This window comes from Saimiri boliviensis, chromosome 7 (assembly GCF_048565385.1).
Source record: "Saimiri boliviensis isolate mSaiBol1 chromosome 7, mSaiBol1.pri, whole genome shotgun sequence".
Taxonomy (NCBI): domain Eukaryota; kingdom Metazoa; phylum Chordata; class Mammalia; order Primates; family Cebidae; genus Saimiri; species Saimiri boliviensis.
Window position 1 is genome coordinate 83,103,944 of NC_133455.1, and position 72,089 is coordinate 83,176,032.

Here is a 72,089-nt window from a genome sequence, read left to right on the forward strand (position 1 = left end):
TTACAAAAGAAGACATACAGGAGGCCAACAAACATATGAAAAAATGCTCATCATCACTGGTCATCAGAGAAATGCAAATCAAAACCACATTGAGATACCATCTTACACCAGTTAGAATGGCGATCATTAAAAAATCGGGAAACAACAGATGCTGGAGAGGATGTGGAGAAATAGGAACACTTTTACACTGTTGGTGGGAATGTAAATTAATTCAACCATTGTGGAAGACAGTGTGGCGATTCCTCAAGGACCTAAAAATAGAAATCCCATTTGACCCAGCAATCCCATTACTGGGTATATATCCAAAGGATTATAAATCATTCTACTACAAGGACACGTGCACACGAATGTTCATTGCAGCACTGTTTACAATAGCAAAGACCTGGAACCAACCCAAATGCCCACCGATGATAGACTGGATAGGGAAAATGTGGTACATATACACCATGGAATATTATGCAGCCATCAAAAACGATGAGTTCACGTCCTTTATAGGGACATGGATGAACCTGGAAACCATCATTCTCAGCAAACTGACACAAGAGCAGAAAATCAAACACCGTATATTCTCGCTCATAGGCGGGTGTTGAACAATGAGAACACATGGACACAGGGAGGGGAGCACTACACACTGGGGTCTGTTGGGGGGAAATGGGGGAGGGGCGGGGGGTGGGGAGGTGGGAAGAGATAGCATGGGGAGAAATGACAGATACAGGTGAGGGGACGGAAGGCAGCAAAGCACACTGCCATGTGTGTACCTATGCAACAATCTTGCATGTTCATCACATGTACCCCAAAACCTAAAATGCAAAAAAAAAAAAAAAAAAAAAAGATGGTGGGGGGAGTGGGGGAAAAGGAATAGAGCAGCAGGCACTGGAGACTGTGGGTGAGTTGTCACAGCAGACCCGAGCCACCTCTGCATGGCCTGCTCACAGCCTGTCTGGGAACTTGGATTGGGGGAGGGTTCCCACCACTCCTAGAAGTGATCCGAGGCTCTCTGCACCTGAACAGTTTGCACAAACATGGTTTATTCTGAACCCCGGCTTGCCTCCTAGGAGTCTGACAGTGTGGTTTGCGCCAAGCAGCACCTGCCAGTGGGGCAGCCCCACTAAACACCCTGGGTCACATGGTGCTGGGACAGCCAAGTGCATCCCATGTGAAGGCACTGGGACTGGGAGAGGACACTGGGTGCTGGCCCTGGTTCCCCCTGGACTCTGCCCCCGCCCCATTCCCTGTGCTGACCCTCCGGCCTCCTGTCACTGTAGTCAATGACAGCTGCGAACAGCACAGTGTGCCGAGTCATGGAGCACTCTTTCAAATTCACTGCCCTGTGGGTGGCCATGGGACTCTGGCACAGCAGAGAGAATGCGGAGATGACATTCAACAGCCAGTCAGAGGGACGCCCACACTGGCGCTGGACAGGGTCTTGGGGGCTCTGTACTGGGTCGGGCATTAGCCCTGGATGGTGGAGAGGCCAGTTCTTAGTCCTGCCAGGAGGGCTGTTGGGGCAGCAGCTGTGAGCATTTAACGACCACATGGCCACAGAGAGCTCATCGTGGAGCCAGAAAGAGACCCTGTGGCAGTGAGCGTCACAGAAACAAGGCTGTGCACTCAAAGCAGGTGGAAGACTGAAGAAACCGAGGCAGCAGGCATAAGAGATATTAGCGTGGAGACTCTGTAAGAATGAGACAGCAGACCACGAAAAAAACGAAGGTTGGGCCAGTTGTGGTGAGTCACACCTGTAATCCAAGCACTTTGGGAGGCTAAGGCGGGCAGATCACAAGGTCAAGAGATCGAGACCACCCTGGTCAATATGGTGAAACCCCATCTCTACTAAAAATAGAAAAATTAGCTGGGCGTGGTGGCGTGTGCCTGTAGTCCCAGCTACTTGGGAGGCTGAGACAGGGGAAGTGCTTGAACCCGGGAGGAGGAGGTTGCAGTGAGCCAAATTTATGGCACAGCACTCCAGCTTGGGCAACAGAGTGAGACTCCATCTCAAAAAAAAACAAAAAACAAAAAACAAACCAAACAAACAAAAAAACAAAAACCCAAGGCTGTAGTTCTGTAAGAAGTAAGGCAGGGGTCTCAGCTGGGCTGCAGGCCTGTGGGAAGCAAAGCCACTGTTCTTATTGAAACAGGGCCATAGGCCAACATGAAGGCTTAGGACCCCGGACTGGGCGTGAATTTTGGTGCAGGGTTGAGCCCTCCCTCCCACACGCACATTCCAGCTTATTCCGCAGCTGTTCCAGCCCCACCTGCAGCCTGTCCAGGTAGAGGCAGGTGCTGGGTCAGTGACTGCCTGGCCTGGTTTTGGCCCCCCAAGGTGGTGACGGCCCGACCACTTGCCTGCACGGCCTCCGGCCCTGCCTGGGACAGCTGTAGGAGGAGGCCTGCCACGCCATCCAGGGTGCCTGCCGGCTGTACCTGCTCAGGGAAACCAAGGCAGAATTGGGGTGAGGTCCAGTGCAGAGAGAGCCCCAGACCCTCCTGCCCAGGGTGGGATGCCTGGCAAGTGGGGGCTACAAGCCAGGCCAGAGGGGGAGCTCACCACCCAATCCTTCCCCCCTGTGCTACCCACCAGGTGCTGGAACCTTCTCACAGAGGCACCCAAGCTTTGACACTTCTCTTCCAGCCGGGCTTGCACCTGAGAGCTAACTGCTGCAATCCTGGACTGTGAGGATGGAGAAGAGGCTGGGACTCCCTCGGGGCCACGCAGGAATGAAATAGACAAAAGGTCTCGGTGCCAGCGGCAGGTGTGGGCCTCACGCTGGGGCTGTGTGCTCTGGTTTCTGGGCACAGATGGACCCAAAGGGCTCGGGGTTCCTGGCACTGTGGCCTCTGCCCAGAGAGAGAACGGTAACCCCTTCCCTGTGCCCCAGCCCAGGCCCCCTCACCTCCACATGGCCCAGCAGATGCCCCTGGCAGCTGTGCAGTCAGCAGGAGGCTGTGGTTGGCAGTCTGCAGGGTCAGCTGTCCCAGGGGCTGGAAAGGCTGCCTGCCATCCCGGAACAGGACCTCTGCCTCCACTGTCTGCCCATGGGCACGTGCCACACTCGCTTCTCCGTCCCCCTGGAGCCAGAAGGGCACCTGCTGGTGCACCCACGATGTTTCTATCTGCCCACTCCTCCTCCACCACTTTCCATACGTCTCCACTGCCACAGGCCAAGCCTCAAAGCCCTAGGACTTGAGAACCTGGAGCTGCCCCACCTCAATCAACCTGCTGAGCCACCTGAAGCCCCCTCTTCTATACCCTTCCCAGCAGCCTCACCTGATACGGCTGTCAGTGGGGGATGCCATGCAGTCCTGACAGGGTTTCCAGAGCCTGAGACACGGTCTCACTGTCACCGAGGCAGGAGTGCAGTGGCACCATTACAGCTTGCTCCCAGCAGCTGGGACACAGGAGTGCACCACCCCACCAGGCTTTTATTTTAAAGTAGAGATGGGGGTCTCACTATGTTGCCCAGGCTGCTCTCAAACTCCTAAGCTCAAGTGACCCTCCTGTCTTGGCTTCCCAAAGTACTGGGATTACAGGTGTGAGCTGCACCCAGCCCTGACTTCTGAGGTCTTAATGCCCAGACCCCTCTCCTTTCTTGAGCCAACAGGGCCCACGGCCCAGCGAGCTGAGCTGGGACCCAGCTGCCACTCACCCTCCTCATGGGTCACAAAGGCCTGGAGACAGCCTCATTTTCTCCTTTCTGTTGTTCACATTTCCCTCCAACTGGACCAGGCTTTGAGAAGCTGAGGTGGAGACACGGTCCAGTAGGCCAACCTGATGAGACTTGGAGCCGCAAAGCTGGGAGCGGGAGGGCAAAGTCCTGAGGAGGCCTGGCCCAGGCCCTGCCCCTGGTCTCTCCCTTGCCAGCCCCAGGCTCAGGAAGGGGCTGTCTGGGGAGGCTGCGGTCGGACCTGTAGGAAACCAAGGGAAGGCACAATACCCACACCCGATCTCCAGGGCACCAGGTTCCCTGTGCCACATCCCTCCCCAAGGCTCCCAGTGCCTCATCACAGAAAGCGCCTATGAAAATACTCAGGGCCGGGCACAGTGGCTCACTCCTGTAATCCCAGCACTTTAGAAGGCCAAGGTGAGCAGATCTCTTGAGGCCAGGAGTTTGAGACCAGCCTGGGCAACATGGCAAAACCCTGTCACTACCCAAAATACAAAAATGAACCAGTCTCATAACACATAGATTTGAATTAAAAAAAAATTATCCATCTAGGCTGGGTGCAATGGCTCACGCATGTAATCCCAGCACTCTGGGAGGCTGAGGTGGGTGGATCACAAGGTCAGGAGATCAAGACCATCCTGGCTAACACAGTAAAACCCTGTCTCTACTGAAAATCTGAAAAATTAACCGGGTGTAGTGGCATGCACCTGTAGTCCCAGCTACTTGGGAGGCTGAGGCAGAAGAATCACTTGAACCCAGGAGGCGGAGTTTGCAGTCAGCAGAGATTGCACCACTGCACTCCAGGCCAGGCAACAGCGAGACTCTCTCCAAAACAAACAAACAAACAAAAAAACAAACAAAAAACCACGTAGGAGTCCACCAACCCAGCAGCAGCTGCCACAGGGTAACTTAGAGATGACTGCTTCCCAGGCCCCACCCAGACACTCTGATTTAATTGGTTTGAGGGGGGCCCAGGCACTTGTGTTTCTAACATTCCCAGTGCCCTGGTGTTTTGCCAACAGCCCAGGCTTTCCGTGTGTACATAGGAACCACTGCAAAGGTCTAAGCAAGCTCAGGGAAACGCGGGTAACACCTGGTGTAACACCCCAGGCACCGAGCAGTTTACCTCAATCCCTGCAGGCGCCCAGCCTTGGGTGCATGGTGGGGACCAGGACCAGGACAGGTGAGTCTAGAATGCGGTGAGGGAGAGGCTCAGAGGCCCCAAGAGAACACGAGCCTGGAGGAGGCCCTGCAGGGGAAGGACCTCAGCTACCCTGTATTCTACCCTGTATTCTGTCTTGTTAGTTCCAGACGCTGCAGCTAAGAAGCTGTGCACCCTTCAGTAAGGTTGGCACCCTCTCTGGGCCTCAGCTCCAAGGTCTCTAAAACCATACAGAACAACGGTGCACAAAACTTAGCAGGACCTAAGAGTGTATGTGTGCATGCACGTGCGTCTGTTATGGGTTGCTTCTGTTCCTCAGACACGTTGAAGTCCTAACCCATATACCTATGAACATAGTGTTATTTGGAAATAAGTTTTTTTGCAAATGTGATCAAGTTAAGATGAGGCCATAGTGGATGAAGGCAGGCCACACGCCCAATGAATGCTGTCCCTAGGAGAAGGCCACCACGTGGGACAGAGGCAGAGACTGGCATGATGCCACCACAGCCAAGGGTTGCTGGTAGCCACTAGAAGCTAGAGGTGGTACAGAGGATCTTCCCTAGGGCTTTCAGAGGGAGCGTGGTCCTGCTAACAACTTGATTTTGGACTTCTGGCCTCTAGAACTGTGAGACCAGACATGTCTGTTGCATTAAGGCTTCCGGTGGTGGCAATTTAATATAGTAGCCCTAGGAATTGAATGCAGGGTGCTTACTACACATGCAGAAGCATATCAATCTCTGAGGAGATCCAAGTTGGTAGGAGGGTACAGCCCAAGACTCCTGTGGGATTTCACAGAGCACAGTGAGATCCTGCCAGGCAGGTGGGGGCAGGGGACGGTCTGCAGACCACATGGAGTCGGCCCTGGATGGCTCCCCAAGTGTGAGCTCAGCCCCTCAAGAGCGAGGCCTCTGCCTGCCTCTGTGCAGCCTGGGGGAGTGCCTGACCTCCCTGAATCTGTCCTGGGACCACTGGGTTGTGGGGAGGAACAAACAAGACTGGGAAAGCCTCTGACCACTCCATAGACCCCAGAATGGAGCCAATGAGGAGGCACCAGAACAGCTGTCCCAAATACATCGGGGACAGAAAAGCAAGAGGACCAGCCACTTGCTGAGTGTCCACCACAGGCTCATTTCCAGGCCTCTAGTTCCATCGGGCATGGGGCTTACGGATCCGGGAGCAGCCAGGAGCCTGGCTGGGAAATGGGGAAGTGACCATCAGTTCCAGAAAACAAGAAACTTGGAAGGAGAAGCTCCTTTGAAATGGTGACAGATGCTGAATTCTCAACCCACAAATGCCAATCTCATCCAGCTCCAGATGCCAGGAAGGGAGGGAATTCCCTTCTCACAGGCACCTGTTATGTGCAAATGTTGTACAAATGTCTGTTTTCCTCCTAATGATTCTGCAAGGGAGATGTTCCCATTTGACAGTGGGGAAGACTGAGGTTCAGCAAAGGTAGGTCACAAGGTCAAGTTCACCCAGCCAGGGAGACAGAGGAGGCAGGTGGAAATGCCGAGAGAGCACCTGCTATGCCACGTGCCTTGGCTATGCAGACAGTGGGAACTGGAATCCAGACCCCCCAAAACCACCTGGTGAAATACCTGATCCAAGATGAGGAAACAGATGTTCAGAGAGGTTCCTCACTGGGATCACCTGGCCAGGTCAGGGCAGAGTAGGCATTGGAGGCCACCTTTGCCGCTTCCTACTTCCCAGGGCTGCTGGGAGGCAGGAGGGGGAGGAGATGGGGCCAATAATGGCTAATGACAGCAAATACTTACATAGTGGCTGTTTTCTATCAAGCACTGGTCTAAGCGACTTATGCCTGTGAACATATTTAATCTTTGCTATATCAACCCCAGGGAGATAGGGCCAGTGCAATTATTACACCCATTTTAAAGGGGAGGAAACTCAGGTACCAGGAGGCAGCTGGGCTGGGATTCAAACTTGGGTAGCCCAACCGCTGCCTCTTTATTATAGGAAGGGCTAGGTGTTGGGGTGGTGGAGGAGCTGCTTTGTCTCAGCGCCAGGGTCAGTCCTGGGATTCAGCAGGTGTTCCCCCACCCAGAGTGACTCCCCGGCCCCATCCAGGGTGCTGGTCTGCAGTTCCTCAGATGGCCACTAGATGGCGGGGCCGCCCAGGCAGTGAGGACCTGCTGGCCAGGGAGGAACGGGAGGGAAGTAGGAGCATCTTCCCCAGGGACTGTCAGCCCCTTCCTGGCCACCACCTCCAGCTCCCCAGAGAAGTCAGGCGAATGAGGCCTGCTGTGGTTTCGGAGGGTCAGGCTGAGGTGCAGGCCATGGCCTGGGGCTGGGACAAGGCCCAGCTGGCAGGGGAATGCAGCAGGAGCCCACCCTGGCCCAGGATGTGCTCCCTGGAGACCAAGAGGGCCTGGGACAAGAGAATCTGGGTGTCAGGCAGGTACAGGGGGTGGCAGCTTCCTCTCCTCACCATGCCCTGCACCGGGAATGCGGCAGCAGCTGTCACCTCCCAGCCTGCATGCCTGCCCCTGCCCCAGCTGACCTCTAAGAAACGCAAATCAGGGCTGGGTGTGGTGGCTCACACCTGTAATCCCAGCACTTTGGGAGGCTGAGGCGGGTGGATCACAAGGGCAGGAGTTCAAGACCACCCTGACCAACATGGTGAAACCCCATCTCTACTAAAAATACAAAACTTAGCCGGGCATGGTGGTGCTCGCCTATAATCCCAGCTACTCAGGAGGCTGAGGCAGGAGAATCACTTGAACCCGGGAGGTAGAGGTTGCAATGAGCTGAGATGGCACCACTGCTCTCCAGCCTGGGCGACACAGTGAGACTCTGTCTCGGGGGGGGGGGGGAAGCAGATGCTGTCCCCTGCGCTTGGAAGAGAAGCCAGCCTCTGGCATGGCCTATGGCCTGCTTTGTCTTCCCAACCTCACCTCCCTTGCTTCCTCCATAGGGGCTGCCCCATGTTCCTCAAGGCAAAATCCTGCCTCAGGCGCCTTCCCTCTGCAGGGCTTACCCTCATCAGTGAGGCCCCTTTTCCAACACCCTGCTCCCTCTTCCCTGCTTCCTTCTTGCACAGCATTTACCATGCCCTGACCACAGACCATGCAGCTGTAATACAGCTCTAATCTGCTGTATCTTCCTGCCCCCGCTGGAATGCACCACCCAGGAGGCCAGCACCGGGGCTGCCTCTTTCACTACCCAGCCCCTGCACCTAGAGCACAGCCTGGCATAGGTGAAACACACAGGTTTTCTGAATGAACAGAGGAAGATAAGGGGTGGAAAACTATGGTTCCAGGGCCGAATCTGGCTCACTGCTCACTCTTGTAAATACTGGAATGCAGCCATATGCATTCACTTACATATCATCTATACCTGTTTTCACAAGACAGTGGTAGAGCTGGTAGTTGCAACAGAGACTGCATTGTTCATAAAGCCTAAAATATTTACTGTCTCTTCCTTTACAGAAGAGTGTGGGTCCCTGGGATACATGGATAGATGGATAGATGGATAATGGATGGATGATGGATGGATGGATGGATGGTGGATGGCTGATGGAAGGATGGATGGATGCATAGTGAATGGATGGATGGTGGATGATGGATGGATGGATGGATGGATGGTGAATTGATGGATGGATGGATGGATGGATGGCGGATTGATAGATGGTGGATGATGGATGAATGGATGGATGGATAGTGGATGGATGATGGATGAATGGATGGATGGATAGTGGATGGATGATGGATGGATGGTGGATGTATCGATGGATGGTAGATGGATGATGGGTAGATGGATGGATGGTGGAGGGATGGAGTGATGCAAGGGAGTGAGGGTGGGAAGGCAGAAATAAGGGGATGGATGAAAGATGGGAAGGAGGAAGGATGGATGTGTGAATGAATGGATAGATGGGTGGGTGGATAGAAGAACCAATCAACCAGCTACCAACCCCAGGAGGGGAAAGGGGTTCAGGAAAAGGGGTCCCAACACCTCTCTTCTGAGGCAAGCATGACAACAGCAGCTCTAACTTCTGTGCCAGGCACCATGGCTGAGCATTCCTGCATCACATCTCTCTTAACTCTCACCATCACCTACATCCTGGAACCTGCTGCTGCTTGCATTCCTCAGATGAAACACTGGAGGCTCAGAGAGGAGATGCGTCCTGCCCAGTCACCCAGCAGGCAAATGGCAGAGCCACCATGCTGGCGTCTGGCTGCCTGGCTCACACCCCTGCCTTCTGTGGGCACCACCCTCCCTGCTGCCTCCTCACCATGGGTGCCTGGTCTTCCAGCTTCCCCTTTCCCCAGGACAGACTCACCCTGGGCAGGTCACGGAGCCCCAGGTGGAGGGAGTGCCACAGCCAGTGTGCGTAGTCAGTCTGTACTTCCCGGAAGCTCTGTGGGGCAGAAGAGGCCCTGAGGACGTGCTCCAGCGTGGCCTCCACGATGATCTTGTCTGGCTGAGATGGCTGATGCCTCTGGAACGAGAGGGCCCATGTGTCAGGGGCTCATCACGTAAGAGAATGCCCATGGCCAGCTGCAGGTGGAGACCCTCACGTAGCAAGAACAGGTGCCAGGAATCCACCGTCAGAGCCCTCATCAGCCACAGCACCCCCTTACACTCTGGGGCAGGATTATTTTATTTTATTTTTTTAAGACAGTCTTGCTCTGTAGCCCAGGCTGGAGTGCAGTGGCATGATCTCAGCTCACTGCAATCTCACCTCCCAGGTTCAAGAGATTCTTCTACCTCAGCCTCCCAGATAACTGGGACTACAGGTGCACATCACCAAACCCAGCTATTTTTTTTTTTTTGTATTCTTAGTAGTGACAGGGTTTTGCCATGTTGGCCAGGCTGGTCTCAAACTCCTGACTTCAGGTGATTTACCCCGCTTCAGCCTCCCAAAGTTTTGGGATTACAGGCATGAGCCACTGCGCCCTGCCCATGGCAAGATTTCTGCTGTGAGCACTTAGGGGGCTGGGCCTAAGCACCCCAGGAACCCAGGTTGGAGGCCCAGAGGAAGGTGGCTTCCAGGGCCAGCTCTCCCCAGTTCTCCATGGCTTGGTTCCTGCCCCAGGCTCTGCAGAACACTGCTTAACTCCACGAGGAGCCCATCAGGCAGTGATGCTGGAATAGACGTGGTCCCTGATGCCTCTAGGAACCTGAGCTCACGATCTCCCTCCAACCCTTCCTGAGAAGCCCACAAGCACCCCACCTCCTTCCCCATCTGTTCGAAGTGTCCATGCTGGAAACACATGCTTTTCTTGTCTTCCAGAGCCCTCACCACATCCCAGGCAGGAAGGGAATATTGTACCCATTTCACATGTAAGAAAACCAAGGCACACAGCAGAGAAGTGTGTTGCCCAGGATCCGGCAAGCACTGGAACCCAAGACCACACAGTCCCAGAGCGGGGTGCTCCTGCAGTAGTGGAGCCGCCTGGGGCTTCCCTGCCCGGACGCTGCTCCCCAGGCCTCACCTCATATGTCAAGTTCTGCCTCATGCGCTGCTGGCCCCAGGACAGGTCGAGCTGTTCAGTGAACACGTCTGGGGTCTGTGTTACAGCTCCGCAGGCCTGGAGGGCGTGCAGGCCCCAGGTTTCCTGGAGCCGTTAGGGAAGAGAATAGGGTACATGACCTGGGGGGCCAGCCAAGAAGCCTGGAGCAAGGGGGAGCCCCACACTGGGCACCGCGACCGGGTCCCACATACCTGCCCCAGGTGGGCGGCCAGGCAGCTGTCCCAGGCGGTGCTGTGTGCCGAGAACCTGTCGGCCCAGGCAAGCTTCAGGGTCACGGGTTGTCCTCTGTTCCAGGTGAGCTGCACCTGCATTGAGAAAGGAGGGCAGGGGTGGGGGTCAGGGGGAGATGTGGGAGAGAGGAGAGGCTAACGGCACCCCCACACCCCATGTCTGTTGGGAAATAAGAGGCTAGGGAGGATGGAGATGCTGGCACCTGCCCCCCACCCCCACCAATATCCCTGTAGAGGAATTAGGATGGTGGGGGTGGAGAGACTGCCCTGTCCCTCCTATCTGGAAGAGCCCAGAGCCATTCCCAGGCTGGAGACTGAAAGCATCTGGATAAAAAACCCGCCTCATCCCAAACACCCAGACTCAGCATTTCCAAAAACAGAAAGCAAACCTGCACCTCCCTGCGGCCTCCAGGGCCAGCAGGATCTGTCCGTGCCCATCTGACCTCATCTCCCTGTCACCTGCCCCCGCCAATCACTCTGCCCTGTCTTCCTCCTGCTCCCGCCCTCCCCGAAGCACCAGGCTCCTTCCCACCACCAGCTCCCCCACCCATCTGCCCAGTCACTCTCAATCTCATTTCCTTTTTTTTTTTTTTCCTGAGATGGAGTCTCATATCCTCTTTATTTTTTATCTTTTTTTACAGAGACTCAAAAATGTATTTATACACCAATAGCCATATAAGTATTACTCACAATAACGAAAGGGTGGAGATCACCAAATTATCCAACAGCAGGTGAATGAACAAAGAAAACTTGGCATATAATTATTCAGCCATATAAAGAAAGGAAATTCCCACATGCTACAACATAGATGAACCTTGAAGACACTGCGTTAAGTGAAATAAGCCAGACACAAAAGGACAAATATTTATGATTCCACTTATGTGAGGTAGCTAGACTAAATGAATTCAGAGACAGAAAACAGAGCTAAGGTTATAAGACGTAGCAAGAAGAGGAGCTATAGAGCTATTTAAAAGGTGCAGACTTTATAGAATGATGAAGTAGTCATGGAATAGACAGTGGTAATGACTCCACATCACTGCAAATGTACCTATCACTGAATTGAAACCTGAATATGATGAAAATGATCAATAGTGTATTATGCATAGTTTCTTAACAATAAAGATTTAAAACCCCATATGAAATATTCATAAAATACTATCAGGTTGAACAATATACCATCATCGTCCTCTAAACTCCACTTTTCCCTTGTTTCATCTCTTCGATTTCCTTTTTCAGTTCTCCTATGTTTTCCATAGCCTTTTTACGTCGCTCTTCGTGCCATTTTCCTACTCTTTCTTTTCGCTTTCTCATTTCTTCTTCCAGCTTATTCTGGTCAAAGTCGCCAGCATCTTTTTCGTTTTCATCCTCCTTGCCATCTTTGTCTTTTTTCTTCTCTTTAGAACTTTCCCCACCGTCGGTTTTCTCTTTGGACCTAGATCTATTCTCAGTTTTCTTGCTTTTATTGCCAGGACTGGAGGATCCGGATCGCCGGCCCCGGCTTCTACTCCTTGAGCGTCTCCTGTCTCTACTTCGAGATCATCTTTGCTCCCAGCTTCTCTCTCTCTCTCTACTTCTAGACTGTCTGTCATATCCACCTTTACTTCTGTTGTCTAAGGGTGAGTGACTCCTAGACAGACTTCCAGAGCGTCCCTGTGACGCTGATCGTTTTCGATAGTGGCGTGACGCCCGACCCACGCAGCCCACCTCAGGAAAGCCGGTGCCCCTGAGGACCACGTGTAGGCGAACCGGACAAACAAGGGGGCTGCGCTACCCTCAGTGCCGGGCAAAGACCAGCGCTAAGCTCCTCTTTCCTTTTTTTCCGGTCACCCAGGCTGGAGTGCAATGGCATGATTTTGGCTCACTGCAACCTCTGCCTCCCAGGCTCAGGCAATTCTCCTTCCTCAGCCTCCCAAGTAGCTGAGATTGCAAGTGCGCACCACCATCCCTGGCTAATTTTTCGTATTTTTAGTAGAGATGGGGTTTTGCCATGTTGGCTAGGCTGGTTTCAAACTCCTGACCTCAAGTGATCTGCCTGCCTTGACCTCCCAAAGTGCTGGGATTACAGGTGCGAGCCACTGTGCCTGGCCCCTCTTTAATGCTTTATGATGCTTATCGAGCCTTCTGATTTCTAAATTCACTCCTTGGCTTGAATTCTGGAGAGCGTCTTTTGCCTTCACACAGCTGGCCTATTGTCCTCCCTTTCACAGATGGAAAAACCGAAGGCTCAGAGAGGCGATGGGAGATGCCCGAGACCACCCAGCCAGATGGGGTACCCAGCTGCTCACTGTCCCCAAAGCGACCACTAAACAGGCAACAATAAGTGATGAATTGGAGATGCCTGTACCTGTTTCCCACGTTAAAATGTGAGCTGTCTTCAAACACTGCCTGGTATACAGTAGGTGCTTAATGAGGTATTGAAAAAGGAACAACTGAATGAAGGACCATGGAGATACCAGGCTTCAGGGAGCTGTGATTCTGGAGAAGTCCTTGTCACTGATGAACACAGTCTCCTTCTCCTACCTGAGGTGCCCAGCCCCCCAGGCTCAGCCATGTCTTAACTCCCACCTCCGCCAAGGGTGCCCAGGATATCCCTGCTCACCTGCTGGCTCTGCCTGCCACCCCTGCTCTCAGCAAGGCCACTGGCCTCAGCTTGCCGCCAGGAGATGTTGAATGGGTGAGCCAGGGCCAGGCAGGCAGCCAGCTCACTCTTCCCCAGCCGTAGGGAGGAGGAGATCAGCACCTGGGGAGGGGGACAGACTCAGCCGGGGCCTTTACCCAGACAGGCTGCACCTCTTTCCCACCCGTCCAGACCACTTTCTCCATCAAGGGCAGGTGGCTTTGAGCACAAACCCAGCCCTGTGCAAGGCCCTGGGAGAGCTTAGCCCATTTCTCAGAGGACGACATCGAGGCTTGGAGAGGAGCGGCTGGAGTGATCACATGACAGATGAAACTGGAGGTCGCCCTCCTCTTCCACGGTCTTCCCTAGCTCTGTGGCTCCGGGCAGGTCACAGCATCTCTGAGTCCTTCCATTTCATCATCTGAACATGGGGCTATTAATAGCACTGAGCAGATTGGAGGCCGAGGTGTGGGTTGACACGCAGCACCTATCACAGGATAAGCATTCAGGGCCTGTCAACCACTGTCACTGCTGTGCCTGTCAAGGTGTTGTGGGGACCCAGGTCTCCTGCTGCCCTTCCAGAAAGACCATGGGACATGGTGCAGCCTTGTCAGCCCTGGCTAAGACTCCTTGGGCAGGGGAGGGCCCCAAGGAACGCTCTCAGCCTGCAGGGTGAGTTTAGCTCTGCCCCAGGGTCATCTTCCGGCCCTGACACCTACCTGGTCCCTGCCATCCCAGCTGACAACCAGGCCACCCTGGTGGCTGCCTCCCAAATGCTCTGAGGACAGGCGGAGGCTGCAGTGTCATGGCAGGAGGAGGGGCAGCGGGTGGGTGAGCTCCACCGGGGAGGTCAGGACACACATAAAGGGTAGGGCATGTGAGCTGAGGTCAGCAGCTCCAGGCCCAGGGGGTGTTCAGGGGACCCTCAGTGGACACCGCTGCCAGCTCAGGCAGGTGGCCACTTGGGGGTCACACACCCAGATAATTTTCAGAAAATTTGGAAGCTACACACTCACTTTGTCACCATCACCATTCGACACCCTGCACTGTCCCTGCAGGAGCCCCCATTACAATGAGACTTCGCGGCTCCTCCCCAGCCCTTGGACCTGGACTGGCCTGGTGATGTGCTAATGGAATTTAGCGAAGTTGACTGAGCACCAATTCTAAGCCCAGGCCTTAAGACGCCTCGCCCCGCTTCCTCCCTCAAAGCCCTGCCCAGCCACAGGAGAACAAACCTGCTCACCTGTGGGCTGGTGCCACCTGGCTTGGAGGGAGCCTGGTTTGAGCTCAGGATGTCCAAGCACAGCTGACAGCCAGCCCCTGAGCAGGTCAGAGAGCCCAGCCAATGCCAGCAGAGCTGCCAGGCTCACCCTACAGCTTAGCTTGAACATGTGGAAGACCAGAAAAGCTGCTCAGGTAACCTACAGCCTCATGAGCAAGGAGCAACGCTTGCTTCACGCCGCTGAGTTTCAGAACAGTTTGTTACCTTCCTGAATCAGGACCTAACGCGTACAGCCCTAACCCCCAGCAACCTGCATCACTCTCAGGGCCTCACATGCACGGGTGACCTGTGCCCTCTCAGAAGCCCCACACCCCCATGCCGTCCAGTCCTATGCTCTCCTTCCGTCTCAAGGTATGACAGGTGGCACCCCATAGCTGAGTCCTCGCAACAGTCTCCACACCCTGGTCTTCTTTCTTTGTCCCCCAGGTGAGTCAAGCTGCCCTGACCTCTTGCCTCACTTGACCCCACCCCCTCCTGAGGCTGCTGCACAGCCCTGCTTTCCCAGACCCCCACAGCAGGAGGCTGCCTGGGGGCCCTTTGCACTGTGGTGAGCTCTGAGCTCTGTACAAAGGGCACCCTGTTCAGATGGGCTGCAGGGAGCCATGCCCAGAGACACTGGCACTGGTTGGTTCTCAGGGCATCGTCCAGTCATTGGTTCTGGGGAGGCTGACCACATGCAGGGCTGGAAGCCTTTCCCCTGCCACCCGCTGACCCACCACCTGCAACACTGTGACCACAGTGCAGGGCTGCAGGCTGTGAGGCTCACCAAGGGTGGCACAAATATGCAAACACACACATGCGTGCAGGTGCATGTATACACACACCAATGCACACAGGCGCGCACACAGGCATGCACACACGTGCACACAAGCATTCTCACGTGCAGGCATACACACACGCACACACATGCGCACACAGGTATGCACACACATGCACACATACATGCACACAAGCATGCTCACATGCAGGCACACACACATTCGTACACACATACATGCACACACACATGCTCAAATACAGTCATGCCCACATACACATGGACACAGACATACACACATGAACACACATGCTCACACGTGCACATACAGGCATACACACAGGCACACACATGAGCGCACACAGGCGCAGATACATGCGCACATACATGCAGGCACACACACACGTACACATGCATACACACAGGTGCACACACATGCACACACGTGCACACACATGCACGCGCACACGTGCACACATGTGCACACACGTGCATACATACACGCACACAAGCATGCTCACATGTAGGCATACACATGTGTACACACACATGCTGAAATACAGTCATGCCCACATACACATGGACACATACACACATGCACACACATACATGCTCACACACATGCACATACAGGCATACACACAGGCACACACACGAGCGCACATAGGCGCAGATACATGCGCACATACAGGCAGGCACACACACGTACACAGGCATACACATAGGTGCATATACGTGCACACAGGTGCACATACATGCACACACACATACACATGTGCACACACATGCACACATACATGCACACTGCCTTGGCTTGTGGAGGACCTGCTCATTTCCTCTGCCTTCCAGGGCGCACAAGTAGCAAACATGATGCTGGGAGGATTCCATCAGGCCACCTGGCAAGCCGTGCCCCCGGGCTGGGGTCTGCACTCCGTCTCTGCACCTGGCAGGTTGGGGGTCAGGCTCTTCTGTGTCTAGTGGATTTCTGACACAGAAACTGACAGTCTGCATGGCTGCACAGGCTACGAATGACAGCCTCTTCCAGGGATGCCTGTTCCTGGAGGACCCTGGCTCATGGCTGCCATCAGGGCTGCATTGGCACTCACTTCTCCTGGCACCGGAATTGCCCAAGGATGCCACCCCTCCCATGCCCTGGCCCCTTCTCCCTGCCCGGTCACACTCAGGACAAACCCCAGCTCCTGTGTGACCTGGGTCCCCCAGGCCTCCTGCCTCACCTCCTCCCTTCTCCCCACTCCAGCCACAATGGCCTCCCTGATGCTGCTCCACACGCAAAGCTCACTTCCACCAGGGGCCTTCCACCTGAAGTGCCTCTGCTCAGTCTCTGCACCTCAGCCAGCTCCTTCTTATCCCTCAAATCTCAGCTTGGACGTCACCTCCTCCAAGAGGCCTTCCCAGACCACCCCACACTCCACACAGACCCTGATTGCTCTCACAGCCTTTCCCACGCATGGAAATGGTCATGTTGGATGTTATTTTTCTTATGTGTGTCTCGTTGCTCAATGACTGTCTCCCTGAGCGGGGAAAGCTGCTTCATCTTGCTTCCCAATGGGTCCGTCGTGCCTAGCATCACACTGGGATCGGCAGGTGCTCAGTGATGGCTTTAATTTTTTAGACAAAGTCTCACTCTGTTGCCCAGGCTGGAGTGCAGTGGCGTGTTCTTGGCTCACTGCAACCTCTGCCTCCCAGGTTCAAGCGATCCTCCTGCCTCAGCCTCCCAGGTAGCTAGGATTACAGGCGCCCACCACCACACTTGGCTAATTTTTGTATTTTTAGTAGAGATGGGATTTTAGCATGTTGGTCCGGCTGGTCTCGAACTCCTGACCTCAGATAATCTACCCACCTTGGCCTCCCAAAGTGTTAGGACGACAGGCATGAGCCATTGTGCCCAGCCAGGGATGATTTCTTGAGTGACTGGGTCACTGCTACCCGCTTCCCCTTACATACTCACCCTGCAGGCTGAGGTTCCTGAAGGGCTTGGGGAAGCCCAGAGAGGCTCCCAGTGGTGGCCAACACCTGGCCATTCCACAGCACCTCCTGGTGCAGGGCACGGGTCCCATGAGCTCGCTCATATGTGATCTGCAGGAACAACTCCCCAGGAAGCATGCTGAGCTGGAAGAGAATGATGGCATCACAGGGGAACCTGACACACGCTTCTGCCTGGGATGGGAAAGGGGAGAAGTTTGCAGAGGAAAAAAAGGGAGTATTTGTGGATCATTTCTAGTTTCCTGCATGGCGACGTATCAGGGAATCAAAAAGCCAAATGCTTCCTAAGGATGAGTGGATAACATAAAGGAGGGGAGTGGGTGAGGGGACTATGGCCAACTGGAGACAGCGCAGAACAGCCACCTCTAACTCTGTGGCCAAGCTGTGTGGCTCTGGGCAAGTTTCCAACCTCTCTGAGCCTCACTTTCCTAGACAATGGAGACAAGAAAGTGTCAACCTCTGTAAGATAATACAAACGGTGCACTCAGCCCACGGCTAGATCATGGAGAGGAGCTTGTAGGAGCCACAGTTGGTACTGAGATTTCTCAATCACGTACTGAGCATGTATTATGCTCCCCAGCCAGTGCTGAGCGCCTGGGTACAAAGATAGCCAAGACCTGGCCTTGGCCCTTACGGGGCTTCCAGGCTGACAGGGATATAGTCACAGGACAGAAAATGATGGGACAAGGATGGTCACAGAGGCATTCAAGGGAGAAAGGAATGCAGAAAAGCAAGTTTGGGGAGGAGGCAGGGAAGAGCATTCCAGGCAGATGGAACAGCCTGTGCAAAGGCTCAGAGTGAGTTGCTGTCCTTGCTGGTAGGTACCATAGTCTGAGGGTCACTTGAGGGCACTGTAGGGGGACTGCTGGGGTGGGGTTGGAAGTTTCCTTTTTTTTTTTTTTTTTTTGAGAAGGCGTCTTGCTGTGTTACCCAGGCTGGAGTACAGTGGTGCGATCTCTGCTCACTGGACCTCCACCTCCCAGGTTCAAGTGATTCTCCTCCCTCAGCCTACTGAGTAACTGGGACTACAGGCATGTGCCACCATCCCTGGCTAATTTTTTGTATTTTAGTCGAGATCAGTTTTCACTATGTTGGCCACGCTGGTCTTGATCTCCTGACCTTGTGATCTGCCTGCCTTGGCCTCCCAAAATGCTGGGATTATAGGCGTGAGCCACCACACCTGGCCTTCCCTTAGATTTTCAAATGACTGGTGATTATCATCCACAGCTAGTTCAAGAGCCACCTCCTCAGTAAAGCCTTCCCTGGCCACCTAATCTAAATACGCTCCCTGTTCGCTCTCAGTCCCTTCAGTGCGTCTTCTCCATATCATGCCACTATGCATATTTGTGGGATTTTGAGTAGTCAATCTCCCCCACTAGAGTGCACATTTAATGAAAGATTGATCAGTTCCATTTTAGGTCACACTCCAGCTTCTAAAATAGTGCCTGGTACCTAGTAGATGCTCAATAAATAATGCACAAAAAAGAAGGGATGGATACAGACACCAGCTGATAATCTACTCGAGCAATTTTTGTCCATTTCACAGCCTTGCCTGCCCTTCCCTCCCAGGAACCAGAACATTAGGACAATTTCTCTTCTTTTAAAGATCTGTCCCAGAAACGCTCCCAAACCACCCCCCACCCGCCTCGCATGCCGTGGGCCTGGACTATCCTCCACACACCTGTAGGAAAGTCTGTTCCAGCTTCATGAAGTTGGTAAGACTGGCCTTAGCAGCTACCAGCCAGGTGCTGATGTGAAAGTAACGCTCTTCCACGCCCAGGGCAAACGTGCTCTGAACCTCACCCTTGGAGTAGTGTATCTGGGTCGGGAAAAAAACAAACAAACCATGATAGATCTCCTCATCAAGGATCTGATGGAACATTTAAGCAGATGCTGGCTCTAAGCCATGAGCTCTGCCTCCCAAAGCCCCAGGCCCAAGACCTACAGCTTCCTGGGCTGGAGGAACTTTGATGAAGCAACGGTTTGAAGCCTCAGTTTAGGCCATCAAATGTGGCCATGGCAACTATCTTCTCAGGCCCTCCCTGCTGTAACACTGACTTGAAAGTATCTACCAGCCTGGCACCAGCAGGCAAGAATTCTAGTTGCAGACAGCAGGGGGCAGTCTAGCAGAGAGGACAATGCTTGGGCTTGTGTCCGCATCAAACACACAGAACTCCAAGTGTGGATCCACCACGGAGAGGTGAGTGATCTCCAGCTAGTTTCTTAATGACCTAGCCTGAGCCTTCTAATTCAAAACACAGGGATAAGGACACCTATTTTATTACGGGTTGCTGTGAAAATTGTATGAAATTTCCAAGTTGGCTAAGCAGCAGAATCACTGGGCAAAACTTACTCAAAATACAGTTTCTAGGCTCCCACTTTACCTACAAAAATGGAGTCTCTGAGAAGAGGTTCAAGAGCTGGTACTTTTTTTTTCTTTTTTGCGACAGAGTCTTGCTCTGTTGCCCAGGCTGGAGTGCAGTGGCACGATCTCAGCTCAATGCAATCACTGCCTCCCGGGTTCGAGTGATCCTCCTGCCTCAGCCTCACGAGTAGCTAAGATTACAGACGTATGCCAACATGCCCAGCTAATTTTTCTATTCGTATAGAGATGGGGTTTCGCCATGTTGGCCAGGCTGGTCTTGAACTCCTGACCTCAGGTGCTCCACCTACCTCAGCCTCCCAAGGTGCTGGGATTATGGTCTTGAGCCACCACACCTGGCTAAGAGTTGGTACTTTTAATGAGCTCACCAGAGATGGGTCATTACGTTAGTGATACCCCTGTCAAAATGTTCAACCTGAATCTTACCTTCAGCAAACAATCTGACAAATCCACACTAGGAGAATGTTATGCAAAATAACCTCCTGGACGCTTCAAAATTGTCAATGCAGGATTTTTTCTTTTTCTTTTTTGAGACAGGGACAGGGTCTGCTCTGTCATCCAGGCTGAAGTGTGCAGTGGTGTGAACACAGCTCACTGCCGCCTCAACCACCTGGGCTCAAGCAATTCTCCCATACCTCAGCCTCCTGGGTAGCTGAGACTACAGATACACACCACCATGCCTAGCTAATTTTTTAATTTTTTTAGAGATGCTGTTTCCCTAGGTTGCCCAGGCTGGTCTTGAACTTCTGAAGTCAAACAATTCTTGGCCTCCCAAAATGTTGGGATTACAAATGTGAGCCACTGTATCTGGTTGGGATTTTTTTTTAAAGGTGATTAATGATAATAAAATGCTTAGGGGAAATTATATTGATATCTGCAACTTATTTGGAAATGTATCCAAAAATAAGATGGATGGAGAGCTATGTGATTGCGTAAAATAAAATGTGAACAGAAAAATTTAGGTATGTAGGTGTTCACTGTAAAATTACTTCTATTTTTTAGTGTCTCAAAAAATTGTATAATAAAATCTGGGTGGGGTGGGGTGGGGTTGGGTACAGTGGCTCATGCCTGTAATCCCAGCACTGTGGGAAGCCAAGGTAGGCAGATCACTTGAGGTCAGGAGTTTGAGACCAATGCTAGCCAACATGGTGAAACCCCATCTCTACTAAAAATGCAAAAATTAGCCAGGTGTGGTAGTGCGTGCCCGGAATCCCAGCTACTCAGGAGGCTGAGGCAGGAGAATTGCTTGAACCCAGGGGACAGAGGTCTCAGTGAGCCGAGATTGCATCACTGCACTCCAGCCTGGGTGACAGAGAGAAATTGTCTCAAAAAAAGTAAAAAATAAAATAAAACAAAACAAAACACTGGGTAAGGAAAGGTAGAGTGTGGAAGGAGAATGCTCTAGATCAGGAGTTGGCTTCTGGGTCAAATGTGGCCCACAACCTAATTTTGTAAATAAAGTTTTATTGTAATGCAGCCATTCCTAGTCACTTACATATGATCTATAGCTGCTTTTGTGTTACAATGACCATTCTGAGTAGCTGTAACAGTGATCATAAGGCCTGCAATCCCCACATTTTACTTTACAGTAAAAGTTTGTAGACCTCTGTTCTGGCAACTACACACGCTGTGTGATCTTGGCCTGCATCCTGGATTTAAAACAACAATTTTTTGAAAGAATGTTATTGGGAAAGCTAGGAAATTTTATATGGGCTGTACATTAAATGAAGGTATTACTTCAATGTTCAGTTTCCTGAATGTTGTAATTAAATCAGAAAATATCCTTTTTACAGGAAAGAGTTGAAATATTTCAGAGTAAAAAGATGACATCTTCAGAAACATCTCTATATTAATTCTTAATGACACAGAAAAAAAATGTGTGTATGACGATACAAATTTATGTAACATAGATAAGAACTATGGAAATATATTAACAATTGGTCAATGTTCACTGTCCCACAGTAACTTTTATATAGGTTCAAATGACTCAAAATGAAACTTGGGAAAAAACTAAGCAGCTCCCTGAACAGAGCCAGGTGTGGCGGTACCACCTGTAATCCCAGCTACCCTGGAGGCTGAGGCAGGAGGATCACTTGGACCCCAGAGCTTGAGGCTGCAGTGAACTCTGATCATCTCACTACACTCCAGCCTGGGTGACAGAGGAAGACCCTGTCTCAAAAAGAAATTTTAAAAATAAAAAGTAAGGCTGGGCATGGTGACTCACACCTGTAATCCCAACACTTTGGGAGGCTGAGGTGGTGGATCATTTGAAGTCAGGAGTTTGCAACCAGCTGGCTAAGATGGTGAAACCCCATCTCTACAAAAGCAAAACAAAACAAAACAAAAATTAGCCAGGTGTGGTGGTGCATGCCTGTAATCTCAGCTATTCAGGAGGCTGGGGCGGGAGAATTGTTTGAACCCAGGAGGCGGAGGTTGCAGTGAGCTGAAATCATGCCACTGCACTCCAGCCTGGGTGACAAAGCGAGACTCTGCCTCAAAAAACAAATAAATAATAAGGAAAGAAAGAAGTTTCCTGAATGATTGTGCAGTTGTAGTGAAGTGTAGGGAACTCCAAAATCATGTGTAAATTCGGCAGAGAACCCCAGCACATAGCACGTGCTCTGTAAAGAAATTCGGCCTGGGCCAGGACTAGGAGGGTGCCTAGCAAAACACGGTGGCTGGCCGGAAAATGAAATGACCAGTTGGCAGATGTGACCATTCATGCATGCACTCACCCATTCATGCCCTGTTTTTTTACTGAGCACCTACTATGCACTGGGCCCTGTGCCAGGCACTAGGCATGACCTCCAGGAAGCTCCAGATTTGGACACGGACAACAACAGCTCAGAGGGACAGAGGAACCTGGCCTAAGTCTAACGGGCCCTTCTGTCCACTCCCAGGACCCCCCAGTCCTTCCTGGAGAGCAGAAACGGGGGGCGGGTGACGCTGGCTCGGCTCAAACGGCTGCATCATCAGCTCCAGCCTCTATGCCAGCCTGGGTGAGGCAATGCCAGGCACCAGGCACTGGGTGAGGAGGCCTCCCCCATATCCCAAAGGGCTCATGAACCTAGCTGTGGGCCGGCCCATGAATGTAAACCTGGGTATGTTTGGGAAAGCTGGAGCCAGAGGTTTCCGGGGGTGGCCCATGTGGGCCTGCTGCAGGCTGGCGGACAGATGCGCATGCATTAACATGCCCCAGAAGGGCCTGGCCCCCTTTCACCTGGGGCAAGCATCTGGAACCAGTTGGGAGCCAGGTGGCTGGGGCACAGTTAGTTTAGCTGAGACTGAGGCTGAGCTGGGGCAGCAGCCCAGGAGGGAAGGGAGGCCATGCTGGCCTGAGAACAGCAGCTGTTTGCCAGAAGGAAGGAAAGAGAAGGCTTGAAGCTGGAAAGATGCCACCTTGTCCAGTGCCCTCAAGGCCAGGTTGAGACCAAGTCAACTTCTCCAAGAGAGGGCCAGAGAGCCAGGATCACACCAGTCACCCAATGCAGGGCTATTGCCACATCCTGAGGCCCAAGGGCCATATGGTATCCTGGTTAGGGCTGGACTCTGGAGCCAGATGACCTGGGTTTGAATCCCAGCTTGGCCTCTACCTAGCTCTGGCACCACGGTTTCCCCATGGATATCAAGGGTTAAGCATGGCTCTGGGCTGCAAGTCGCAAGTCTGCCATGAGCTCATCCATGAGCTTTCTTGGGTTGGTCCCATGGGAGCCCCAGCAGGGTCTGGACAGCAGGATTGCCACCCCCTGGCCACCTCCCAGGGCTCCTCCTCACATAGCTCCCCTCCCCTCAGTCCTTCAGGCCAGGGTGGAAATCAACTCCATGTTTCCTTTTCTTTTTGTTTTTCCTAGAGACAGGGTCTTTCTCTGTCACCCAGGCTGGAGTGCAGTGGTATCATCTCTGCTCACTGCAGCCTCTACCTCCCAGGCTCAAGTGATCCTCCTGCCTCAGCCTCCCAAGCATCACCACACCTGGCTAATTTTTAAGACTTTTTGTAGACATGGGGGTCTCATTATGTTGCCCAGACTGTTCTCACTATGCTGCTGGAGCTCCTGAGCTTAAGCAATCCTCCCACTCTCAGAACAGCAGACCTCATCAGCCACTGCCACCTTCACCAGAATGATGTAATTAATTCGTTCACGCAGAAGACAGCAGGAACCCCGAGAGAACAGGATCCAGAATGTGTGGGTCTTGATGGACAGGGTGGTAGGATTTGGGAGGCTCCACCTACCTCACCCCTGACCCCCACACTTCTTCCCCAGTTCTGCTCAGCATAAAGACTAGAGTGACATCACCAGAAAGGTAGATGCTTGGAAGGACACCAGCGACACAGAGAAGAGGAGGCCAGAGGTCCGCAAGGCGCCTAGCTCCTGGCCTCGGACGCCCAGGACTCTGTCCAGAAAGCCTCCCTCCCAGCCATGGAACTTGATGGTCCTCGAGTTCCTGAGGATGGAGCTGGTGAGCAGGACCCACAAGTCCTTCTGCCTCATTTACTCTCCTGGGATCGGAGGGAAGAAAGAGATGAAGACACGGCCGGTCCAGAATTCTCCCCTACACCCTGACAGTCACCCTGCAGCAAATCCCACTGATCTCACCAAGTGCGTTCCAAAGCTGTCTGCATCTCTGCATCTCTGACCCTCAGCCCTGATCCATCCACTGTTATCCTGTGCCTGGACTCCTGCAGGAGCTGACCCAGGACCACTGCCCTGGGGAGGCAGCTTCTGATACCCAGAGAACAGAGGCTGCCCCTGAGCCCACCTGGGGATGGCACCATCAGGAATGCTACCTGGAGGTGGGTAATGCCTGAGTTACATCTTTTTTTCTTCCTTTTACATTTTTGGTGGAGTTGGGGAGGGGTCTCACTATGTTGCCCAGGCTGGCCTCAAGCTCTTGGGCTCAAGCAATCCTCTGTCCCCGGCCTTCTAAAGTGCTGGGATTACAGGCGTGAGCCACTGTGCCTGGCCATGGGTTTTCTTGAACCAAAGCATATTTCTTGTCATGTTTAACAGAATTGTGCCCCAGCTCTGTACTTTCCTTGATTCATCCTTCTTTGAATAGTGAACCTCTCAAAAGCTGTAATGAACATGGAAGAGCCACTGGCCGGGTGGGCTGGGTGGTGGCAGGGGGGCTGGGGTCCCAGCAGTTGGCATCCCCTGTCCCAGGATGTACACACGGCCTCACGTACCTGTCCTTTTATCTCCTAGGTCAGCTCGTCGACACTGTCTGGGTGAAAAAAGGAGACCAGATCTTGTTTTCATCCGTGTTCAAAGCCAATATCGCCATCCACAACATTGCTGTCAGTGTGTGCCCGAGCCACCAGTAGCCTAGAAATATTTAGACCTGGTTTGTTAACCACACACCTGCTAGACCCAACCCAGCCAAAACATGAAATCAACTGGGTGCAGTGACCCACATCTGTAATCCCAGCAATTTGGGAGGCCGAGGTGGATGGATCTTCTGAGGTCAGCAGTTTGAGACCAGCCTGGCCAACGTGGTGAAACCTCATCTCTACTAAAAATATAAAAATGAGCCAGGTATGGTGGTGCACATCTGTAATCCCTGCTACTCGGGAGGCCGAGGTGGGAGAATCACTTCAACACAGGAGGTGGAGGTTGCAGTGAGCTAAGATTGAACCACTGCACTCCAGCCTGGGCACAGCACGAGACTCCATCTCAAAAAACAACAGTAACAACAAAGACACAAAATCAAACCCCCACACTTTTTTTTTTTTTTCCTAAGAGCTAGATAGGGACTTCCTGTGTTTTCCAGGCTACAGTGCAGTGGTACAATCATAGCTCACTGCAGCCTTTTACTCCCGGGCTCAAGCAATCCTCCCAGCTCAGCCTCCTGAGTAGCTGGGATTACAGGTGCATGCTACCATGCCCAACTAATATTTGTTTGTGTGTGGAGATGGGGTCTCACCATGTTGGCCAGGCTGGCCTCAAACTCTGGGCTTCAAATGATCCTCCCATCTCAGCCTTCCAAAGCACTGGGATTACAGGCATGAGCCTCTGTTCCTGGCCAAAACCTAATTACACATTCACAAATGACCGAGGGCATGAGCTTCTGTGTCCTTTAACAATGAAATGGATTATTCCTCGGGTGTAACTTTGCTGGGGATGCTATAACAAAGTGCCACAAACTAAGTGGCTTAGAACAAGACAAATTTGTTGTCTCAGGCCAGATGCCCATGTCTGTGATCCCTGTACTTTGGGAGCATGAGAGGATCTCTTGAGGTCAGGAGTTCGAGACCAGCCAGGCCAATAGGATGAAACTCCGTCTCTACTGAAAAAATACAAGGCCGGGAGTGGTGGCTCACACCTGTAATCCCTGCACTTTGGGAGGCTGAGGTAGGCAAATCATGAGGTCAGGAGTTCAAGACCAGTGTGGCCAACATGGTGAAACCCTATGTCTACTAAAAATACAAAAATTAGCTGGGTGTGGTGGTGCACGTCTGTAATCCTAGCTACTCAGCAGAATGAGGCAGGAGAACTGCTTGAACCCAGAAGGTGGAGGTTGCAGTAAGCCGAGGTCGCACCACTTTACTCCAGACTGGGGAACAGAGCAAGAATCCATCTCAGAAAAAAAAAAAAAAAACAAAAAAACCCAGGTGTGGTTGCATGTGCCTGTGTTCCCAAGCTACTCAGGAGGCTGAGGTGGGAGGTTTGCTTGAGCCAGAGAGGATGAGGCTGCAGTGAGCTGAGATCATGCCACTGCACTCCAGCCTGGGCAACAGAGCAAGACTCTCTCAATAAATCAATAAATAAAATAAAAAGTTGTTGTCTCCCAGTTGGGAGGCCGGAAGTGTAAAGTCAGCTGTCTGCAGGCCGGGCTCTCTCTGGAGGCTCTGGGGAAAAATCTGTCCCAGCCTCTCTCCTGGCTCAGGCATCCCTTGACTTATAGTGGCCATTGTCCTATGCATGTCTGTCTCTGTGTGCAAACTGACCTTTGGGCAGGCACAGTGGCTCACAACTATCATCCCAGCACTTTGGGAGGCCGAGGCAGGATTGCTTGAGCCCAGAAGTTCAAGACCAGCCTGGGAAACATAGGGAGATATGTTTCTACATAAAATACAGAAAATTAGCTGGGCATGGTGGAACACACCTGTAGTCCCAGCTACTCAGGAACCTGAGGTGGGAGAATCACGTGAACCCAGGAGTTTGAGGCTGCATTGAGCTATGATCACACCACTACACTCCAGCCTGGGTAACAGAACAAGACTGTCTCAAGAAAAAAATATTTTATTTTTTCTTTTTCTTTTACTGGCCACAAATTTCCCTTTTAGTAAGAACACCAGTTATATGGGATCAGGGTCCCACCTTCATGACACATTTTAACTTGATGACCTCTGTAACAACCCGATCTCCAGAGAAGGTCATGCCTGTACTCTCAGCACTTTGGAAGGCTGAGGTGAGAGGATCACTTGAAGCCAGGAGTTTAAGACCAGCCTGGACAACATAGTGAGACTTCACCTCTACAAAAACAATTAAAAAAAGATTAGCTGGGTGTAGAGGTGTGTACCTGTAGTCCCAGCTCCTCGGGAGGCAGGTGCACAGAGTGAGCCCAGGAGGTCGAGGCTGCAGTCATCTGTGATTGTGCCACTGAACTCCAGCTGGGCAACAGCAAGACCTAGTCCGTCTCAAGAGAAAAAAAAAAAGGGTTTGCTGATCCAATGTGGGGTAATTTTTAAAAGCTTTAACTCTGTATTTTTTCATATTGCTTAGCTTTTCCACATGAACTCTGTGATTATAACCAGAAAATTGCAGTCACATTACTTTTTTCTTGTTTTTTGAGACAGAGTTCTGATCTTATTGCCCAGGCTGGAGTGCAGTGGCATGATCTCTGCTCACTGCAACCTCTGCCTCCTGGGTTAAGTGATTCTCCTGCCTCAGCCTCTTGAGTAGATGGGACTACAGGCACATGCCACCCGACCTCGCTCATTTTTGTATTTTTAGTAGAGAGGGATTCACCATGTTGGTCAGGCTGGTCTCAAAATCCTGGCTTAAGTGATCTGCTGCCTCAGCCTCCCAAAGTGCTGGAATTGCAGGCATCAGCCACCGCACCCAGCCATACTTATCTTTTTGTCCACAGAAATGACCAGCATTTCAATTTTTGTTTGTCTTGTTTTGTTTTTCTTAGATGAAAACAAACTGGCAGTTATAACTGGGGAGGACAATTTGCATTATGGGAACCTGGGAGTCATGTCAAGGTCCGTAATCAAAGTTGGTAAAAAGAAATTGGGGTTATGGGGTGGGGGCGATGGCACACGCTTGTAATCCTAGCACTTTGGGAGACAGAAGTGGGTGGATCACCTGAGGTCAGGAGTTTGAGACCAGCCTGGCCAACATGGTGAAATCCTGTCTCTACTAAAAATACAAAAATTAGCCAGGTCTAGTGGTGGGTGTCTGTAATCCCAGTTACTCATGAGACTGAGCAGGAGAATTGCTTGAGCCTGGGAGGGTGAGTGAGACTCTGTCTTATAAAAAAAAAAAAAAAAAAAATTATCCTGGGATGCAAGGCTGGTTCAACATACATAAGTCTATAAACATAATTCACCACATAAACAGCACCAAACACAAAAACCATATGATTATCTCCATAGATGCAGAGAAGGCAAAACTCTCAATAAACTAGGTATTGACGGAACATATCTCAAAATAATAAAAGCTATTTATAACAAACCCAAAGCCAGTATCATAACGAATGGGCAAAACCTGGAAGCATTCTCTTCAAAATCTGGCACTAGACAAGGATGCCCTCTCTCACCACTCCTATTCAATATAGTATTGGAAGTTCTAGCCAGATCAATCAGGCAAGAAAAAGAAATAAAGCGTATTCAACTACAAAAAGGGGAAGTCAAATTGTCTCTATTTGCAGACGACATGATTGTATATTTAGAAGACCCCATTGTCTCAGCCCAAAATCTTCTGAAACTGATAAGCAACTTCAGCAGTCTCAGGATACAAAATCAATGTGCAAAAATCACAAGCATTCCTATATACCAAAAACAGACATAAAGAGAGCCACATCAAGAACGAACTGCCATTCACAATTGCTACAAAGAGAATAAAATACCTAGGAATACAACTAACAAGGAATGTAAAGGATATCTTCAAAGGGAAATACAAACCACTGCTCAATGAAATAAGAGAGGACACAAACAGATAGAGAAACATTCCACGCTCATGCTTAGGAAGAATCAACATCATGAAAATGGCCATACTGCCCAAAGAAATTTATAGATTCAACGATATCCCCATCAAGCTACCAATGGCCTTCTTCACAGAACTAGAAAAAACTGCCTTCAACTTCATATGGAACCAAAAGAGAGCCCATATAGCCAAATCAAATCTAGGCAAAAAGAACAAAGCTGGAGACACCACACTACCTGACTTCAAACTACACTACAAGTCTACAGTAATCAAAACAGCATGGTACTGGCACCAAAACAGAGATACAGACCAATGGAAAAGAACAGAGGCCTCAGAGGCAATGCCACACATCTACAACCATCTGAACTTTGACAAAGCTCACAAAAACAAGCCTCACAAAAATTAGACCCTTCCTGACACCTTACATTGAAATTAACTCCAGATGGATTAAAGACTTAAACATAAGACCTAACACCATAAAAACTCTAGAAGAAAACCTAGGCAAAACCATTCAGGACATAGGCGTAGGCAAGGACTTCATGACCAAAACACTAAGAGCATTGGCAACAGAGGCCAAAATAGACAAATGAGACCTAATTAAACTCCAGAGCTTCTGCACAGCAAAAGAAACAATCATTAGAGTGAACTGGCAACCAACAGAATGGAAAAAATTTTTGCAATCTACCCATCTGACAAAGGGCTAATAACCAGAATCTACAAAGAACTAAAACAGATTTACAAGAAAAAAACAAACAAACCCATTCAAAAGTGAGCAAAGGATATGAACAGACACTTTACAAAAGAAGACATACATGAGGCCAACAAACATATGAAAAAATGCTCATCATCACTGGTCATCAGAGAAATGCAAATCAAAACTACATTGAGATACCATCTCACACCAGTTAGAATGGCGATCATTAAAATACCTGGAGACAACAGATTCTGGAGAGGATGTGGAGAAATAGGAACACTTTTACACTATTGGTGGGAGTGTCAATTAGTTCAACCATTGTGGAAGACAGTGTGGCGATTCCTCAAGGACCTAGAAATAGAAATTCCATTTGACCCAGCAATTCCATTACTAGGTATGTATCCAAAGGATTAAAAATCCTTCTATGATAAGGACACATGCACACAAATGTTCATTTTGGCACTGTTTACAATAGCAAAGACTTGAAACCAACCCAAATGACCATCAATGGTAGACTGGACAGGGAAAATGTGGCACATATACACCACGGAATACTATGCAACCATAAAAAAACATTGAGTTCATCTTCTCTGTAGGGACGTGGATGAACCTGGAAACCATCATTCTCAGCAAACTGACACAAGAACCGGAAATCAAACACCGAATGTTCTCACTCATAGGCGGGTGTTGAACAATGAGAACACATGGACACAGGAAGGGGAGCATCACACTCTGGAGTCTGTTGGGGAGAACTAGGGAAGGGACAGCAGGGGTGGGGAGTCGGGGAGGGATAACATGGGGAGAAATGTCAGATATAGGTGATGGGGAGGAAGGCAGCAAACCACATTGCCACGCATGCACCTATGCAACAGTCTTGCGTGTTCTCCACACGTACCCTAAAACCTAAAATGCAATTTTTGAGATATATATATATCGACATATATTGATATATATAAATGATATATATTTATATATATCATTTATAAATATATATATCATTTATATATTATATACATATATATGTATAATATATATGTGTATATATATTATATACACATATATAAATGTGTATATATATACAATATGTATATATACAATAATATATATAACATATATACATATATAAAATATATATACTATATATATTAGATTTATATATATAAATATAAATGTATATGGAAAGTTCTCTTTCCACCTCTTCCAAACAAAACAAAAAAAGAAAGAAAAGAAAAAGAAAAATTGGGGTTATCAATCAGTTGGTAAGGAACAATGGTCTCGTTCACAAACTTCAGATCCTTTTTTGCAGACTAGAAATCACTCCAGTTAATAAAATAATAACCGTAACAACAACAGCTAAAAGGGAAGAGGATTTAAAATGCGGAAGGTGCTGGTCTAGGCATGTTCGTGGGTAACATTATTTAGCCTTGAGCATCATCTTAGGAGAACATCCTCATATGATTCCTATCAGGTGGAAAAACTGAGGCACAGAGACCTACATCGTCTGTCCAGACTCAAAGTGGTATTAATTTGTGGTGCCGGTGTCACCTGACATTGTCTTGTGCACTATGCCTATCTAATTATTATTATTTTTGAGACTGAGTTTCCTTCTTGTTGTCCATGCTGGAGTACAATCTCGGCTCACTGCAACCTCCGCTTCCCAGGTTAAAGCAATTCTCCTGCCTCAGCCTCCCAAGTAGCTGGGATTACAGGCATGGGTCACCATGCTTGGCTAATTTTGTATTTTTAGTAGAGACAGTGTTTCTGTATGTTGGTCAGGCTGGTCTTGAACTCCTGACCTCAGGTGATCCATTCACCTTGGCCTCCCAAAGTGCTGAGATTACAGGCATGAGCCACCACACCGGGCTTTTGTTTGTTTTTTGAGATGGAGTCTTGCTCTGTCTCCCAGGCTGGAGTGCAGTGGGATGATCTCGGCTCACTACAACCTCCGCCTCCCGGGTTCAGGTAATTTTCCTGCCCCAGCTTCCTGAGTAGCTGAGATTGTAGGCACATGCCACCACGTTGGGCTAATTTTTGTAGTTTTAGTGGAGTAAGGGTTTCACCATGTTGGCCAGGCTGGTCTTGACCTCCTGACCTCAAGTGATCCACCCACCTCAGCCTCCCAAAGTGCTGGGACTACAGGCATGAGCCACCTCACCTGGCCACTATGTTTATCTCATTGTATTTCTAAAAGGAGAAGGAAAAGAAATAATTTTATTTCCATCCTCACAGTAACTCCATGAAGGAGATATCATTTACCTTTTACAAATGCGAAAACAAAAGCTCCAGCTTTTTTTTTCTGAGACAGTGTCTCACTTTGAAGCCCAAGCTTGAGTGCAGTGGCATGACCTTGGCTCACTGCAATCTTGACCTCCAGGACTCAAGTGATCCTCCCACGATAGCCTCCCGAGTAGCTGGGACTACAGGGGGACACTGCCACACCTGGAAAATTTTTTGAAATTTTTTGTAGAGATGGGGTCTTGCTATGTTGCCCAGGCTGCTCTCAAACTCCTGGGCTCAAGCAATCCTCCCACATTGACCTCCCAAAGTGCTGGGATTACAGACGTGGTCACTGCAGCTTTTTTTTTTTTTTTTTTTCCCAAGGCCACATTAAGTTGTTAGTGGTTGAGTCAAAAGAGTCCCGGGATCTGCTGACTCCTGCTTGTGTTTTTCCAGCTAGACTGTAGCCACTGTCATTCCTGGAAATTGTCTAACAGTGGACTGAGATGGATTATTTAGGTGTGTAGCATAAACAGAGGAACATGTCTTAGGAGACTGAACCCTGATGTTCTGATGGGGTCAGCATGTATTCTGGGGAAAGGTTCCATAGCTTCCATCCATGACCAGTGATTGGAATTAGATACCAGGCGTGATGGCTCATGCCTGGAATCCCAGCACTTTGGGAGGCTGAGGTGGGTGGCTCACTAGGTCAGTTTAAGACCAGCCTGGCCAATATGGTGAAACCCCGTCTCTACTAAAAATACAAAAATTAGCTGGGCATAGTGGCGGGTGCCTGTAATTCCAGCTACTGAGGAAGCTGAGGCAGCAGAATCGCTTGAACCCAGGAGGCAGAGATTGCAGCAAGCTGAGATTGCACCACTGCACTCCAGCCTGGGTGACAAAACAACACTCAGTCTAAAAAAAGAAAATGCTGGGCATCGGCCAGGTGTGGTGCAGTGGCACACATCTGTAATCCCAGCACTTGGGGAGGCTGTGGCAGGCAGATCACTTGAGGTCAGGAGTTTCAGACCAGCCTGACCAACATGGTGAAAGCCTATCTCTACTAAAAACATAAAAATTAGCTGGGTGTGGTGGCAGGTGCCTATAATCCAACCTACTCAGAGTGCTGAGGCAGGAGGATTGCATTAACCTGGGAGGCGGAATGCAATGAACTGAGATTATGCCATTGTACTCCAGCCTGGGCGACAGAGTGAGACTTCATCTCAAAAAAGAAAAAAATGTTGTGTGTGGTGGTGTGTGGTCTCAGCTACTCAGGAGGCTGAGGTGTGCGGATCACTTGAGCCCAGGAATTTGAGGCTTCATCACCAATAAGAGATCAATCACATCACCCACTGAATCTTGCCAATATGATCAAACTCTAATCTAATGAGGCGAGCATGAATTCAGCTGCAAATATGCCACAAATACAAAAGACAGAGAATGGGTTCACCTGCACCAGGAAAATCCAGACTTTGACAAATGCTACAGGCCCAACAGTGTGGGGTCTTCCAAAATCCATGGAAAGAAAAAGGGATAGGCCAGGCAAGGTGGCTCAGGCCTGTAATCCCAGCACATTGGGAGGCTGAGGTGGGCAGATAACAAGGTCAGGAGTTTGAGACCAGCCTGACCAAAATGGAGAAACCCCATCTCTACCAAAAATACAAAAATTAGCCAGGAGTGGTAGCACAAGCCTGTAATTCCAGCTATTCAGGAGGCTGAAGCAAGAGAATCATTTGAACCTGGCAGTCAGAGGTTGCAGTGGGCTAAGATTGTGCCATTGCACTCTGGCCTGGGTGGCAGAGCAAGACTCTGTCTCAAAAAAAAAAAAAAAAAAAAAAAAAAAAAAAAAAAAGAAAGAAAAGAAAAGAAAAAGGGATAGAGGAGAAACTTGTAGATTGTCTTTTTTTTAAATTTTAGTTTTGGCCGAGCACGGTTGTTCACACCTGTGATTGCAATCCTTGCACTTTGAGAGACTGAGGTGGGCAGATCACCTGAGATCAGGAGTCTGAGGACACCTAGGCCAACATGGTGAAACCTCGGGTCTACTAAAAGTACAAAAATTAGCTGGGCATGGTCCCATGTGCCTATAATCTCAGCTACTTGGGAGGATGAGGCAGAAGAATGGCTTGAACCCAGGAGGCGAAGGTTGCAGTGAGCTGAGATCACACCACTGCACTGCAGCCTGGGTGGAGTTAAAAAAAAAAAAAAAGAAAACTAGGTTTTGTAGAGACCGGAGTCTTCCTGTGTTGTCCATGTTGGTCTCAAACTTCTGGACTTAAATGATCTTATCACATCACGATTACAGGTGTGAGCAGTCACCCAGCCAACAAACTTGGAGATTGAAAGAGGCTTAAAAGACATAACAATGCTGGGGAGCAGTTATGAGCTAGAGATGCATAATAGGGTGGCTCTACTCTAAAGAAACAGAAAGAGGCCAGGCGTGGTGGCTCACACCTGTAACACCAAACACTTTGGGAGGCCGAGAAGTGAGAATTGCGTCTGCCCAGGCGTTTGGGACCAGCCTGGCAACATAGTAAGACCCTGTCTCTACAGGGGAAAAAAAAAAGTTTTTTTTTTTTAAATTAGCCGGGAATGGTGGTGCACACCTACAGTCCTGGCTACCCAGGAGGCTGAGGGGAGATGATCACTTCAGCCCACGCGGTCTGAAGAGAGAGGAACCGAAAGAAGCAATTACTGTGAATGTCAGGGTTGGGGAATACTTCTGGAGAGAATGGAGGGGCGGCATTGTGCCCATCTCCAGCCCCTTCTGGAAGTACAGAGTCTAGTGGGGAAGACAGCAGCACAAGTGGAGATTCAGGCCGCAGCACTAGGAAGTTCCCTTCCACCTTCCCGCCTCCTTGCCCTCTCCTTTGGGGAACAGGAGCATGATTTTCTTTCTTCTTTGCCTTTCTAACTAGATAGAGTTTCTGATGGGAGAATTCATATACAGGATGTATAGCATCAACATCAACAGCCAGCTGGAATTGATGACTTTGTTGATACCCCAGCCCGACATTGCCCCTATAAGGAGAGACACTCACAATTCTGCCTAGAAATTGTCTCTACGTGTCCTTTTTTTTTTTTTTTTTTGAGACAGAGTCACTCTGTTCATCAGACTGTAGTCCAATGGTGTGATCTCAGCTCACTGCAACCTCCACCTCCCAGGCTCAAGCAGTTCTCCTGCCTCAGCCTTCCAAGTAGCTGGAGTTACAGGCACCTGCAACCATTCCTGGCTAATGTTGTATTTTTAGTGGAGACAGGGTTTTCACCATATTGGTCAGGCTGGTCTTGAACTCCTGGTCTCAAGTGATCCACTCACCTAGGCCTCCTAAAATGCTGGAATTACAGGCATAAGCCACCATGCTTGGCTATTTCTGTGTCGCACCCCCTAGGCCAGCCGCTGCATGTTTGGGCTTGATGAGGCTGTGGCTGTCTAGCTGGCTTCTTGTCATCTTTAGTCTCTGTGTCTCCTTGATCCTTCTCAGCTGCCCATAAATTCATTTTCTTTTGTTTTTTTTTAATTGAGATGGAGTTTTGCTCTGTCACCCAGATTGGAGTGCAGTGGCATGATCTTGGCTCATTGCAACTTCTGCCTCCCATGTTCCAGCAATTTTCCTGCCTCAGCCTTCCAAGTAGCTGGGACTACAGACATGTGCCACCATGCCTGGATAATTTTTGTATTTTTAGTAAGATAGGGTTTCATCATGTCGGTCAGGCTGGTCTCAAACACCTGACCTCAGGTGATCCACCCACCTTGACCTCTCGAAGTGCTGGGATTACAGGCATAAGCCACAGTGCCCAGCCTCAGTTTTTAAACTCAGCCTGAGTGGGCTTCTCTTACTAGCGGCTATGAGCTCTGACCCCTACCCAGCAGGAAGTGTTTGGATGTTTCTGGGTCTAAAATCCAAGTGTCTAAGCCTACCAGTAGTTCCAAGTGCAGACGGTCACACAATTTTTTGACTTTACAATGGCACAAAAATGATCACATTCAGTAGAAACTGTGCTTCCAGTACCAATACAGCCTTTCCATTTTTTCACTGTTAGTATAGTATTCAATAAATTGCATGAGGGCCAGGCACAGTGGCTCATGCCCTTAATCCCAGTACTTCAGGAGGCTGAGGTGGGGGGATCACTGGAACCTAAGAGTTTGAGACCAGCCTGGGAACATAGTGACACCCTGTCTCTCTAAAAAAGAAAAAAATTAGCCCCGTGCAATTGTGTGCACCTGTAGTCCCATCTACTTGGGAGGCTGAGGCAGGAGGGATCACTTGAGCCCAGGAGATTGAGGCTGCAGTGAGCTATAATCATGCCACTGCACTCCAGCCTGGGTAACAGAGCAGGACCTCATCTCTTAAAAAATAAAAAATTTAGGCCAGGCATAGTGGCTTACACCTGTAATCCCAGCACTTTGGGAGGCTAAGGTGGGTGGATCACGATGAGGTCAGGAGTTCAAGACCAGCATGACCAACATGGTGAAACCCCGTCTCTACTAAAAATACAAAAATTTGCTGGGTGTGGTGGCATGCAACTGTAATCCCAACTCTGGAGGCTAAGGCAGGAGAATTGCTTAGAACCTGGGAGGCGGAAGTAGCAGTGAGCCGAGATTGCCCCATTGTACTCTAGCCTGGGAGACAGAGCAAGACTCGGTCTCAAAATAAATAAATAAGTAAATAAAAATTTAAAAGTAGGCAAACTGGCTGGGCGCGGTGGCTCAAGCCTGTAATCCCAGCACTTTGGGAGGCCGAGGCGGGTGGATCACGAGGTCAAGAGATCGAGACCATCCTGGTCAACATGGTGAAACCCCGTCTCTACTAAAAATACTAAAAATTAGCTGGGCATGGTGGCGTGTGCCTGTAATCCCAGCTATGCAGGAGGCTGAGGCAGGAGAATTGCCTGAACCCAGGAGGCGGAGGTTGCGGTGAGCCGAGAGCGCGCCATTGCACTCTAGCCTGGGCAACAAGAGCGAAACTCCGTCTCAAAAAAAAAAAAAAAAAAAAAAAAAAAAAAAAAAAATGTAGGCAAACTATTGCTTCATGAGGACAGCATTTCTGTTGGGGATGAGAAAGTTTAGAAACAGATGGCGGTGATGGTTGCACAGTATTGTGAATCTACCAAACACCACTGAATTGTACAATAAGCGTGGTTACATTTATCCAAGTTTATTATCTATTTCTACAAACATTCACGAAGGCTGGACCGCTGAAATGTCAAAGTCATGATCCAAGGTGGGGAAGGGTGGGTGGGTTTTGTTCTCCTTTTAGTACTGCTTGATTTGTTCTCAACCTAAAGTCAGCTGGGCTAACCTCCAATGCTTGGTAGGGTAGGTTTATTACATGCATTTGCGGGCTGGGTATGGTGGCTCACACACGTAATCCCTGCACTTTGGGAGGCAGAGGTGGGCAGATTGCCTGAGCTCAGGAGTTCAAGACTAGCCTGGGCAACATGGTGAAACCCTGTCTCTCCTAAAAATACAAAAATTAGCTAGGTGTGGTAGGGTGCTTGTAGTCCCAGCTACCCGGTAAGCTGAGGCAGGAGAATCACTTGAACCCGGGAGGCAGAGGTTGCAGGCAGTGAGCTAAGATGGGATCACTGCACTGCAGCCCGGGCAACAGAGCCAGACTCCACCTCCAAAAATAAAAATAAAAATAAATAGGCCAGGTATGGTGGCTCATGCCTTTAATCCCAGCACTTTAGGAGACTGATATAGGCAGACTACCTGAGGTCAAAAGATCACTACCAGCCTGGCCAACATGGTGAAATCCAATCTCTACTAAAAATACAAAATTTACCCAGTGCTCACACCTGTAATGCCAGCCACTCTGGAGGCTGAGGCAGAAGAATCACTGGAACCTGATAGGCAGAGGTTGCAGTGAGCCACGATTGCACCACTGCACTCCAGCCTGGATGACCGTGTGAGACTCTGTCTCAAAAAATAAATAAATGCATTTTCAATTTAGTGTATTTTCACTTTTTTCTTTTTTTCACAGAGACAGGATCTGTGTTGCCCAGGCTGGTCTTGAACTCCTCGGATCAAGCAATCTTCCCACATTGACCTCCCAAAGTGCTAGGATTATAGACGTGAGCTACTGCACTTGGCTGCTATTACCAGTTTACAATAGATTTATGGGGACACGATCCCATCACGAGTCAAGGAGCATCTATAATCATGCTGAAAATGGGGGTGGCTTGTGTGAGGATATGGAGGAGTATCACAAAACACAAGGGGACCAGGGTGTGCAGGGGGACACCACAGGCTGCTTCTGGGTCAAACCCAGGGCTGCCTCCTCTTTGTCTCCTGCTGCAGGACAGACTCCAGGCTCACAGCTCTGCAAATCCACGCTGCCTGCACTGCAGGACTTCGAATCCATAGCTGGGGGTTGTGGGTGATGTTGGAGCAGGAGCAGGGCAGGGGACACATCAGGGGTTACACCTGCAGCCACATTGGCAGAGCAAGTTTGTTTTTTCTTTTCTTTTTTTTTTTTTGAGATGGAGTTTTGCTCTTGTTGCCCAGGCTGGAGCGCAATGGCACAATCTCGGCTCACCGAAAACTCAGTGTCCCATATTCAAGTGATTCTCCTGCATCACCCTCCTGAGTAGCCAGGATTACAGGCATGCACTAGCATGCCTGGCTAATTTTGTATTTTTAGTGGGGGGGGGGGGGGGTTTCACCATATTGGCCAGCTGGTCTCAAATTCCTGACCTCAAATGGTCCACCTGCCTCAGCCTCCCAAACTGCTGGAATTACAGGCATTAGCCACTGCACCTGGCCTTGGTTGCCCTGTCCTGCCTGCTGGCTCTGTACAGCCTCAGCTTCTCTTTCCCCCACCCCTAGGTGATAGAGAGCAACCCCCACTCCCTGGGGTTCTAGGTCACCTTCTATGAGAGCAGTTACAAGTCACGTGGGAACACCAAGTACGATCTGGTGAGCTATGTCCCCACCAAACCTCACCGCATGTCACCCAAGGGCCCCTTCTTTCTTCTTCCCTTATCAGCATAAAGAGCTGAGGAATTTCCAGACAACACAGCCCCTAGCCCTGCCCCGTGGTGGGAAGATGATCAGGCAGCCGTCACCTACACACCTGACTTCACTGAAGTGTCACATGGGTCAGGCGGGTGTGAGCTTGTAATGCCAGCACTTTGGGAGGCTGAGGTAAGTGGATCACAAGGTCAAGAGTTTGAGACTCACCTGACCAACATGGAGAAACCCCATCTCTACTAAAAATACAAAAATTAGCAGGCCGTGGTGGCATGTGCCTATAATTCCAGCTACTCAGTAGGCTGAGGTAGGAGAATCTGTTGGACCCAGGAGGCGGAAGTTGCAGTGAGCTGAGATTTTACCACTGCACTCCAGCCTGGGTGACAGAGTAAGATCCCGTCTAAATAAATAAATAAATAAATAAAGCATCACACGGGAGATTCCCACCTGCCATGACAGGGAGGAGCCTAACCCAGCCTGGAACAGGGCTGGAGGTCTGAGTTAGCTGAGTAAACTGAGGCATAAGGATTTAGTAGGGGCAATTTCCACAGGGCAGGAGCCTGATCAGCTGCAAGTTAGCAACAGCAAACTTCTTTGACCAGGTTCATCACATCTAGATGAGTGAGGAAAACAATCACTCCTCACTGTGCATCCCCAGAACTCCGGGAGCAAGGGAGTGGGAGCCGTCATACTGGGGCCATTGTTTCTGCGAGCTCCCAGGCTTTCACAGGTGGTGGGATTAGAACCGAGTAGGGCTTGGCTGAGCACGGTGGCTCAGGCCTGGAATCCCAGCACTTTGGGAGGCCAATGTGGGTGGATCACCTAGGGCAGGCGTCCCCAAACTATGGCCCCGCGGGCCACATGAGGCCTCCTGAGGCCATTTATCCGATACCCCGCTGCACTTCAGGAAGGGGCACCTCTTTCATTGGTGGTCAGTGAGAGGAGCACAGTATGTGGCGGCCCTCCAACCGTCTGAGGGACAGTGAACTGGCCCCCTGTGTAAAAAGTTTGGGGATGCCTGACCTAGGGTCAGGAGTTGGAGACCAGCCTGGCCAACACGGTGAAACCTCAGATCTACTAAAAATGCAAAAATTAGCCAGGTGTGGTAGCACTCATCTGTAGTCCCAGCTACTCAGTTGGATAAGGCAGGAGAATCTCTCGAACCTGGGAGGCGGAGGTTGCAGTGAGCCAAGATTGCATCACTGTACTCCAGGCCTGGGTGACAGAGCAAGACTCCATCTCAAAAAAAAAAAAAAAAAAAAAAAAAAAAGTCAGGGCTGGGGACAGAGTGGGGCTAAGCAGCTTCCAGGTTTACCTCTCCTCCAACACCCTATCTCTCCCACAGTCCTGAGTTGGGGCATGCCCATGGTGTTCCACAGGTGCACTTGGGATTTTGTCTCCTGACCCCACAGGATATTTACCTAAAACAGAAGCAGCACTGCGGCAGGACCAACTCAACTTCACTTCCAGCTATGCTGTCTCCTGGACAGAGGTGGGGCCTGGCTGCTCACACCTGTAATCCCAGCACTCTGGGAGGCCGAGGTGGGCAGATCACCTGAGGCCAGGAGTTCAAGACCAGCCTGGCCAACATTGTGAAACCCTGTCTCTACTAAAAATACAAAAATGAGCCAGGTGTGGTGGCAGCTGCCTGTAATCTCAGCTACTCAGGAGGCTGAGGCACAAGAATGGCTTGAACCTTGGAGGAGGAGGTTGCAGTGAGGCCACATCATGCCACTGCACTCCAACCTGGGTGACAGAGTGAGACTCCATCTCAACAACAACAATAACAACAACAACAACAACAACGCACTTTACAAACGGTGGTCCCTCAAAACACTTACACACAGCATTACCATTTGCTCTAACAAAGCCACTGCCATCCATCCCAAAAGAGTAGAAAGCAGGAACTCAGAGAGGTATTTGCACACCTGTGCTCAGCAGCACGATTCACAACAGCCAAAAGGCAAAATCAACCAACAGGTCCACCATCAGATGAAAAGATAAACAGAGTGTGATCCATCTGCACAGCAGAATATGACTCAGACTTAAGAAGGAAGGGAGGCCGGGCAAGGTGGCTCACACCTGTAATCCCAGCACTCTAGGAGGTCACAGTGGGTGGAGACTCTGTCTCAAAAAAATAAATACATACAAATAAAGAGAAATAACAAAGGAAGTGAGAATATATCGTGAATGACTCTAATAAGTAAGGACTGAAAGCGTTCTCGGCTGCTGATAGCATTACTACCAACCAGTTCAGTTATGTTCCTTTTCCCGGCTGGGAAGACCTGCACTCGTCCCCCGGGGCTTGCCTTTCTGTATACCAGGCCAGTGACAGGCCGACTGCAGCCTCATCTGCAGCACCTTGAGCCGGTACCTGTTCTGCTGCTTAAACAGTGTTTGCAGGCAGGCCGAGAGAAACACGAGCACCACGAGGAGGTAGCCCTTCCAGGCCGGAGACTTGGGATCGCCAATAAACTCCAGCAAAAGGCTTGCAGGGGAAGGAGGGAGAAGGTACAGCTGGTGAGAAAACGTGCCCACGTGTGCTGCCTTTGCCCAAACCAGGCCAGGTGTGGAGGATCAGTCGGCGTGGTTGACTTTATTGCAGTCATGATCTCGGTTACTTCCCCCACCATCTATGCTTCTTTTCAATCTTACTGCAGCTCCTCAAGATCAAGAGATGGTGTTTTTCTCCGCCCTTGCTCTGGGCTAAATTGTGTCCTCACAAAATTTATATGTTGAAGCCCCAACCCCCAGTACCTCTGAATGTGACTGTATTTGGAAATAGGGCCTTTAAAGAGGCAATAAAGTTAAAATGAGGTCATTAGGCTGAGCCCTCATCCAGTCTGGAGTTCTGATAAGAGGAGAAAATATAGACACACAGGGAGACACCAGGGTGGACACAGAGGAAAGACCATATGAGGACACAGGGAGGAGGTGGCCAACTGCACACCAAAGACAGTGGCCTCAGATGGAACCAACTTGCAGATACCTGATCTGGAACTTCCAGCCACCAGAATCATGAGGAAAATACATGTCTGTTATTGAAGCTACTTAGTCTGTGATGCTCTGTTATGGCAGCTGAGCAGACACCACTTGAATCTGAGATGGCCACAAAACCACCTTTGACCAACAGAGTAGAGTGGAGGTAAAGCTACGCCAGCTGTGAGCCTCAAGAGAAAATGTGGCTTTTGACCTATTGCTGAGAAACCTCCTAAGCAGCCACATGAACAAGTCTGAGCTAGCTTTTTGGAGGATGGGAACCCACATGGAACAGAAAGCCATCCCAGCTCCAGACACACAACTTCAGGCACATGAGAAAACCCAGCCAAGAAAAGGAGAAACACCCAGCTGAGCCAGTCCACATTACTGACCCACATTACCATAAGCTAAATAAATGAATGCTTATAATTTTAAGCCACTCACTTTTGGGGCATTTTACAACAGAAGCTAATTTATACAGGCAGGTAAGAGCTTGCTTATTTGCCCTTGTGGGGGACAGTCGCTTTGTCGTTAATCATTTCCCTTTTTCAGTATCCTTCTCACCCACACTCCAGTGTCCTGAGCACCAGATCTATAGGCAGAGGCATGAGAGCTGAAGCCCCCTGACCCTGGAGGGATACCATTAAGAGACCACCAGCCTTAGTGGAGCTCGTGAAGTCTGGACTCACCTAAGCAGCTTGGGGACAGTGAACCTGAAGACATCACTGATGAAGAGGCTGTGGGTCCCAGGAGGAAGGCAGAATGGAACACCTGCCAGACGGTCCTCAGCAGTGGGCCCCACTGCCTCCCTTTTTGCCATAGAAATGGCTCAGTCTAGCCGGGCGCGGTGGCTCAATCCTGTAATCCCAGCACGTTGGGAGGTCGAGGTGGGTGGATCACGAGGTCGAGAGATCAAGACCATCCTGGTCAACATGGTGAAAGCCCGTCTCTACTAAAAATACAAAAAACTAGCTGGGCATGGTGGCGCGTGCCTGTAATCCCAGCTACTCAGGAGGCTGAGGCAGGAGAATTGCCTGAACCCAGGAGGTGGAGGTTGCGGTGAGCCGAGATTGCGCCATTGCACTGCAGCCTGGGTAACAAGAGCGAAACTCCGTCTCAAAAAAAAAAAAAAAAAAAAAAAAAAAAAAAAAAAAGAAATGGCTCAGTCTCTGGAGCCTCCACGCCACTGCCTCCTTTCCTTTTAAACACTGTTGCCTCGGTGTGCCTTAGAGGAAGGGAGAGGCTGGTGCTGGGTCCCATTTTATACTCTCAGCCCCCAGCAGCAGGGCCAGTCATTAAAAGCTTGTTTTCCTAACAATGGGCGTGGGTGGGTGTGGAGCCAGCCTGGCTCCCTCACCTGTGCCTTCTTAACACCCTGAGTACCCATTTAAGAGGCAGTCACAGGAGTTGTAGGGGAAGGGCAGGAGGGCAGCCCGGAGGACTCTTAGATGGCCATGGGAAAGCACACACATTGAGCACCTACTACGTGCCAGACACTCCCCAGTCATCCTAAGACCCCCGGCAAGCCAAATGTTGTTCCCATTTCACAGATGAGACAACTGAAGCTCAAAGAAGTGAACTTGTCCAAGGGCACACAGCTAAGAAGTAAAAGCTGAGATTCAATTCCATCTCTCTGCCTCCAGAGCCCATGCACTTTTCTTTTTTTTAGATGAAGTCTCACTCTGTCACCCAGGCTGCAGTGCAGTGGTGAGATCTTGGCTTACTGCAACCTCTGCTTTCTGGATTCAAGTGATTCTCCCACCTCGGCCTCCTGAGTAGCTGAGACTACAGGCAAATGCCACCACACCCAGCTAATTTTTGTATGTTTAGGAGATGGGGCTTCACCATGTTGGCCAGGCTGGTTTTGAACTCCTACCTCAGGTGATCCACCAGCCTCAGCCTCCCAAAGTGCTAAAATTACAGGCCTGAGCCACTGCACCCAGCCTCCCATGTATTTTTCAATCTATCATGTTGTCAACTTGGAGGAAGAACAGCACCCCCTCTTCCACACACACAACCAGCCAGCCCTTAGGTGGTTTTGAACCGGTGGAGAATCACAGCTGATGTGCACGGGGCCTGGTGCTCTGGCTCTGGGTGAAAGCACAGACAGAGGCTCAGGCTGCCTCAAACTTGTAAGATCTCCAGCCTTTGACCATAAACAGAAGCGCTAACGTGAGGAAGGGAAGGGAGGTGGTAAGGGGAGGCCCAAGGGCCCCTCCAGTGCAGGTCAGAAGCCCTGGGCCATAATGGAGAGGCTGGGGCTATGCAGCTACTGACAGCCAGTCACTGTGTGGTCTAGGGTAGGTAGACTGCTCCCCTCTCTGTGTGTGAGATGATGAGTGTGGTCCCCCATACGAGTCCCTTGTGTGCCTCTGACAATCTGTAAGTTTATCAGTAATTGCTTGCTTGCTTTCTCTTTTGAGACAAAGTTTCACTCTTGTTGCCCAGGCTGGAGTGCAGTGGCATGATCTCAGCTCACTGCAACCTCCATCTCCCAGGTTCCAGCAATTCTCCTGCCTCAGCCTCCCGAATAGCTGGGACACATCCCCATGCCTGACTAATTTTTGTATTTTTAGTAGTCATGGGGTTTCACCCGTTGGCCAGGCTGGTCTTTAAACTTCTGACCTCAGGTCGTCCACTTGCCTCGGCCTCCCAAAGTGCTGGGATTATGGGTGTGAGCCTACATGCCTGGCCACTTATCAGTAATTTCAATTCCCATTACAAATCTCTGACCCGGGGCCATTTGCAGACATCAGTTATTTACATGAAGAAGCTCACTGACTTCCCTGGATCCTCATGCCAGGTGGATATTATTAGACTCTCCATTTTACAGAAGGGGAAGGAAGCTGAGCTCTGAGAGGTGGCGATAGCAGCCCGAGGTCACACAGCAAGGGCAGAGAAGGGATTGCAGCCTAGATCTTGACTTACGGTTCCTAGAGTGTTTCTTGTGCACTAAGGACCCCCAACCCAATAATAATAATAATAATAATAATAATAATAATAAAAAGAAGCATAACAAAAATTCCCCTGTGAGCTCAGGTGGCAAGACCCTTCCAGGCCATGGTCTTTGTCCCTCATTGCTGGCCTGATCTGGTGTTTGGTTTGGCATCTATGGAGGGTTGTGGCTCAGCTCTTACCAAGTGGGCATGGCCTGTGGCTCACAGGTATTTTGGCATTTGGGTCTCAAAGCCAAGAAGATGCCCCTTCCATGCAGAGAGCATCCCTGACCACTCTTCCTGTCTGACCCCACCATTTCATTCATTGCCTTCACAGCCTTGCCCACAGCGCCAACCCTCTCTTTGTCTTGTTAGAACCCCAGGTGGGTAGATTCTGCCTGAGTTTTCTACCAAGATCTCCCTTGTATCGAGTCCAGCTCTTGCATACAGTAGGAGCTCAATAAACACTTTTCAAATGAATGGAAAAGCAGACTGAGTGATATGTGTAATAGGTCCTAACAAGGGTGCCCAGCACATACTGTTACAGACATTTACAGAAGAAAGGATGGAGCCTGGATGGGCGGACAGGACTTGGCTTTGGAACGAGGAGACTATGGTTCCAATGCCTGCTCTGTCTCCTCTCCTCTGAGCCTTTGTGTTGCCATCTGTAAAATGGGATCAGGGAAGAGTTAACTGGGAAGTTTTCTTTCTGGCTGGAGATTTTACTCAGTTCTGTTCTAGCTGTTTGCCTGGAGAGTCACTGTGTTCAGCCTGCAGGCTCCAAAGCAGGCGTTTTCCTCTTCTGGAGGTCTCACCTTCCATCAAGGAAGAGGTCCAGATTGCTGTCTGATGTCTGGTCTCTCGACTGAAGGCCACTTAGGGCAGGACTCACAAATAACCATGGGGAAAGGCAGGAGGTATGCATGAGTGGCATGGGCAAGGTGTGAGTTGGGGGATACAAAAGGGAGTGGTGAGGACTGGGTTCAGTGGCTCAGACCTATAATCCCAGCACTTCGGGAGGCAGAGGTGGGCAGATAACCTTAGGTCAGGAGTTCAAGACCAGCCTGATAACCTGAGCAACATGGAGAAACCCAGCCTCTAGTAAAAAATACAAAACTTAGCTGGATCTGGTGGTGGGTGGTTGTGGTCCCAGTTACTTGGGAGGCTAAGGAAGGAGAATCATTTGAACCTGGGATGTGGAGCTTGCAATGAGGCAAGATGGTGCCACTGCACTCCCACCTGGGTGACAGAAGCAGAGAGAAGGAGGAAGGAAAGGAAGGAGGGAGAAAGCAGGGGAGAGAGGGAGGGAGGAAAGGAGAAAGAAAGAAAAAAGAAAGAAAGAGAAAGAGAAAGAGAGAAAGAAAGAAACAGAAAGAGAGAAAGGCAGGAAGATTAGAGAAAGAAACAAAAAAGAAAGAAATGAGAGAAAGGAAGAGCGAGAAAGAGAAGGAAGGAGAGAAAGAAAAGAGGAAGGAAGGAGGAAGGGAGGGAAGGAAGGATGGAGGGAGGGATGGAGGGAGGGGGGAAGGAGGAAGGGAAAGATAAGAGAGAAAAGAAAAAGATACATGCACGCATATGCTTATTGCAGCCTGATTCCCGATAGCAAAGAACCAAAACCAACTTAAATGCCCATCGATGGCAGACTGATAAAAAAAATGTGGTACATATACACCATGGAACATGATGGAGCCATTAAACAGAATGAGGTCATGTCCTTTGCAGCAACATCGATGAAGGTAAAAGCCATTATCTTACATGAACTAACAGAGGAATAGAAAACCACATACTACATGTTCTCACAAGTAGAAGCTCAACATTGAGTACACATGGACGCAACAGACACTGGGACTTATTTGAGAATGGAGGGAAGGAGGAGGGTCAGGACTAAAAAACTACCTGTCAGGTACTGTGCCCGCCACATAGGTGACTAAATAATCTGTACACAAATCCCCAGTGACACCTATATAATAAACCTGCACAGGTACCTCTGGACCTAAAATAAAATTTTAAAAATAACTGATAAACTAAATCAAAAGAAAGCATAAGGAAAGGAAAATGTGAGATAAAAACCAAAAAATACTAGATATAATAAATAGTTTGGTGCCTTGAAAAAAAGGAAATAGACAAATTAGTAATAAAGGAAATAAGCATAAAAGCAAAAAAAGACAAGAAAAAATTATAAGTTAACTCTTAGTGCCGGCCGCGGTGGCTCAAGCCTGTAATCCCAGCACTTTGGGAGGCCGAGGCGGGTGGATCACGAGGTCAAGAGATCGAGACCATCCTGGTCAACAGGGTGAAACCCCGTCTCTACTAAAAAAAAAAAAATACAAAAAATTAGCTGGGCATGGTGGCGCGTGCCTGTAGTCCCAGCTACTCAGGAGGCTGAGGCAGGAGAATTGCTTGAACCCAGGAGGCAGAGGTTGCGGTGAGCCGAGATCGTGCCATTGCACTCCAGCCTGGGAAACAAGAGCGAAACTCTGTCTCAAAAAAAAAAAAAAAAAGAAAACTCTTATTATAAGGGACTATTTTACACAACTCTATACAAATATATTTGAAATCTGCATTGATTACTATCCATTACAACTTCTAAATCATAAAAATGTCCTACATCTGCACTGTTCAATATGTAGCCACTATCTACGTGTGTTAAGTGAATACTTGTACACTTAAATGTGGCTCATGCGACTGAGAAATTGAATTTTTCTGATTATAAATTTACTGAATTTTTAATTATAATTGCATTATAATTAGTTTAAATTTGAATAGTCTCATGCAGCTAGTGGTATTGTATCAGAAAGCACAGAATATAAAATTGAAATTTTCTTAAGACAGTGTTATTTACCTAAGTTAAATCCAAAAGAGTATTTATTTTTTAAATAAACAGACCAACTCTACAAAAGACATAAAGTTACTAAAGAATCTCATTCTCTCCCTCTGACACACACACACACACACACACACACACACACACGTGTTACAAAAAAAGGAAAGGTCTTCTTTATAACACAGAACAGGACTTTGACAAATTACTACTCATGGCTCAAATCCTGCTGCAGACTACTTTCCTGCAGTCCATGAGCTAATAATTTTTACACAGCTAAAGAAGAAATAGAATATGTAACAGAGACCATATGTGGCTCACAAAGCCTAAAAGACTTAGAATGTGGCTCTTTACTGGAAAAATCTACTGGCCCCTGAGCTAGAAAAATGCCTGAATTTTAAAATCACCGTTTTGCAAATACCACCAAGGTAATATGAGATTCTGCCATGAAATTACTCCTAACCCTATACACTAACATATTGTTAGGAAAAGGACATTCATATATCTCTACTACCCACCAAATGTTTATTAAGTACGAAATTCAAAATGAAGAGATGAAACTTAGTTCCACAAATATTGAGATACAGTGACATTATAGACTTCCTGATGTAATGCAATGGGAAACATAATATTTGCCTAAACATTTTATCTAATCCAGAAGAACAGTTAGATGAATCCAGTCTGAGAAACATTCTATGAGACAATTAGTCTGGACCCTTCAAAAATATCAAGGTAGTAAATGATGAGGGAAAAGGATGGAGAGGAAGCAATATTCTAGACTGATGAAAATAAGAAACACAACAAAAAAATCCAATATATGATCCCTGATATAAAGAATGTTTGAGAGCAAGTGGATACATTTAAATTTAGACTGTATACTACATAATATTAATTATCAGTAGCTAATGTCTTGTGATTGTTATAGTGGTAATATAAAAGAATGTGCTAATTTTGGGAAAAATGCCTTAAGTGTTTTTGTAAAATCTTGATGTCTGCAGTTTGATTTCAAGCAGTTCAGAGCTCCCCAAAGTGTGAGTGTGTGCATGCATATGTATGTGTGTATAAGAGAGAGAAAATGAGTGTGTATGTGAAGAGGAAAAAAGACATAGAGACACATAAAACCAGTCCCAGAAAATGTTAATAATTTGCAAATCTAAATAAAGGACACATGTGTCTTTACGGTATTTCTTTTTCAACTTTTCTGTGTTTGAAGTTAAAAGTTGGAAGAATTTTTTTTTTTTTTTTTTTTTTTTTTTTTTTTTTTTTTGAGACGGAGTTTCGCTCTTGTTTCCCAGGCTGGAGTGCAATGGCGCGACCTCCGCTCACCACAACCTCTGCCTCCTGAGTTCAGGCAATTCTCCTGCCTCAGCCTTCTGAGTAGCTGGGATTACAGGCACGCGCTACCATGCCCAGCCAAATTTTGTATTTTTAGTAGAGACGGGGTTTCACCATGTTGACCATAGTCTCGATCTCTTGACCTCGTGATCCACCTGCCTCGGCTTCCCAAAGTGCTGGGATTACAGGCTTGAGCCACCGCGCCCAGCCGGAAGAATTTTTTTAAAGGCACTTTTTATTCGGGGTGAACATGATCTTCAAATTTATTTGCTAGATCTTGGTTTCCTGTAGTTTTTAATACTTTTGTGCCACTTGATTGCCTGATGACTAAAATAAACTTAGCTATGAAAGAAAATCTGTCTGTGTAGCCATAAAGCCAAACAATTGCTTCACCGAATAGGAAAAGAAAGTATGAAGTTTATTGGCAAGTAATATTGTTATAAATTGTTATTCTGCTAATACAGCATAACCAATTATTACGTTGTAAAAGTTCTCTGAAACCAACAAGAACAAAGAGACAATATACCAGAATCTCTGGGATACAGCTCAAGTAGTGTTGAGAGGGGAATTTATAGCACTAAATGCCCACATAAGAAAGTTAGAAAGATCTCAAATCGACAACCTAACATCACAACTAAAAGAACTAGAGAGGCAAGAGCAAACTAATCCAAAATCTAGCAGGAGACAAGAAATAACTAAGATCAAACAAGAATTGAAGGAGACAGAGACATAAAAAAAACTCTCCAAAAAAAAAAAAAATCAATGAATCCAGGAGCTGATTTTTTGAAAAAATTAACGAAATAGATAAACTCTAGCTAGACTAACAAAGAAGAAAAGAAAGAAGAATCAAACACAGTAAAAAGTTATTAAAGGAGATATCCCCACTGACCCCACAGAAATACAAACTCAGAGAATTCTATATTACCTCTATGTCAATAACTAGAAAATTTAGAAGAAATGGATAAATTCCTGGACACATACACCTTCTCAAGAATAAACTGGGAAAAAGTCAAATCCCTGAATAGACGAATAACAGGTTCTGAAATTGAGGCAGTAATTAATAGCCTACCAACAAAAAACAAAAAACAAAATAAAACAACAAAAAAACACTCCTAGGGAGAGATCCAAGATGGCTGATCACTAGCAGCTCAGGATTGTAGCTCCCAGTGAAAACGCAAAGAACGAGAGGACGCCATACCTTCACATGAATTCTTGTTGCTCACGCACCAGGAGATTCCCAGCGGAGGAGCCCCACGGGTCGCCAGCGCGACTCTTGTGACTGGCGAGGCGGTTTTGCCGGCACCTCGGAGCATTGGTTCTTGGTGCAGAGTCAGAAAAGCACCATCAATCTTAACGCCGCTGATTTAGTCGGTGCAGTGGGTTGCTCAGATTTCGGCGCTGAGAATCAATAAGTTGGACGTCCACTCAGAAACCCAATTACAAAGACGGTAATTATAAAGTCCACAGATGGATAAATCTACAACGAAGGAAAGAAAACAGTCAAAAAAGGCTGAGAATACCCAAGATCAGAACGCCTCTTCCTCAGCAGGGGATCACAGTTCCTCATCAGCAACGAAACAAGGCTTGATGGAGAACGAGTGTGTTCCAATTACAGAAGCAGGCTTCAAAAGGTGGATAATAAGAAACTTCTGTGAATTAAAAGAACTTGTTCTAACACAATCTAAAGAAACTAAGAACTTTGAAAAAAGGTTTGACGACATGTCAACAAGAATACAAAATTTAGAGAGGAAAATAAGTGAATTGATGGAACTGAAAAACACAATATGAGAACTAAGTGAAGTATGCACAAGTTTTAACAGCCAAATTGATCAAGCAGAAGAAAGATATCAGAGGTCGAAGACCAACTCAATGAAATAAAACTAGAAGACAAGATTAGAAAAAAAAGGATAAAAAGGAACGAGCAAAGTCTCCAAGAAATATGGGACTATGTGAAAAGACCTAACCTACACTTGATAGGTGTACTTCAATGTGACGAAGAGAATGAATCCAAGCTGGAAAATACGCTTCAGGACATTATTCAGGAAAATTTTCCCGACTTAGTAAGGCAGGATAATATTCAACTCCAGGTAATACAGAGAACACCGCAAAGATATTCCTCAAGAAGAGCAACTCCAAGGCACATAATCGTCAGATTCACCAGGGTTGAAATGAAGGAGAAAATACTAAGGGCAGCCAGAGAGAAAGGTCAGGTTACCCACAAAGGGAAGCCTATCAGATTTACAGCAGATCTCTCAGCAGAAACCCTACAAGCCAGAAGAGAGTGGGGACCAATATTCAACATCCTTAAAGAAAAGAACTTTTAACCAAGAATTTCACATCCAGCCAAACTAAGCTTCATAAGTGAAGGAAAAATAAAGTTCTTTGTGAACAAGCAAGCACTCAGAGAATTCATCACCACCAGGCCTGCTTTACAAGAGCTTCTGAAAGAACCACTACACATAGAAAGGAACAAACAGTATCAGCCTTTCTAAAAAATACCAAAAAGTAAAGAACATCAATATAATGAAGAATTTACATCAACTAATGGGCAAAATAGCCAGCTAATATTAAATGGCAGTATTAAACTCACATATATCATTATTAATTCTAAATTTAAATTGACTAAATTCCCCAATTCAAAGACAGACAGGCAATTTGTACAAAAAACTAAAACCCATCGGTATGCTGCATCCAGACCCATCTCACATTCAAGGATACACAAAGACTCAAAACAAGGGATGGAGAAAGATTTACCAACCAAACAGAGAGCAAAAATAAATAAATAAAAAGCAGAAGTTACATTTTTGCCTCTGATAAAATAGTCTTTAAAGCAACAAAGATCAAAAGAAGCAAAGAAGGACATTATATAATGATAAAAGAATCAACGCAACCACAAGAAGAGTTAAAGATCCTAAATATATACACACCCAATACAGGAATACCCAGCCATACAAGACTTATAAAGAGACTTAGACTCCCACACAATAATAGTGGGAGACTTCAACATTAATATTAGACAGAACAATGAGACAGAAAATTAACAACGATATCCAGGACTTGAACTCAGATCTGGAACAAGTAAACGTAATTAACATTTATAGAACTCTCCACTTTACACAAAATATACACTCTTATCAGTACCACATCATATCAACTTAGAAGTTTAAACAAAATGTTGGTTGGCTCCTTGTTTGTTATTCTCTTCCCTCATTTTCTTTCATGTCTCCATTATTAAGGACAATTATAGGCATACCCATATTTAGACTGCATTCTAGCCCGGGCAAAAAAGCAACACCCCCATTCTCTCTCCCTCTTCCTCTTTCTCTTTCTTCCTCTTCTTTATTCTTTTTCTTACTATTCTTTTTTTCTTTCTAAAACAAACAAACAAACAAAAAAACACCCCCAGGACCAGACAGATTCACAGACCAATTCTACCAGAGGTACAAAGAGGAGCCTGTACCATTCCTTCTGTAACTATTCCAAACAACTGAAAAGGAGAGACTTCTTTCTAACTCATTCTATGAGGCCAACATCATCCTGATACAAATACATGGCAGACAGACAAAAAATACAAAACTTCAGGCCAATATCCCTGATGAACATCAATGCGAAAATCTACAATAAGATATTGGCAAACTGAATCCAGCAGCACATCAAAAAGTTTATCCACAGGCCGGGCGTGGTGGCTCACGCCTATAATCCCAGCACTTTGGGAGGCCGAGGTGGGTGGATCACGAGGTCAAGAGATCGAGACCATCCTGGTCAACACGGTGAAACCCCGTCTCTACTAAAAATACAAAAATTAGCTGGGCATGGTGGCACACGCCTGTAGTCCCAGCTATTCCGGAGGCTGAGGCAGGAGAATTGCTTGAACCCAGGAGACTGAGGTTGCGGTGGGCCGAGATCGCGCCATTGCACTCCAGCCTGGGTAACAAGAGCAAAACTCCGCTTCAGGAAAAAAAAAAAAAAAAAAAAAAAAGTTTATCCACTACAATCAAGTTGGCTTCATCCCTGGGATGTAAGGCTGGTTCAACATATACAAATCAATAAACATACCACATAAACAGAACCAAGGAGAAAAACCACATGATTATCTCAATACATGCAGAAAAAGCCTTTGATAAAATTTAACATCCTTCATGTTAAAAATGTGCAATAAACTAGATATTCATGGAACATATCTCCAATTCTTCTTAAACTTTTCTAAAGTTTAGAACTAGAGGGAATACTTTCAAACCCATTTTTGAGGCCAGCATCATTCCTATGTCAAAGTCAGACACAATAAGAAAACTAAAGGCCACTAAGATGAACATAGATGGGAAAATCATTAAGAGAACACCAGCAAAATGAACTCAACACATCAAAGAAATTACACATAATGACAAAGTTGGATTTATCCCTGTCTCAACACTGTTTTTATCATGAAACAATAGTAAAGAGGCTAAAGAGACAACATAAATACTGAGAGAATAGATTTACCAACCATAGTCTCTCTTAAAAGGTTAATACCTAAAATACGTAAGGAATTCAAGCAACTCAATAGCAAAACAATATAATAACCTGATTAAAAAATAGGTAAAGGACCTGAACAGACTTATCTCCAGAGAAGACATAAAAATGGCCGACAAGTCTATGAAAAGTTGCTCAACACCACTAGTCATCAGGGAAATACAAATCAAAATCACAATGATTTATTCACTAACATCCGTTGGGATGCTTATTATGAAAAAGACAAGAGGTAAGTGGTGGTGAGGGTGTAGAGAAAAGGAAACACTTGTAAACTGTTGGTAGGAATGCAGATTTGTGTGGCCACTTTGGAAAGCTTCACAGAGCTTCCTAAAAGAAATTCAATGTAGAACTACCATATAATAATTCATGTAGAATTACCATAGTAATCCCTCTTCTGAATATATCCCCAAAGGAAATGAAATCACCACCTTATAAGGATATCTGCGTGTCCATGCTTTTTGTAGAATTATTCTCAACAGTCAAGGTAGCGAAACGACCTAAGCATCTACTGATAGAGGAATGGATAAAGAAACCATGGTATACATGCACAACAGAATACTATCTGGCCTTTAAAAAGGAGATCCTGCCATTTTCAGCAACATGGATGAACCTAGATGACATTATGTTCAGTAAAATAAGCCAGATATAGGAAGACAAATACTACATGAACTCACTTATATGTGGAATCTTAAAAACATAATAATAAACACAAAGCAGCAGAGTAGAATGGTAGTTGGGAAAGGTACAGGAGAAATGGTAGTTGTGGGCCAAAGGATACGAATTTTTTATTTACACAGGATGAATACGTGTAGAGAGCTAGCATACAGCATAAGCACCAGAGTTGATGATATTGCATTGTATATACTGGAAATTTGTTAAAACGATATATTTTAGATGCTCTTACCGCGTGCGCGCGCGCATGCACACACACACACACACACACACACACACACACATATAAATACATGCAAAAAGGAAAGGTAACTATGGAAGATAATGTAGTAATTAATGTATTTGACTGTTATAAGCACTTCACCATGCAGATGTACAAGAAAACATGTTGTACACCTTACATTTATACAATAAAAATATTGCTTATCATTATTACTGAAAAATAAAATTATTTTTCATAGAAACTGTTAAAATATAAATTATATTAGATAACTGTATACGTATTTTAAGCATTTCTCAGTATTAATTTTTAACATGGTGAATTTAATAGAAACCACATAAATTATTACTAAAAATAAAAATGTCTGCCCCATTCTACTGAGAGATCTTCAGGGAAAATATTCTAGTAGTCCAGGTTAATTTTTTTTTTAACTCTATAAATAGTTTTTGTGGACATAATTACCAAGTCAAAAAAGAATCTGCCTATGAATCATCGATTATTTCAGTGTCCTAGACATCTCTAAAAACAAGCTGCAAGACAACCCGAACCTGGAAAAGAATTGAAATTTTCCCTGTTCAGATGTATTCTTTTTGTTCACTGGTAACTGTAGGAATTTTTAGAAATAAAGTTGCATTCTAGATATTCACTGCATTCAATAGTATGGATGTCATGAAAATGTTCCCTTATTTATCCGTACGCCTAATCATTAAACTGTAGCATGAAGTAAATACTCAATAATTCACTTGAAATGCTCCTCTCTAGTTACCGCAGATTTGAGTGTGATTGTTTAAATGTAATCCAATGAGACAGAGTAGGATGATTACCAACCAGCTACCCATCTAATATATTTCTCTTGAAAGGCATACAACTTCATGTGCTTGCAGGTAAGAAGCATGATAAATTATTTCATTTTATCTTAGTAAAGTATGCTTCAGTTTACTACTGTGAGCCAGGGAGGAGTGAAAAGAAAGTGGAATGGACTAAAAACTCTGAGAAATAAAGCACAGCTAAGGAGATAGCCAGAGAAGTTGCTGTTCTGAAATTGGCTGCTTTCTCTTAAATACTAAGAGACTTCTTTCACATAGAGATTAGCTTGTTTTTCTCACAAAGGTGGAAGGGGACATTTGGAAATAAAAAAAAATTACACACTGGTGTATAGGAAGAAAAATTTAACAATACAGTGAGACCCCTGGATCTTTCACTGATATGAATTAAAACATAAGGCATGTCTATCCTGACAAAGACCAAATACACAATTATATAAGCCAATATTCATCATCTTTCTCAACGTCATCATCCACTGAGTGTTTACTGTGTGCCAACAAGTTAAGCGCTTTCGAGGCAACCTCGCAAAACCTTTATGAGCCAGGTACTTTTATGAGCCCCTTATATCAAATGAAGAAATTAAAGCCTACAGAAGTTGAAAATACCTGGTCCAAAGTGGCTAAGCTACTAAAGACCCTCTCACTCCAAAGTCCCAGTCTTCCCAAAGAGCAAAGAAGAGATTAACGTGGTTTTAGAATAAAAACACTCTGTAGTATTTGGATAAGAAAATGAGCATTACAGGAAGAAGGAGAAAGAACACAGGATGAAAAAAGAAGAAAACAAGTTATGTTTGTGGTATAACTAGGAGACTGATGGAGTCAGTGGAGCATTTGTACTGAGAAATGGTAGGAAGCAAGCTAGAAGACTGGGGGCAAATCAGTCAAATAGACTTAAATGCCAGTCTAAAACCCAGGGCAATTGGAAGCCATTGCACATTTTTTATCAGAGTCCAATACTTGAATAATCCTGTGCCTATTTTAGAAAATCACCCAAGATCATGAGAATTTACAGCTAAAATTAATTTTATTGACAATCTGGTTAAATACTTTTAATTTAGAGATTAGACACTGAGATTTATGTTAAGGATCCCTCCTCTTTGCTACTTAAAAGTCAAGATAAGTGAACATTACATTTAGCTGAGAAAAGAAATATCCAATAACTGCCTTTTGAATATGAACATTTTAATCATTGTTACATTATTTTGTTCCTTGAGAATCTGTGATCTTCTAAAGAAAACAGATGCCTATTTGTATGGTAGGAACTTTACGAATGTAGACACTTAGTGAAGATGTAATTAGGTGGTACCAACAACAGAAAATGGATTTAGGAGAAGTAAGTGACATGAATTGGGGGAAAGTCACAGGCCCATTATAGCCATGTTCCCCAAGACCCCCAGAACGCCCTTCACCCATAACTACTCACTGACATAGTGGCTTTCAGGTGAATGCCATGGAGCTTGCTAGGGCAAGGAGCATGGAGAAGATCAATCAGAAAATGCCTGAAGTCACTTGGCTATGTAAACTATCTCCCCTTTCAGGCTCTTTGCATTCTGCAGTTTCTCAGTAATCAGCTACATCAGATCATCAGATCCTCTTCTTTCATTTCATTCATTTATTTATTTTTTTTAAGAGATAGGTTCTCACTGTATTGTCCAGGATTGCCTCAAATTCTCAGGCTTGCCTCAAACTTCCAGGGCTAAAGCTATTCTCCTGCCTCAAGCCTCCTGAGTAGCTGGGACTACAGGCTCATGACACTGCATCTGGCTCTTTCTCTTAATTCTGACAACTGACTTCTAGAATTTCCTGCTACATCGCACTGTAATGTGAGTGTATATGTATTTATAGAGGCTGCCAAGAAATAGTCCCAGAAGTGCTGTCTTTCAAATCTGAGAACAGAACTTTGGTTTACATCATGTATTGTTTGATTTTTAGGCTAGGGAAGCAAATGCATCCTTAAAACCAACTTATGTCCTTTCTGCCTCTGGGAAGTCTTCTCCAACAGGAGACTTCTTCAAACACAGAAATTACATTTCTAAAAAAAGGTATGGAAAAGCCATGTCTGATAAATTTCAGTTCTCATAACACAGGAGTTAAGAAAAAGTAAGCAATAAAAAATGTCGTTGAATATATGCATTCACATGTGAGACAAACATAGATAATGCAAATAAAAGTTGTGAAGGCTACCCACTTTCAAAACAAAACATTGATGAACTTTAATGTTTTTGCTATATTCCCTCTGAACCAGCTTCTTCAGAACTTTAAGAAATATTGCAAGAGTATTGAGATCTAAGGAAAACATAGATCTATAATAACATTGGTCTAAGATCTAGAACATAGATATAAGATCTATATTCTCCTCCATATTTTAGGTTTTGTTTCTTAAAAGGACTTGAAGCAATGCTTACTGGTTTTTAAATTACTGTCTTTTGTGTGAGCATTTTCTCGTTTCACATACATCTTCGCCAAAAAAAGATTAAAGGTTTTGTTACTTTTTGTTTGACTTCCGTTTCAATTAACTTGGTGTATTAGGGTAAGTTTTAGCTGCATTTTCTCCATGAACTGAAAGGGTAGATGTATTTTCCCTTTGGACAACCCCACAGGCCACCATTATTTGCTAAAGAACAGTTGCTGTATGTTTTTGTGTTCACATGTACTCAATTAAATGTCGCTTATATTAAAAATAGCACAAATGTTTTGTTACAAAACCAAGATTAGAAAAAGATTACTACAGCCAACTCCACATAATTTCTGTTGCCATTTAGTTTCCACCATTCTTTGAGTCAAACTATCAGCATTAAACACCTGTTTGCCTCCCATTATTCAGCATTTCTCTTTGCTGCTTCACATCGTTTCTTTCTTTCTTTCATTCTTTCTCTTTTTCTTTCTTTCTCTCTCTTTCTCTCTTTCTTTCTTTTTAATTTCTATCACAGTACCACTACCCCAACAACTAGAATTGCTCAAATAATTAAATGAGGACTACCCTGGTTTAGATAGTACCCTTTCATACGTTTTCACATTCAAGTTTTATAAAAACTAGTTTTACAAGATCTTAAAGTTATGTGATTCAAATTGGCAATATGTAGCAATATGTTAATCTTTGACCCACCAATCCCACTCTTGGGAATTTATTCCAACCACCAAAATGTATATACCAACTCTATATATTAAAATAAATATTAATGCCGGGCGCGGTGGCTCAAGCCTGTAATCCCAGCACTTTGGGAGGCCGAGGCGGGTGGATCACGAGGTCAAGAGATCGAGACCATCCTGGTCAACATGGTGAAACCCCGTCTCTACTAAAAATACTAAAAATTAGCTGGGCATGGTGGTGCGTGCCTGTAATCCCAGCTACTCAGGAGGCTGAGGCAGGAGAATTGCCTGAACCCAGGGGGCGGAGGTTGCGGTGAGCCGAGATCGCGCCATTGCACTCCAGCCTGGGTAACAGGAGCGAAACTCCGTCTCAAAAAATAAATAAATAAATAAAATAAAATAAATATTAATAATACCAAGTTTTTAAATGACCAGAATGTCCAGTAATAGGAAACTGGTTAAATAAGTTATGATACATTTGTATTATGTAATAATGAATCCAATGTCCACAATCATGTTAAGCATCAAAGGAAGCATCTTAAACTATCTATATTATGACAGAAACTTGGATGTATTTATTGATATGTACACCAAAGAGCCAAAAGTGTATTTCACAAAATGGTAGGCTTACCAGTGCTTTTTATCTCTATCCTTTTCTCTCTTCTCTCCTTATGAATAGAATATATCTCATGTGAGATACATATGCATGTATATATCCATATGTATGAAATTTGTACCGAAGTACTTATAATTTTATTTTTAAGAAAAATGAAACTTATGTTACCACTTACATATGATCCAGAAATTTCACTCCTATGTATGTACCCAAAAGAATAAAAATCTATGATCACACAAATATTTGTACATAAATTTATATAGCAACATCACTAACAATAGTCAAAAGGTGGAAACAATTCACATGTCCACTTGATGAATTTTAAAATGTGGTAGCCATACAATGGTTATCAGCCATAAAAAAGTAGTGATACACACCACAAAATTATTTAAGCTTGAAAACATAATGCCAGGTGAAAGGAGTCACTCAAGTAAACCTTACCTTGTGATATGGTTTGGCTATGTCCCACCCAAATCTCATTTTAAATTGTAGTTCTTATCACTCCTGTGCGTGGTGGGAGGGATCTGGTGGGAGGTAATTTAATCATGTTACCCTCATGCTGCTCTAGTGATAGTAAATTCTCATCAGATCTGAAGGTTTTATAAGGAGTTTTTCCACCTTTTGCTTGACACTTCATGTGAAGAAGCACGTGTTTACTTCCCCTTCAACCACGATTTTAAGTTTCCTGAGGCCTCCCCAGCCATGTAGAACTGTGAGTCAATTAAATCTCTTTCCTTTATAAATTACCCAGTCTTTGGCAGTTCTTTATAGCAATGTGAGAATGTACTAATATACATCACTATACAATATTTTTACTGAAATGTTTAGAATAGGCAAATCTACAGAGACAGAGAATATATCAAGGATTGCTTAGGGATGGAGGGAATTAGGCAATGGGAGTGTACAAATAAAGGGCATGGAATTTTTTTGAGATGATGAAAACTAAAATTGACTAGTGATAGTTGTACACATCTATTAATATACTAGAAGCTATTACTGTATGCTTTAAATGAATTAATTGCATGATATATGAATTATAACTCAATAAAGTTTTTTTTTAAAGGAAAAAATAACACATTACTAGCAGCATTCTTTTCCTTGGAAACAACTTTAATTTACATTTGTAACAGACTGTTTTAGAAAAAAAAATCACAGGACTAGATTATTTAGTTACACAAATATAAAGCAAGTATACACCTCTTGACATTGAAAAACTGTGGAATCTCAAAAAATTTCAGTATAGAAGCTGCAGGTTGAAGTATTATATGTCCTGTATGTGAATGTAAATTGAGTATATTTACTTTTAGGACCACTTGCCTTTGGAAAGTTAGATCCTCTTCCCCCCTATCCCCACATAAACATATTTAGTCCAAACTAAACATAGTATGAACTATGTTTAGTCCTATGTTGGTATTACATATGAAGTTAAGACTAAATAGCTTTATCTTTTAGAAATGTATGGCAACTATGATGAATGTGTTTCTTGGGTTAGGAAAGCCTAACCACATCATTGTAGGTGAGGTATGGGTTTTTATGAAGGAATGACTACCGTCACTGTCAAACATACAAGATCATTTAAGCAAGACTTCCTTGGGCAACAGGGGAGGGGACTTGCTATTCTTTCTGGCATCCAGGAAGGTTGTCTCCTGGTATACGTGGTACTACATGGCAGAGGTTACTTGCTGATGGAGCTAAAATGTCTCTGACTGAGCAGCAACCTACCAGGAGGAAGGCATGAACTCTCTTGTTTGTTTAGTATCTACACAGTAAGAGAAACCATTTCTAATAGCAGTGTAATATACTTCCTCTATTGCGCTCTGTGTATCTGCATTTACTCATGCATTTACTCAAGTTCTATGACACAGCATAGCCTCACCTGAAATATAATTTGGGGAAATTAAATGAGGGGTTTATATTCATCCTGTTAGTAAACTGATGGAAGAAGAGTATGACCCAGAGAAGCCACTGGATTTAGTGAAGTACTCTAAGAATTCCACAGATTTAAAACAAAAGCAGAATACAATCCAATAAAACAATTCCCAAATATAGCCAATGGGTTCAATTTGCAGTACATGTTATGTGTATTGTATACATACATTGTAGGGATTTCCAGAATTTTCTTGGATAAATGAATGGACTGCCTCCTGTGATCTAAAGGATAGGATCTGAAATAATTACAATGTAGATATTTTAAATAAGGGCTCAAATGTCAAATACATAAGATAGAAAACCCTCAAAGGACAAATTTGTTTATTTTACTTAGAAAAATAATCACATGGAAATAATATATCATCATTATTTCTGGGTTGCAAAATGACAGAGTTTTCTGTTTTCTTATTCCTACTTTTCTCTTTTTTCTTTTCTTTTCTTTCTTTTTTTTTTTTTTTGGTTGTTGTTTGAGGGACGGTTTCACTCTGTCACCCAGGCTGGAGTGTAGTGGCATGACCTCAGCTCACTGCAACCTCTACCACCCAGGCTCAAGCAATTCTTGTGCCTCAGCCTCCTGAGTAGCTCGGATTACAGGTGCAGGCTGCCACACCTGGCTAATTATTATGATGATGATTATTATTTTTGTAGTTTAGTAGAGATGGGGATTCACCATGTTTCCCACTTGAACTCATGGGCTAAAGTAATCTACCCACCTCGGCCTCCCAAAGTGCTGGGATTACAGGCATAAGCCACCATGCCCAGCTTCTTATTCAGACTTTCCTATGCTAAGTTTTCCAGCGCATGTTGCTGCAAAAGGCTGCATTGCTTTTATAGTCTAAATATAGAATATATGTTATATTTTAAAATCATGTATGTGTGTTGTATATAACATATTAGAGATAGATATAATCGTAGCTACATTATTCTTCCCAAGGTTAGGGAAAAAAAAACCCTGCTCATTTGAACTTAGATAAGGTTTAAACTTTAGAAGGTTCATGTTTATATTGAAATTAATTCTGCCCTAGATCTAAATCTATGGTTTATTTTGAATATGTCAATAAGTCCTATTGTATTTGAAAATAATTAAAATATCCTTTCTAACTCTGCTCTTTTAACCTCATACTTCATTTCATTCAATTCCTCCTCAGATGATACGAGTTAGAGTTCTTTTATTCAAGGGCGATATCAAAATTATTTAGCAGAGTATATTACAGACAGGATCAATCAGGACCAGATGCCAACTACTCAAGAAACTTACAGATCAATCAGAACACATGCCACTCAATCAAAATAAACAGAGGTAAGTGCTAGAACAGGGGCCTAGAAGCCCCCCTATTACACAAGACATTACCTCATTAGTTGCTAAGTCATGGGAGACATTCAGAGATCTTAGAAGGGGCAGGAGACTTGGAATAGCCACTAATAACCAATATGCATGAAAGGGTTTTGTTGTTTTACTCTGCATAGCTGTAACAATACAGTTGTTCATGTTTGCTCCCTCTCCAAACATTGCTGAAGTGTCAGGTAAGTAATAAGAGAAATATAATACCATATTAAGTGACAGAGCAGGAGATGTTAACCAATTTTTGGAAGATGAAAAATTGCTAGGTGATAGCTGGCTTTACAGAAAAGAGAAAGGTGTTGCCTAAGTGGAAGCTAAGCAAGATCCCAATGAGAAATAAGCTAACTCATCTTATAGAATCCTGGAAAATTTCAGACATTGGAGATGCCAGGTATTTCTGAAGTTATAGGGAGTTAGGGATCATGACACTTTAAATGAAGCATTTTCTAGAAGTCTGTAAAAGCACAACTGGACTCTGTGTCTCTTTCTCTGACTTTATGCAACCAAGTAATTTCCTCTTTTTTATGCCTCAGGAGAAAATTAATTTATTCTCTATAGAAACTGGGTCAAAGAGTGTCAGAATCCAGCTTATAGAGGCACAGTAAAAGCTGAAGTGAGGTGCCATGCTAGAAACAGAGTTTACTGAGAGTACTAGATCCAGTCTTCCTCCCTCACACGAACTCTGAAATATTTCCAGACAGGTTTATCTACCCAGGCCTTTGGAGGATTTGTCTGTGGAGAAAACATTGGTGGGAATGTACAATGATACACCTACTTCATGACATATTTTGGCATTTTCTTAAATAGTCAAACATACACTTACCATTTGATTCAGCCATTCTACTCCAAAGTTCTGAAAGAAAATATCCTTTCTGAAACTGCTCTCCTTTAAGCTCATGACATTGTATATGGATGTTCATAGCAGTTTTATCCATCAAGAAAATAGAAAATCTGAAGTGATTACATGTAATGGACAACTATTTAGCAATAACAAGAAATGAACTATTAGTATAAGCAACAATACGGATGAATCTCAAAATACTTTTTCTGGAAAACAAAAAACAAGACAAAAAAGGAGTATATTCTATATGTATAAATAATGGGGAATGAGGAAATGTGGGAGCAAAGGATTGCAGAGATACATGAGTTAACTCTAGAAGGTGAAGGATATGTTCATTATCTTTGTTGCAAAGGGTTCACAAGTTTATAAATATGTCAAAACATTACATTCTATGATTTAAATATATATATTTATTTTAACATTTATGCAGTTTTTGAAGATTAAGTATAACTTGATTGTTTGACAGACGGATGATAGCTAGATTGACTGACTGACAGAAATGTAAAGCCAGGAATCCCTCTAGAGACCTTTGCATTTCTTTTTTTTTTTTTTTTTTTTTTTTTTTTTTTTGAGACAGAGTTTCGCTCTTGTTACCCAGGCTGGAGTGCAATGGCGTGATCTCAGCTCACCGCAACCTCCGCCTCCTGGGTTCAGGCAATTCTCCTGCCTCAGCCTCCTGAGTAGCTGGGATTACAGGCACGTGCCACCATGCCCAGCTAATGTTTTGTATTTTTAGTAGAGACGGGGTTTCACTATGTTGACCGGGATGGTCTCGATCTCTTGACGTCGTGATCCACCCGCCTCGGCCTCCCAAAGTGCTGGGATTACAGGCTTGAGCCACCGCGCCCGGCCTGGATTGGTATTTTACATCGTCACCTAAGTTGTTCTCTTTATATCACCTGCGAATGAGAATAACCTTTAGGTCTCCGGCATTGTAATTTTTTGACTTAATTATTACAGAAGTCATTTTTGTAGTTATATTCTTATTTATGTTTTGCTTTAAATGCAAAGCTTTCTCAGCAATGGACATAAGTATCCAATAACAAACAAAAAGTATTAATGTCTTTTAGTATAAAATGTACTAAGAAGTAAAAATACAAAATTTATGAGTACAGAAATGATAGTTCTGCCTGGTTTATTTTATAAATAAACTCAGATCATGCTAAATGTCCAAAGTTACTTTACCTTCATTTGAATACTTTGATTCCTTTCATGAAGAGATTCTCTCAATTTAATACAATTGCTTTATGTCCAATTTAGAGAAGTATATCAAGTACTATATACACTATTTAAAAATTCCTGCTGGAAGATGAAAGAATAATTTTATACAGTCATTTGGAAAAGGTTGAAAATATCCCAGTGGATACAGTATAATTCAGTACCTTTACTATTTTATTGATTTCATTTTGAGTAATTTGTCCATGTTGTGCTTTACAAATCATTTTACCATATGCCTGGCATGCTTCTATCTTTATATTATCTCAGGGTTTTTTTTTTCCACATGCTTTCAAGAATTCTAATTTAACTCAGAGGTTCATACTGGCTGCATATCCCAATCACTCGTTAAAACACCAATGTCCAGGCTCAACTCACAGACTCTGATTTAAATTGTTTCAGGTAGGGCCCTGGCATACATATTTTTAAAAGCATCCCTGGCAATTCTAATGTGTAGCCAATATTGAGAATCACTGACTATCTTACACACTGTCTGTATCAGCATTTTCCAAATGTGCTTGAACGTAAGAATGTTCAAACAAGATACCTAAACCAAAACAAGACAAATGGCTCTGAATTTCCAAATTTCAGAGCCTCAAGCAAAACCTCCTGAGTCAGGAGCGCCACAGAAATAAGTAGGATCAAGAGCTTCAGATTAAGAAGCACTATTTCACAAGACTCCAAAGACATTATAATTAATCCCAGAGGTTGGAGAAGATAAAGAACATATAGACACATTGGGGCCTTTGAATCTCCTACCTTCTCATACCAACATTCAATGCAGCATCGTTTTTAAACCTTTTACCTCCTAAATACATGTGAAATATATCTACTTACCTCCATTACCCCTCATCACCCTTGTAGCCTAAGAGCCTAACACCAAACCTCAGCCTACTCCAATATCTCATTCTCCCACCAGGTCAGGTCACTGGCTTCTACTCTTGCCTTACTCCAACTTGTTTTCTCCATTACAGCCAGACTTACCATTTTGAACACCAATCTTATTAAGTCACCCAGGGCTTAACATATTGCCCAGAGCTCTTATGTAAATACCAAAACTTTCACACCTTGGTCTGGTTCCCACCTTTTCCTGCCTCATTTAGGACTCAACTCCCCTTTACTTCCTGTCATCTGGCAATGATAGCCTTCTTTCCCTCTGTCCATACTGGCTAAGGAACAAGACTGCCACAGGACATTTGTAGAAGCTCAAAGATCTGCTTGGAAAGCTCTTTCCCGCCCCCACCCTACAACTTTATCTAGTTAGAAATGCCTATGCATTCTTCGCAAGTCAGTCATCAGCCAAATCCTCATCTTCCTCTAGACAAGTCAAATCTTGCAACTTCAGTTTTTAGTAGCATACATCACTCCTTCCTAAAATTTTCCGGATTTACAACATGCATTCATCTGTGTGACTTCATTTTTGTTTTCCACCTCTCTCCAACACCTGTTTGACTATGAACTCACTGGGAACAGGACAGTTTTTTCTCTCCAAGACCAAATTGCCTAGGTTCAAATCCTAGCTTATTCATGTGGTGACTTTGGTCAAGTTATTTTTCCATTTGTGCCTCGGTTTTCTCACCTGTAAAATAAGAGCCATACTATTATGTACCTCGTTGAGTTGGTTTACTGATTAAGTTCACTTGTCGAAAGCTTAGCACAGGGCTTGCTACCACTATTACTATTGTTACTACTACTATTATTTTGCGCAGTGCTTAGCACAATACCTGGTTGTGGTTAACAGAATAATAGGCCCTAATTGTAGAAAACTGTGAATAAGTTACTTTACATGGCAGAAAAAATTTTGTAGATGTGATTCAGGTTATGGACCCTCAGATGTGGAAATTATTTGGGATTATTATTAGATGGGTCCAGTCTAATAACACGAGTACTTAAAAGCAAAACAGTAAATCAGAGAGATGAAGTAGAAGAAAGAGGAGACGTTGAAATTGTCAGAAGGACTCAATACGCCAATCCTAGCTTTGAAAATGGAGGAAGGCGACCATGAGCCAACAAAAGCAGGTGGCTGCCAGCAGATGACAACTCAGCAAGGAGATATGGTGTTAGTCTTATAAACACAAAGAAATAAATTCTCCCAAGAATGCAAGTAAGGAGAAAGCAGATTTTCCCCAAAGATTTTAATTTTAACCCAACGCTTGTCCTGACCTGAATCCAGGGATAAAATTTCCCTCTACTATACTATAGCATTTCTAGCCTCCAAAAGTAAAAATTTTCTCTCTCTCTCTCTCTCTCTCTCTCTCTCTATATATATATATATATACACACACACACACAGACATATATATATATATATATATATATATATATATGTATCACTTGAGAGTCTGCAAATCATTTAATCTACGTATCTCCTCAGTTCTTCTCCTTATAAATCTAAAACATTCAAGGTTTGCAGTTTCAAGGAAAATTTTATTCTATAAAACGAAGATATTGTTGGGGACAGTGGCTCATGCCTGTAACACCAGCACTTTGGGAGGCTGAGGTGGGTGGATCACTTCAGGTCAGGAATTTGAGATCAGCCTGGCCAAAACAGTAAAACTCCATCTCTACTAAAAATACAAAAACTAGCCAGGTGTGGTGGTGGGCACTTGTAATCCCAGCTACTCAGGAGGCTGAGGCAAAAGAATCACTTGAACCTAGGAGGTGGAGACTGCAGTGAGCTGAGATCATGCCACTGCACTCCAGCCTGGGTGACAGAGCAAGATTCTGTCTCCCAAAAAAAGAAAAGAAAAAAAAAGAGGAAGAAGATACTAAAAATAATTTATATAATAAGGATAACAAGTAAAAATAATTAAACTCTTACTTCATGCCTGATACTATTCTAAACATTTTGTGTGCAGATATTAACATGATGGTAATTATTCTAATAATTTTCTCATTGTCATTGTTATCTTTAGAGCAATTGTTTTTTCAGATCTGTGTAACTGCATTAAACTGAAGCTTCCATATTAATTATGGCAGCAGAATTAGTCAAATATTTATGTTGTTACACATTTAAGCCCACAAATTTAAAATACATTTTAAAAAATCAGCAGATTTTCATATGCTATATTTCTAACTTTAATAGCATTATGGGTTTTTTTTTAAATCTTGCATTTAAATAATAAAATTTATTTAGATAGCAACAAGCAACAGATGTATACAGAAGAGATGTGCCCCAGAGGTAAGGTTCTCCAGGTAGACAGTTAATTTGTAAATGTTTAATCATAATTTAATGTGTTAATTGGCCCAGCAAATAATTCTATTAGGACAATTATTTTTATGACTTGACTTAGAATGAAAATTAGAAGAACAGAAATTCAGTACATTATTTGGTTCATAGGCATTCAAGGCTATATCAAATTGTAAAAGTTCTTTTAATGTTTTCATACTACTATTATTAGACTTTGTTATTTGTTTAAATGTATGATCGACACACAAAACTTGTACATATTTCAGGTATAACATGAGGTTTCAATACACGTGTAAAGACATACTTCATTTTTTGTACTTCACCTTCCTGTGCTTCATAGATAATTGTCTTTTTGGTGAGTTTTTTTCCCCCAGAAATTGCAGATTTGTGGCAAGGCAACCCTGTGTCACACGTGTCCTGGCACCATTTTTCTCATAGCATGGCACTTACCTGATGTCTCTGATTTACATTTTAATAATTCTTGAAATATTTTATACTTTATCATGTCTGTTATGGGGGTCAGTGATCTTGGACATACTAGTGTAATTATTTTGGGGCACCATGAACTGTGCCTATATAAGACAGCAAACTTAATAAATAAATGCTGTGGTGTACTCTAACTGCTCCATCGACTGGCTGTTCCTCATCTTTTTCTTTCTTCTTGAGCCTCCCTATTCCCTGAGACACAACAATATTGTAATTAGGCCAGTTACTAACCCTACAAAGGCCTCTAATTGTTTAAGTGAAAGGAAAAGTGGCATGCCTCCCGCTTTGAACCACAAGCTAAAAATGATTGAGCTTACTCAAGAAGGCATATTAAAAGCTGAGACAGGCCAAAAGTTGGGCCTCTTTCACTGAACAGTCAAATTGTGAACAAAAAGAAAAAGTTCTTGAGGGAAATTAAAAGTGTCACTCCAGTGAACACACAAATGATAAGAAACTGAAACAACCTTAAAGCTGATATGGAGAAAGTTCTATTGCCCTGGAAAGAACAAACCACCCACAACATTTCTTCAAGCCAAAGCCTTGTCCAGAGCAAAGCCCTAACTCTCTTCAATTCTGTGAAGGCTAAGAGCGGTGATAAAGCTGCAGGAGAAAAGTATGGTATTAGCAGAGGTTGGTTCTTTTTGTGTGTGTGTGTGCATATATAGTAGGTGTATATATTTATGGGGTATATGGAATGTTTTCATACAGGCATGCAATATGAAATAAGCACATCATGGAGAATGGGATATCCATTCCCTCAAAATAACTAGCCGGGCGCGGTGGCTCAAGCCTGTAATCCCAGCACTTTGGGAGGCCGAGGCGGGTGGATCACGAGGTCAAGAGATCGAGACCATCCAGGTCAACATGGTGAAACCCCGTCTCTACTAAAATACAAAAAACATTAGCTGGGCATGGTGGCGCATGCCTGTAATCCCAGCTACTCAGGAGGCTGAGGCAGGAGAATTGCCTGAACCCAGGAGGCGGAGGTTGCGGTGAGCCGAGATCGCGCCATTGCACTCCAGCCTGGGTAACAAGAGTGAAACTCCGTCTCAAAAAAAAAAAAAAAAAAAAAAAAAAAGAAAGAAAGAAAAGTATAATTGGATTGTTCATAACTCAGTGCTTGGGGCCTTCACATCCTCTTACTCGCCTCGGCCCCCTGGGATCCCACCGTTATACACCTACTAGTCTCTTAATTTCTTTGTCTCCACTGACCCTGTTACTTCCTAGGTTGTGTCTGGGCTGGTAACCTGACATTTTGGCGCCTAAACATGGGGTACAAAGAAGCTTCGGTGAAGGAACACTCCAGCGTATAAACATGAGGACTACGGACAAAGAAAATCTGAGAACTACATTAAGATGCTTTGTGGCTTAGCTAAAGAGCTTGGAAGTGCGAGAGACACACGGGCTAAGGAGTGTGCAAGCGTAATCTTACATTGAGTCTGCTTAGACAGCTCTTAAGGAAAGAGGGAGTTAAAGTCAGTATGAGCCTCCTGCTCTGCCAGTTGTTTTCAATGAATCTGTGCTTTCTTATTCCGTTGTTCCGTTGCTTTCTTTGTCTTTCATTGCATTATAAAGAAGGAGATGGGGAAGAAGAAAATTGCAGCTGGAATGAGGGAATCAAAGACGACTCAGAAAAAAAAAAGAAAAGAAAAAGAAAAAAGCTCCAGTGGGAAGCTCCGCCCAGGCCAGCAAGAGGCACACCAGGCAGAGGGAGGGAGCAGAGAAAGCACAAGGTATTGCCAGCAGCCAAGTGCGTGAGGGGAAAAGAAAAAAAAAAAAAAAAAAAAAAAGGAAAAAGCTCAGCAGCAAAAAAAGGTCAAAGCGGCATTCAAGCGAACAGACTCAGCCCAAGGCCAGCAACTGTGGCCCGGGCTCCGGAGCCGGCAGCACAAGGGGAACACGAGTGGAACGCAGCGAGCAGCCGCGGTGTGGGGCCAGGTCCAAGTACCTGCGCGCTGCTCTCCGCAGGTGTTCCACAGCAAAATTTTTTGTGTTCTTTGTAAACAAGTGACATCCAAAATTGTAATTCTCTGCTAAGGTTTAAGTAAAATTTAAATTCTAATCATAATGACTTTGTTATCTCTGAGAAAACTCTTAAAATCTGAGTTAAGTAAAGCAGTAGCCTCTAAAGGGAAAGTACAACTAGCCCATGAATTAGTTAAAAAGTAAGTAGAAGCTAAGCATGTAAAACCACACCGTTTAAAGAAAAACTTAAAACCAAATTAGATAATATTAGTTAAGTTAAAAAGTAAAAATGTTAAGGCCACTCATGAAAGGTAAAATGGCCCAACCTGCCTGATATTCTCCCATTGGAAAACTTAAAAGTTGTTTAAAAAGCAAACCTTGCTGCTCCAGTGGCTGTACACAGGCCTTCCACAGCAGTAATCCAGTCTATTTAGACTGGGATTCAGCAGGCTGGTAAAGATGGAAATTTAGGGGGATAGCAGTTTCCTGTTATAATGCATCCTCAAAATGAGCAGGGCGAGTTTCAGGTAACATTGAAGCCTTTTCCATTTAAATTTCTAAAGAAATTTAAACAAGCAATCAATAATGCTAATACAAAACGTCAGGCTGCTAAACAGCCTTTTAAAGGGATAGCTCATTTAATGGACCATATTAAGGCTTGTGATGGCAATAGAGGAAATTTACATAAGGCTACATTATTAGTGCAAATTATGGCAGGATTCAGGGTAAACAAAGGGACTGCTGCATTTCTGGAGCTTGTTTTAATTGTGGGAAAAGGGAACACACGCAAAGGATTGCAGACAAAATCTAAGAACAGGACCTCAGCTGAGGGTAACAAGAAAAAATACTAAACCAGGCATTTGCCCTAAGTGTAAAAAAATAAAGAAATAAAAATAATTGGGCTAATCAATATCATTCAAAATTTAATAAGGAAAGGAACCCAACTCCAACCAGGGCCTATCCTGCTCAAGTTACTCTCTCATCTCTGTACAATGCTTGTCCCCTGCCACCATTAAAAGCACAGCAGTAAATTTGTGTAGCACTCAAAAAGTAAGTATTTTATCTGGGGAGCCTCCACAAAAAATACCAACGGGAGTCTTTAAGCCATTACCTACAGAAACAGTGGTTTTGCTTTTAGGAAAATCTAGCCTTAATACTTAAGGGATAAAATTTCATACAGAAGTTATTAATAGTAATTTTACAGGGGAAATACAAATTATAATGTCATCTTCCATTCCTTGCAGTGCTAAACCTAAAAAAGGCATAGCACAACTCTTAATTTTACCTTACATCAAATTAGGTCAAAACAAAGATAAAAGGATTGGAGGATTTGGAAGTACAAATAAGCAGGGCAAAGCTGCCTATTGGGTATATCAAATTACAAATAAACACCCAACATGTAAAGTCACTATACATAGGAAAAAAAATTTAAAGGTTTAGTTAATACTAGCACAAATGTTTCAATTATTTCTATTCAGCACTGACCCTCTTCTTGGCCTGTATAAAATGCTCACTCTAATATAGATAGAGTGGGGCAGGCCTCAGAAGTTTATCAAAACAGTCTTATCTTACCATGTAAAGGGCCTGAAGGACAGCCTGGGCCTATTCAGCCTATTGTAATTCAGATTCCTATTAACTTGTGGGGAAGAAACTTATTACAGCAGTGGGGAACCAAAGTCTTAATACCTGAACAATCATATAGCTCCCAAAATCAACAAATAATGCAGGACATGGGCTATGTGCCTGGAATGGGAATAGAAAAAATTTATACGTCTTAAAAGAATCTTTAGAAGTTAAGGGGCAAAGGTCTCAACATGGTTTAGAATATCATTTTTAATGATAGCCATTGTTAAACCTCCACAACCAATAGCTTGAAAATGGTTAAATAATAAACCTATTTTGATAGAACAATGGCCACTTACAAAGGAAAAACTGGAGATTTAAAAAAACATAATAGTTGCTAAACAATTAGAAAAAGGACATATAGTTCCCACATCTTCATCTTAAAACTCTCCTATTTTTATAATAAAAAAGAAATCCAAAAAAATAAAAAATGTCAACAGATCTTAGAACAATTAATGCAGCTATGCTACTTTGACCCACTATGATTCAAAAAAACTGTCTACTAACTATTACTGATTTGAAGGACTGTTTTATTTTTTTTTTTTAATGATTTCATTGGTGAAAAGAACTGTAAGCAATTTGTGTTCACTATTCCTTTTACAACTCATCAAAAACCTGCCAATACATATTATTGAAAAGCGCTTCCCCAAGGGATGTTAAGCAGTCCCACAATTTGTCAGGCTTACATGGACAAAGCTATTAAGCCCACCGAAAAAAAATTTCCTCAGTATTATATTATTCATTATATAATATTCTTTGTACTGCACCAAATAAAGAATTACATATACAGTACTATAACCATTTTAAAAAAGAAATCCATTCAATGTACTGGGTTAATAATAGCTCCAGATAAAATTCAAACTAC

General features: G+C 45.3%; 1 protein-coding gene, 1 long non-coding RNA gene and 1 pseudogene across 2 annotated transcripts; all 3 read right to left on the bottom strand.

Moving 5' to 3' along the window:
* Positions 1 to 685: 685 nt before the first annotated feature.
* On the bottom strand, positions 686 to 7,015 carry LOC141585149 (uncharacterized). The gene is made up of 4 exons (XR_012518489.1): positions 3,648 to 7,015; positions 2,895 to 3,069; positions 2,579 to 2,671; positions 686 to 2,424 (listed from the first exon to the last, which is right to left on the bottom strand). It is a non-coding gene; the product is annotated as an uncharacterized LOC141585149 (long non-coding RNA).
* Positions 7,016 to 8,211: 1,196 nt separating this feature from the next.
* LOC141585213 (uncharacterized) lies at positions 8,212 to 24,082 on the bottom strand. The gene is made up of 7 exons (XM_074403474.1): positions 23,888 to 24,082; positions 19,013 to 19,079; positions 17,175 to 17,290; positions 13,149 to 13,289; positions 10,511 to 10,624; positions 10,281 to 10,403; positions 8,212 to 9,283 (listed from the first exon to the last, which is right to left on the bottom strand). Exons 1-7 carry the CDS (start codon positions 24,080 to 24,082, stop codon positions 9,029 to 9,031), a joined length of 1,011 nt encoding a protein of 336 aa, XP_074259575.1. The 3' UTR covers positions 8,212 to 9,028.
* LOC141585029 (uncharacterized) lies at positions 11,167 to 13,100 on the bottom strand (annotated as a pseudogene).
* Positions 24,083 to 72,089: the final 48,007 nt, after the last annotated feature.

Excerpts from the sequence above, each read along its gene's own strand:
- LOC141585213 (XM_074403474.1), bottom strand. The coding sequence starts at position 24,082 with ATGAGGCAGAAGGACTTGTGGGTCCTGCTCACCAGCTCCATCCTCAGG. Across the intron at positions 17,291-19,012 it reads CCAGATACACTACTCCAAGG|CGAGCTCATGGGACCCGTGC; the intron begins GTGAGGTTCAGA and ends ATCACATATGAG. Across the intron at positions 9,284-10,280 it reads GGCAGAACTTGACATATGAG|AGGCATCAGCCATCTCAGCC; the intron begins GTGAGGCCTGGG and ends CTCTCGTTCCAG.